At 43.8% G+C, this 50,625-nt stretch overlaps 1 protein-coding gene across 1 annotated transcript; it reads left to right on the top strand.

Moving 5' to 3' along the window:
- The first annotated feature begins 16,009 nt into the window (after positions 1–16,009).
- On the top strand, positions 16,010–44,309 carry LOC112256597 (anoctamin-9). Its single transcript, XM_042322072.1, has 24 exons — positions 16,010–16,258; positions 18,404–18,496; positions 20,511–20,633; positions 24,817–24,953; positions 25,112–25,161; positions 25,694–25,752; positions 26,694–26,773; positions 28,281–28,415; positions 28,957–29,050; positions 31,250–31,310; positions 32,085–32,167; positions 32,371–32,475; positions 33,977–34,141; positions 34,309–34,345; positions 34,750–34,861; positions 36,779–36,836; positions 36,954–37,051; positions 37,897–38,093; positions 38,616–38,768; positions 39,913–40,060; positions 41,358–41,480; positions 41,789–41,882; positions 42,100–42,212; positions 42,644–44,309. Exons 1-24 carry the CDS (start codon positions 16,238–16,240, stop codon positions 42,657–42,659), a joined length of 2,355 nt encoding a protein of 784 aa, XP_042178006.1. The 5' UTR covers positions 16,010–16,237; the 3' UTR covers positions 42,660–44,309.
- Positions 44,310–50,625: the final 6,316 nt, after the last annotated feature.

Genomic DNA, 50,625 nt, shown 5'->3' with positions numbered 1-50,625 from the left:
TGTGGCATTGTGTTGTGTGACAAAACGGCACATTTTACAGTGGCCTTTTATTTACACAAGGTGGAACAGACAAATAAAATAATCTTCCTATGTACTCCACCCACAGTGTTTAAACTTCTCTCCTCAGGCAGACGCAACAGCTTCTCATTGTAAACTGAACAGTTTGCACTCCTTCATCCCGTTAGTGACACTAAAAAACAGCAGTACGTACAGGAGAACCCCATGTTCAATTTGATAAGGACAAGTGCAGTATATTTCTATATGTATTATATAAAATCATGATTTGGTGGGCTATATATGTTAAGGATATATCTGGGGCAAAGCGTCACTTCTCACAGTCTGATACAATTTTAAAAATAGATTGTCACTGCCAAATACCCGTAATATCACCTTTCCAGTCAAGCTGAACAAAGTTAAACAATCTTGAACCACAGATTTTCCATAGGGTATAAGTCATGATAGAGGGAGTCACAAATCACACATCAAGGTTTAGCTTGGTCATGTTCTTAATGGTTAGAGCTTTGGGCCAGTAATCAAAAGGTTGCTGGTTCAAATCCCTGTAGCTGACAACTGGGGGGAATTTTTGTTGTTGTCATTCTGCCCCTGAACAAGGCAGTTAACCCACTGTTCCGCAGTAGGCTGTCATTGGAAATAAGACTTTGTTCTGAACTGACTTGCCTATTTAAATAAAGGTAAATATTTTATATGGTGTACAGTATCAGTATAACCAGGAGTCTCGAAGCAGTCGAAAATAGTCAGGTTTTATTCTCTATACTTTACTATTCTAAACTTTGGTGAAGGGTGAACATCAATCAAAAATAAAAACACAATTTGCTTTTAGGTCAATCTGTGGCTAACACTTAGCTGCTAACGTTGCTAGCTAGCTTCTTTAACAGACGAACGTTAGGTTAGCTAGCTTGGTATACAGTTAACACATTGATGTCACACATCGTTAAAAACCTAGTAGCTAGCTACATCTATGAAGAACATAGATAATACTGGTAGCTAGCTAACGTTACACCAAATACAGAGCTCTTAACTGAGTAGCAAAAATGTTTACGTTAGCTGAAATATCTACCGACATCTCTACCGAACACGCACTGAACGTTTGAAACACACCGGTCAAAGCAGCCCCTCAAAACGGTCTTCTTCTTCTTCTTCTGCTTCTTCTTCTTCTTCTTCTTCTTCTTCTTCTTCTTCTTCTTCTTCTCCTTCTTCTTCTTCTTCTCCTTCTTCTTCTTCTTCTTCTTCTTCTTCTTCTTCTTCTTCTGCTTCTTCTTCTTCTGCTTCTTCTTCTTCTTCTTCTTCTTCTTCTTCTTCTTCTCCTTCTTCTTCTTCTTCTTCTTCTTCTTCTTCTTCTTCTTCTTCTTCTTCTTCTCCTTCTTCTTCTTCTCCTTCTTCTTCTCCTTCTTCTTCTTCTTCTTCTTCTTCTGCTTCTTCTTCTTCTTCTTCTTCTTCTTCTTCTTCTTCTTCTTCTTCTTCTCCTTCTTCTTCTTCTTCTTCTTCTTCTTCTTCTTCTTCTTCTTCTTCTCCTTCTTCTTCTCCTTCTTCTTCTTCTTCTTCTTCTTCTCCTTCTTCTTCTTCTTCTATGATTAGTTGCATTACCACCACCCAATAGACTGGAGTAAAACTCCCTTATACTTTTCTTGAAAAATGTACTGAATAAAATGCCCTACCATCTAAACACTACACTCACTAATTTCAAAATGATATAAAATTAAAAAAATATCACCACCCTACTCCACTAATTAAATGTATTTATTTCTACCTCATTCCATCATCCTGAAAGGATGGGACATCACCACTTAACACATCCTGTAATTATTCTGATGTCAAGTCTCACACACCCAAATAGCTCTCTGCAGCTGCCACCACAACCTCTATTTTCTGCGACTTCCATTCCACCCCTGCAGCACAATTGATAACCATTGCTATAAATGCTAAAAATCCAATCTTACTGAAACTTATATCACTTTTTTGGCCTATCCCTCTGTACTGGTATATCTCTACTACTCTCACCACTCCTCCTCCCCTTTAACCCACCTTCCTCTACTTTCTTCACTGCCTCAGCATATGACAACTTCTGCTCTACTCTAACCCTGGAAACCTCAACCTGCCTCTCTCATGTCTGATCTCCAGCTCCATGGGCACCTCTACAATTAACACATTCCACCACTTTCCCCCAATACTACACATTCCTTTGTCTCTTCTGCACACTTCTGCACACCTTGGACCCTCCCTCCTACACACTGCTGCCACATGTACACTCATACAGGATAACTTATATATCCTAACATCACTTTGACAGGCAAAGACTCAACTTCAAGACTCAAAAGAACAGACAATGACTTTTCTGTTTCCCCACTCTCGTCACCCTGTCTGCGTCGTATCAAACGACGAGCATCACATACACCGGGAATCTTTCCCCTAAGTTGGTCAACTTTTATATGTACTGCTACCCCAGTTATCACTCCTTTCATTGGCACCCTGGGAGTGAAACAATTCACTTTTCTTGCCCCCGTTTGTTTTACTCCGAGTGCCTTCTCCCTCTGACCAACAGAGACACATACAATTATCACTAGACCACTTCTGGTTACCCCCAACGATTCCACATGACTCAACTCTGTTTGTCACCCATGGTGAAACCACAAATGGATCAGCCAAAGGCAAGAGTCCACTTTTTCCATAAACTTCACTGCTACTGTCAAAGACTCATCTTCATCCTGAACCTCGATCCCCGATAACTTCCTCACACCTGCCACCTCCGATACTTCACCCTCATTCACTTCCATTTCTCCTCCTGCCTTCAGCTCCCTCTGCTTACACTTTCTACCAGTCTTCTTTAAAAAACTATCTCCTTTTTTCCCAACCATTTTTATCCAACTCAAGCTCACCCTCTTCTTCACTCTCTCTCTTAGACTTCCTCCCCCTCTCTTTTCCCCTCAATTCTTCCTCCCCAAAACGGTCTTGAGTGACAACAAATCAGCCCAATTGGCACTGCTCTCCTACTTTTCTCGACACGCCCATAATACGAGTCACTCCAGGGATGTAGCTACCTACGACTACCCCCTTCTCTAAAAGCCAACTCATGCTTTAACCCGAATTTGTGGTCGGAGGCGCCGTATGGATAGTGTGACGCAATTGCATAGCCTCCGGAACAACGCAGAGGCCAAATTGAGCTCTGTACCACATCGCCGTGCGCCTCTCAAATAATTTTGTAACAATGCGGAGGGCTCGGTATACCGCCGCATTGACATGATTGGTTGACAGTAGTTGAGGGCAGGAAGTCCCGTATGAACACAAACTCACTTCCTTGACAACTTCCTTTATGACAGCTCTAAGCTGCTCTGACCTCTTACTTCTGCAGAGGCCGTATCACCGTATCACCTTATCACCGTAAATGCAGACATCAGATTGACCATGCAGTGCCTTTTACAGAACCTAAATCAGACTATGTTATCCTTGGGACGTACCAATTATGCACCTGTGACGTCAATCCCATTTAAGATAAAAATGTTAAGCTGCAAAATTAAAAATATTTGGGGGGAGGGCAACCCTTAACCAAATTCACATTGAAATACGAGTTTGCTTTATAATTGAAAATATACAATTATATGTGTAAAACGAACAGTGAAACATGACTCATACCCACCCTCTGGGTTAAAAACAGAGCCGTGACTCCCTTTAGCAGAAACGATAGACTACGACTGATTAGCACCTAGGTTACAAGTGTATTTTCTCTTTGGAAACTGTTGTTGATGTTGACACACGCTAAAACATAAACGGACCATGGATTATCTATGCACAGGACTTGTTTTAGCCTAAATACCGATGTAACACAGTATCAAGAACACAGACAGACTACAGCTGTAAGCAGCAATGCCGGGGTTCAGTAATGAGGCCCATTGTGCCACTATCAGAACCAATTGGACACATTGCCTTGGGATGAGTTACTGTGCTACTGTTTCCTATGCATGCCATATATCAGAACACAAAATCAAACTGATCATGCAATATATTATGCTTTTGATGTATTTTGGACCATTTTCAATGACGTTAACTACTTTCAAACATATTTTTCTGCTGAACCGCTGGACCCGATCGGCACCAAATTTGGTACATTACATCTACAGATACACATCTTTTATTTTCCAAGACTTTTGCTCAAACAATATGGATGAGATGAGCCAATGAGCTTGCATGAATGTTGTTTTTTCCCCCCCATCCAACAGCTCCACCATGTGGCCAAACTGAAGAGTGCTTTACAGCTTTGCTAAGACTCATATCCCTGAGCATGTGTGTCAAATTCCATCATTCTGAGTCAAACCGATCAAGAGATATGAACACGTGCCTGTTATAGCGCCACCGTGTGGTCGATCTGAATTGTTCTCGCATATGTTGAGTCTTGACAGTATTTTGAACATGTGTTAAGCAGTTTCGTTACAATACGAATATCTGATATATATGAATGACACACACACACACACACACACACACACACACACACACACACACACACACACACACACACACACACACACACACACACACACACACACACACACACACACACACACACACACACACACACACTCATGAATAAGTTTCCCTTGCACTCCTACAAAGGAGAATGAACATTGAAAGAAAAACTGATATTATATATTATATAATAAGAAAAAATTATTAGAATTTATTTAAAAAATAATTAAATGTTGAATGTTAAATATGTTTAATGTTCAAGGTTGGAAACATTGGGGACTGTTAAAGGGTGACATGAGTAATATAGTAAAACGGTGAGGGAGAAGTGAGAGAGGGAGGAGAGGGAGAAGTGAGAGAGGGAGGAGAAGTGAGAGAGGGGGGAGAGGGAGAAGTGAGAGGGGAGAGCGAGAAGTGAGAGAGGGAGGAGAGGGAGAAGTGAGAGGGGAGAGGGAGAAGTGAGAGAGGGAGGAGAGGGAGAGGTGAGAGAGGGAGGAGAGGGAGAAGTGAGAGAGGGAGGAGAGGGAGAAGTGAGAGAGGGAGGAGAGGGAGAAGTGAGAGAGGGAGGAGAGGGAGAAGTGAGAGGGGAGAGCGAGAAGTGAGAGAGGGAGGAGAGGGAGAAGTGAGAGGGGAGAGGGAGAAGTGAGTGAGAGAGGGAGGAGAGGGAGAGGTGAGAGAGGGAGGAGAGGGAGAAGTGAGAGAGGGAGGAGAGGGAGAAGTGAGAGAGGGAGGAGAGGGAGAAGTGAGAGAGGGAGGAGAGGGAGAAGTGAGAGAGGGAGGAGAGGGAGAAGTGAGAGAGGGAGGAGAGGGAGAAGTGAGAGAGGGAGGAGAGGGAGAAGTGAGAGAGGGAGGAGAGGGAGAAGTGAGAGAGGGAGGAGAGGGAGAAGTGAGAGGGGGAGAGGGAGAAGTGAGAGAGGGGGAGGGGAGAAGTGAGAGGGGAGAGGGAGAAGTGAGAGAGGGAGGAGAGGGAGAGGTGAGAGAGGGAGGAGAGGGAGAAGTGAGAGAGGGAGGAGAGGGAGAAGTGAGAGAGGGAGGAGAGGGAGAAGTGAGAGAGGGAGGAGAGGGAGAAGTGAGAGAGGGAGGAGAGGGAGAAGTGAGAGGGGGAGAGGGAGAAGTGAGAGAGGGGGAGGGGGAGAAGTGAGAGGGGAGAGGGAGAAGTGAGAGAGGGAGGAGAGGGAGAGGTGAGAGAGGGAGGAGAGGGAGACGTGAGAGAGGGGGAGAGGGAGAAGTGAGAGAGGGGGAGAGGGAGAAGTGAGAGAGGGAGGAGAGGGAGAAGTGAGAGAGGGGAGAGGGAGAAGTGAGAGAGGGAGGAGAGGGAGAAGTGAGAGAGGGAGGAGAGGGTAGGGAGAAGTGAGAGGGAGGAGAGGGAGAAGTGAGAGAGGGTAGGGAGAAGTGAGAGGGAGGAGAGGGAGAAGTGAGAGAGGGAGGAGAGGGAGAAGTGAGAGAGGGAGGAGAGGGAGAAGTGAGAGGGGGAGGGAGAAGTGAGAGAGGGAGGAGAGGGAGAAGTGAGAGAGGGAGGAGAGGGTAGGGAGAAGTGAGAGGGAGGAGAGGGAGAAGTGAGAGAGGGTAGGGAGAAGTGAGAGGGAGGAGAGGGAGAAGTGAGAGGGAGGAGAGGGAGAAGTGAGAGGGGGTAGGGAGAAGTGAGAGGCTGAAGGTGTTTGTTTCAAGGTACAGTACATTTGGACGATGTCTATCAGGCGTGGAGGATACTGCTTTAGGGCCTGTAGGAGGTTGACAGTGAAATTTTACAATGTTGAAATAATACGATGATGATGGGATGTTGAAGATTAACTGTTGATGATTTTAACTGTTGAAGGTGTAACTGTTGAAATTGTAACTGTTGAAGTTTTAACTGTTGAAGATTTAACTGTTGAAGTTTTAACTGTTGAAGGTGTAACTGTTGAAGATTTAACTGTTGAAGTTTTAACTGTTGAAGGTGTAACTGTTGAAGATTTAACTGTTGAAGGTGTTACTATTGAAGATTTAACTGTTGAAGATTTAACTGTTGAAGGTGTAACTGTTGAAGTTGTAACTGTTGAAGATTTAACTGTTCAAATTGTAACTTCCCATAGGGTGGCACACAATTGGCCCAGTGTCGTCCGGGTTTGGCCAGGGGGTAGGCCGTCATTGTAAATAAGAATTTGTTCTTAACTGACTTGCCCAGTTAAATACAGGTTAAATAAATCAACATTAAAAAAACTAGTAGTGATGATGATGTTTAGCTGGATATATTAAGGATGTTAGTTTGACCTAGGTAGGTGGTAGGTGAGGAGTCATGACCACAGGGACAGTGCTGGTAGGTGAGGAGTCATGACCACAGGGACAGTGCTGGTAGGTGAGGAGTCATGACCACAGGGACAGTGCTGGTAGGTGAGGAGTCATGACCACAGGGACAGTGCTGGTAGGTGAGGAGTAATGACCACAGGGGCAGTGCTGGGACCACAGACAGGTCATTTGGGCAGCAGGTGTTATTAGGACAAGGATTAGGCTATAAAAGAGACAGGATTTTGTTCGTGAAGAAAAGTGTCTTTGGACTTGTAGAAGAGCCTGTTGTCTGTTGAAGACTGTAGCTTTTTAGCTCATATACTGTATATATATATATATATATATATATATACAGTATATGAGCTAAAAAGCTCATATATGATTTGGATTATACTTGGTTGTGTTCTTAAAATGTTAAAGTAAAGTTCTAGAAGGAATCCTTAAGGTTACCTTATTGATATACATTTTAAGTAGCTGTTTGTTTTTAAACACCAACTGAGGGACTGATCATCCTGAGGGGGGCGACAAAACACTGTTTATAGTTGTAGAAGGTAAGAGACCGTCTGTCTCGTTTTTAACTGCTGTGCTTATCATAGAATTGTAATAGGTAAAACAAATATTGCATTGGTAGCCTAATAGGGGTTTTAGATAAGGGTGCTGAAGGTATCTAATCCATGGATAATTGCTTGTGTGATTATTGATTTGTGTGATTGATTGATTGATTGATTTATTTATTGAGCTGGGACATTTTATGCCTGTTTCTGGAATTTTGAATAAACGTATTTTATTGTTCTGAAACCCCGTGTCATAAAAGAGTCATGCAAGAGCATGTCGTTTTTCTCTAGGTTTCTGAAAGAGATTGATTGATTGACTTATTGATCTAGGTTTCTGAAATAGATTGATTGATTGACTTATTGATCTAGGTTTCTGAAATAGATTGATTGAGGTTGATTGATTTTTTTAGCATCTGGTTAATTAGTGTATTGGAAACCTGAGTTGCTGGTATAAAATAGCCTGAGACTGAACTATAGGGACTGAGTGCATTGGTCTGAGTCGTAAGAAGGGTGATTCAGAGCTAAGCCAACCCAGGAAATAGGGGCCCTTCATAGCGGGGCTATCGTGGAAGCTCTGGCCTGGATGATCCTGAGAAGACACCAGGTGGAACGAGAGTAAGACAGTATAGACACTAGGCTTTGAGGATAGCCCACGTTACTGTAAAGGCCCTTTACTGTCATGTTTGAGGAACAGTTCCTAGCTGTAAACTAGCTCAGTGGTAAGGCAAGGCGGCATCGATCAGATCTGCCGGATTAATGACAAGGAATAACTGATTGCTATTGGGTAGGCAGGTTTGAGTTGAGTTGTTAATCTTGCAGAGGAGGTATTGTTACTTTGACAATACCGAACGAAAATATAAAACGCAACATGTAGAGTGTTGGTCCCATTTTTCATGAGCTGAAATAAAAGATCCCAGAAATGTTCCATACGCACAAAAAGCTTATTTCTGAGGAAAAAAAATGACATCTCTGTTAGTGAGCGTTTCTCCTTTGTCAAGATAATTCATCCACCTGACAGGTGTGGCATATCAAGAAGCTGATAAAATAGCATGATCATTACACAGGTGCACCTTGTGCTGGGGACAATAAAAGGCCTGCTCCCGCACGCCTGACCAGCATCACCACCCTGGATGGTTCTGACCTTGAATATGTGGACATCTATAAGTACCTAGGTGTCTGGCTAGACTGTAAACTCTCCTTCCAGACTCATATCAAACATCTCCAATCGAAAATCAAATCAAGAATCGGCTTTCTATTCCGCAACAAAGCCTCCTTCACTCACGCCGCCAAACTTACCCTAGTAAAACTGACTATCCTACCGATCCTCGACTTCGGCGATGTCATCTACAAAATTGCTTCCAACACTCTACTCAGCAAACTGGATGCAGTTTATCACAGTGCCATCCGTTTTGTCACTAAAGCACCTTATACCACCCACCACTGCGACTTGTATGCTCTAGTCGGCTGGCCCTCGCTACATATTCGTCGCCAGACCCACTGGCTCCAGGTCATCTACAAGTCCATGCTAGGTAAAGCTCCGCTTTATCTCAGTTCACTGGTCACGATGGCAACACCCATCCGTAGCACGCGCTCCAGCAGGTGTATCTCACTGATCATCCCTAAAGCCAACACCTCATTTGGCCGCCTTTCCTTCCAGTTCTCTGCTGCCTGTGACTGGAACGAATTGCAAAAATCGCTGAAGTTGGAGACTTTTATCTCCCTCACCAACTTCAAACATCTGCTATCTGAGCAGTTAACCGATCGCTGCAGCTGTACATAGTCTATCGGTAAATAGCCCACCCATTTTTACCTACCTCATCCCCATACTGTTTTTATTTATTTCCTTTTCTGCTCTTTTGCACACCAATATCTCTACCTGTACATGACCTTCTGATCATTTATCACTCCAGTGTTATTAATCTGCAAAATTGTAATTATTCGCCTACCTCCTCATGCCTTTTGCACACAATGTATATAGACTCCCCCTTTTTTTCTACTGTGTTATTGACTTGTTAATTGTTTACTCCATGTGTAACTCTGTGTTGTCTGTTCACACTGCTATGCTTTATCTTGGCCAGGTCGCAGTTGCAAATGAGAACTTGTTCTCAACTAGCCTACATGGTTAAATAAAGGTGAAATACAATTTTTTTTAAATAAAAAATGTGCAGATTTGTCACACAACACAATGCCACAGATGTCTCAAGTTTTGAGGGAGTGTGGAATTGGCATCTAGACTGCAGGAAAGTCCACCAGAGCTGTTGCCAGAAAATGTAATATTAATTTTTCTACCGTAAGCCACCTCCAACGTCATTTCTGAGAATTTAGCAGTACGTCCAACCGCAGACAACATGTAACCATGCCAGCCCAGGACCTCCACATCTGGACTCTTTACCTACAGGATCATCTGAGACCAGCCACCCAGACAGATGATGAAACTGAGGAGTATTTATGTCTGTAATAAAGCACTTTTGTGTGGAAAAAGTCAGTGTAATTGGCTGGGCCTGGCTCCCCTGGCTCCTGCCCAGTCATGTGAAATCCAATAGATTAGGGCCTAACGAACTTATTAACAATTCACTGACTTCCTTATATATATATTTTTACCTTTATTTAACTACGCAAGTTAGTTAAGAACAAATTCTTATTTTCAATGACAGCCTAGGAACAGTGGGTTAACCTTCCGATAAGTAGTCCAACACTCTAACCACTAGGCTACCCTGCCGCCCCTACACTCTAACCACTAGGCTACCCTGCCGCCCCTACACTCTAACCACTAGGCTACCTGCCACCTCTACACTCTAACCACTAGGCTACCCTGCCGCCTCTACACTCTAACCACTAGGCTACCCTGCCACCGCTACACTCTAACCACTAGTCTACCCTGCCGCCCCTACACTCTAACCACTAGGCTACCCTGCCGCCCCTACACTCTAACCACTAGGCTACCTGCCACCTCTACACTCTAACCACTAGGCTACCCTGCCGCCCCTACACTCTAACCACTAGACTACCTGCCACCTCTACACTCTAACCACTAGGCTACCCTGCCGCCCCTACACTCTAACCACTAGGCTACCTGCCACCTCTACACTCTAACCACTAGGCTACCCTGCCACCGCTACACTCTAACCACTAGGCTACCCTGCCGCCCCTACACTCTAACCACCAGGCTACCCTGCCGCCCCTCCACTCTAACCACTAGGCTACCCTGCCGCCCCTCCACTCTAACCACTAGGCTACCCTGCCGCCCCTCCACTCTAACCACTAGGCTACCCTGCCGCCCCTACACTCTAACCACTAGGCTACCCTGCCGCCCCTACACTCTAACCACCAGGCTACCCTGCCGCCCCTCCACTCTAACCACTAGGCTACCCTGCCGCCCCTCCACTCTAACCACTAGGCTACCCTGCCGCCCCTCCACTCTAACCACTAGGCTACCCTGCCGCCCCTACACTCTAACCACTAGGCTACCCTGCCGCCCCTACACTCTAACCACTAGGCTACCCTGCCGCCCCTACACTCTAACCACCAGGCTACCCTGCCGCCCCTCCACTCTAACCACTAGGCTACCCTGCCGCCCCTCCACTCTAACCACTAGGCTACCCTGCCGCCCCTCCACTCTAACCACTAGGCTACCCTGCCGCCCCTCCACTCTAACCACTAGGCTACCCTGCCGCCCCTCCACTCTAACCACTAGGCTACCCTGCCGCCCCTCCACTCTAACCACTAGGCTACCCTGCCGCCCCTACACTCTAACCACTAGGCTACCCTGCCGCCCCTACACTCTAACCACTAGGCTACCCTGCCGCCCTACACTCTAACCACCAGGCTACCCTGCCGCCCCTCCACTCTAACCACTAGGCTACCCTGCCGCCCCTCCACTCTAACCACTAGGCTACCCTGCCGCCCCTCCACTCTAACCACTAGGCTACCCTGCCGCCCCTCCACTCTAACCACTAGGCTACCCTGCCGCCCCTCCACTCTAACCACTAGGCTACCCTGCCGCCCCTACACTCTAACCACTAGGCTACCCTGCCGCCCCTACACTCTAACCACTAGGCTACCCTGCCGCCCCTACACTCTAACCACCAGGCTACCCTGCCGCCCCTCCACTCTAACCACTAGGCTACCCTGCCGCCCCTCCACTCTAACCACTAGGCTACCCTGCCGCCCCTCCACTCTAACCACTAGGCTACCCTGCCGCCCCTCCACTCTAACCACTAGGCTACCCTGCCGCCCCTACACTCTAACCACTAGGCTACCCTGCCGCCCCTACACTCTAACCACCAGGCTACCCTGCCACCGCTACACTCTAACCACTAGGCTACCCTGCCGCCCCTACACTCTAACCACCAGGCTACCCTGCCGCCCCTACACTCTAACCACTAGGCTACCCTGCCGCCCCTACACTCTAACCACCAGGCTACCCTGCCACCGCTACACTCTAACCACTAGGCTACCCTGCCGCCCCTACACTCTAACCACTAGGCTACCCTGCCACCTCTACACTCTAACCACTAGGCTACCCTGCCGCCCCTACACTCTAACCACTAGGCTACCCTGCCACCTCTACACTCTAACCACTAGGCTACCCTGCCACCTCTACACTCTAACCACTAGGCTACCCTGCCACCTCTACACTCTAACCACTAGGCTACCCTGCCACCTCTACACTAACCACTAGGCTACCCTGCCACCTCTACACTCTAACCACTAGGCTACCCTGCCGCCCCTACACTCTAACCACCAGGCTACCCTGCCGCCCCACATATAACTGTAACTCAGTAAAGTCATAGAAATTGTTGTACGTTGCGTTTATTGTTTTGTTCAGTATATTTTCAGAGATCTTGGTTGATAGATGCCATATATCACGTTTTCGTGCAGATCGGACAAAAATTCAAAATGGTGGAAAATCCATCATGACGGACCTTCTGGTTCCCTGAGGGAAATGTCTTCTTCGTGACCTACAGTATGTACTGAACACACAATATGTACTGAACCTGCAGTATGTACTGAACCTACAGTATGTACTGAACACACAATATGTACTGAACCTACAGTATGTACTGAACCTACAGTATGTACTGAACCTACAGTATGTACTGAACACACAATATGTACTGAACCTGCAGTATGTACTGAACCTACAGTATGTACTGAACACACAATATGTACTGAACCTACAGTATGTACTGAACACACAATATGTACTGAACCTACAGTATGTACTGAACACACAATATGTACTGAACCTACAGTATGTACTGAACACACAATATGTACTGAACCTACAGTATGTACTGAACACACAATATGTACTGAACCTACAGTATGTACTGAACACACAATATGTACTGAACCTACAGTATGTACTCAACCTACAGTATGTACTGAACCTACAGTATGTACTGAATTTCATGGCTATAGGTCACCTGGGGGGTGAGGGGTGTGACCTTTTAAAGTTAGCATTTTCAATCGCCACCATGTGGGCATTTGGCATGGCATGAGAGGGTGTGACATGGCATGAGAGGGTGTGGCATGGCATGAGAGGGTGTGGCATGGCATGAGAGGGTGTGGTATGGCATGAGAGGGTGTGGCATGGCATGAGAGGGTGTGGCATGGCATGGCATGAGAGGGTGTGACATGGTATGAGAGGGTGTGGCATGGCATGGCATGAGAGGGTGTGGTATGGCATGAGAGGGTGTGGCATGGCATGAGAGGGTGTGGTATGGCATGAGAGGGTGTGGCATGGCATGAGAGGGTGTGGCATGGCATGGCATGAGAGGGTGTGGCATGGCATGGCATGAGAGGGTGTGGCATGGCATGGTATGAGAGGGTGTGGCATGGCATGGCATGAGAGGGTGTGGCATGGCATGGCATGAGAGGGTGTGGCATGGCATGGCATGCATGAGAGGGTGTGGCATGGCATGGTATGGTATGGCATGAGAGGGTGTGGCATGGCATGGTATGGTATGGCATGAGAGGGTGTGGCATGGTATGAGGGGGTGTGGCATGGCATGAGAGGGTGTGGCATGGCATGAGAGGGTGTGGCATGGCATGGTATGGCATGAGAGGGTGTGGCATGGCATGGCATGGTATGGCATGAGAGGGTGTGGCATGGCATGAGGGGGTGTGGCATGGCATGAGAGGGTGTGGCATGGCATGAGAGGGTGTGGCGTGGCATGTGGGGGTGTGGCATGGCATGACCCTTAACTATCATTTACTTTACATCCTCCTAAACCTTATTATTTATTTATTATTATTATTTTGTATGAATTTGTATTCCCCCCCCCTCTCAAATTCACAGAACTGGTAGAGTAATAATAATGACTGAGAAGAAATACAATTTCCCCCCCAAACGCCATAATGAACGGCAGCAAATACACTAATCACTAGCTCCGCTGTTGAACACCGTAATGAAAAAGAAACAGACGGGTTTAAATTGAAAGCAGGGATGTTTTGGTCCCGTAAAGGGTTGGAATAAATGGAGGACAATGATCCCATTTGGAAGCTAGATGTGTAGTCCTTGGCAACAGGGAGAGGGCCTAGGCTATGCACTTATTGTATGGTACTATGTTGCTTAGCAACATGAAAGTTAGGACAAATTATACAGGTCATCTCAACAAGCCTAATATAGCCTGCAGTTGTTTGCATATGAAGTTAACAGCAGTGGCTATACTTGATTGCTATCAGGATACAGAATGTCATTATGGCTCAGGACAACTACAACAATTCTTATTGCATCTCCTCTCTCTATCCTCTCTGTCTTATAGCCTCTCCTCTCCCTATCCTCTCTGTCATACAGCCTCTTCTCTCCCTATCCTCTCTGTCTTACAGCCTCTCCTCTCCCTATCCTCTCTGTCATACAGCCTCTCCTCTCCCTATCCTCTCTGTCGTACAGCCTCTCCTCTCCCTATCCTCTCTGTCATACAGCCTCTCCTCTCCCTATCTCTGTCATACAGCCTCTCCTCTCCCTATCCTCTCTGTCGTACAGCCTCTCCTCTCCCTATCCTCTCTCTTACAGCCTCTCCTCTCCCTATCCTCTCTGTCATACAGCCTCTCCTCTCCCTATCCTCTCTGTCGTACAGCCTCTCCTCTCCCTATCCTCTCTGTCTTACAGCCTATCCTCTCCCTATCCTCTCTGTCATACAGCCTCTCCTCTCCCTATCCTCTCTGTCATACAGCCTCTCCTCTCCCTATCCTCTCTGTCGTACAGCCTCTCCTCTCCCTATCTCTGTCATACAGCCTCTCCTCTCCCTATCCTCTCTCTTACAGCCTCTCCTCTCCCTATCCTCTCTGTCGTACAGCCTCTCCTCTCCCTATCTCTGTCATATAGCCTCTCCTCTCCCTATCCTCTCTCTTACAGCCTCTCCTCTCCCTACCCTCTCTGTCTTACAGCCTCTCCTCTCCCTATCCTCTCTGTCTTACAGCCTCTCCTCTCCCTATCCATCTTGTCATGTGGAGGTTGTGTGTGTTTGTGTGTGTGTGTGTGTGTGTGTGTGTGTGTGCGGACATATGTGTGTGTGTGTGTGTGTGATTTGTGTGTGTGTGTGTGTGTGTGACTGTGTGTGTGTGACTGTGTGTGTGTGCCTGTGCGTGTGTGTGTGTGGACATGGGTGTGTGTGACTGTGTGTGTGTGTGTGTGTGGGGGAGAGGTCATGGTTTGGCTGTGTATTGCTGTAACCACTACTTCTGCAGATACTTGATTTGGGAGGGCTTGGGAAGTCCAAATGAATGGTGAGGACTGTAGACAGGCGTCTTGTCCTCTGTAATAACAGGACATTGGTTGGTTCCACTCAGACCCCGTTTGGGATTGAAGAGGGTCAAAGTGTAGAGGAGATACCACTTCATAGTGTATATATATATATACATGTAATGCCTTCTGATTAGGTGGACGTCTAGGTTCATAGACAATCAAATTGGGTCAATGTCTGACTTGTAACATACAGTGTATGTAGAAATGTAAACAGCTCCTCTATTTTGGCAAGAGATTCAGATCTCTTAATTTCACAGTATTGGTGCCGACAGTCACAGGGACCCTGGTTTGAGTCGTGGTAGTAGGGGCCTTTTTTCTAATACTCCACATCGGTGTCAGGGCCAATGAAAGCGCCCCTAATTCGCCATGAGAAATTCATCTTAGATTGTTTTTTTTTTTTGTTGTTTTTTTTTGGGGGGGGTAAATGTTTAAAGCAGTTGCTATTATTGAATGAAATAATTGACCCAGATCATTGCTACAAAGTGCTGTGATTTTTTTTTATACTGAATAAATGCTCACTAACAGAGATGTGAATACATTGGAGCACAACAATTAAGAGAATAGCTTTTTTTATTCAGATCATGAAACATGAGACCAACATTTTATATTGTCGCGTTTATATTTTAGTTCAGTGTATTTCAGCGTCTTCAAACCTGACAACTGCGCTGCCTATTTGCGGTCCTTTAAAATGTGTACTCTGCCGCCCCCTGTCGGTTGTCAGCAGGTACTGTACACAATCATTCTGAGATTTGCAACTTCTTGATGCCCAGATTGAATAACTATCAAACGAATTATTTACACATAATAACGCATAATAACTCCGTTTAACCAACCAAGTAGTATGCTAGCATATATTTCTGCTGTTATTTCAAACCACAACACATCCCGATTCCAAAGGTTGTCAGCAGACCAAGAGAGTAGTAAAACCACCTAGTGACATCACTGTGCAACAGGTAAAGTCGCTTTTACATTCCTGAGCCTGAGAAACGAACACGGTGTTTGAGTTTCTTGGGAAAGTACGGAAGAAGTGGTTTGACAGGTGCACCGAATGCTATTTTTGTTACATGCAAATGTTGAATAAAAAAAATAAAAAATAAGAATCGTCCTTTGAGCGCGCGGTGTGGCTTGGTCGTCGGTCGCCTAAAGAGGAGAGCTCTCTCTGTTTGTGTTGAACACCTATTCAGCTGTCATGTCGCGGCACAGGAGACAGGTAGATACAACTATTTTTATTATAAAAGACGGCTGATTAAATGGGGATCCACATGCATGTCAACAAGATGTTTGAGTATCCGTTTAGCCTACATACTGTAACTAACTAACTATACATGAACAAATAATCGACATAAGCCTACGTTTGTATTGATTACTGTTGAGTATATATTTGTGGTGGTCTTTCACATAGTGGGTAAATTGATTCATTTCACGGCTAGGAAGAAATAGATGAATGGGCAGTGGAATATGATCCTGTGATTGACCTTGATTGCATAGGCTACATGATCAAATATTGCATAATTCCACTTTGTTTTATTTGCGTAGAATAGCTAGGTTTAGGCTACACATTGACATAAGTGGGCCCATGCGCTTTCTCTCAACATGCGCTACGATACACCGGTCATATACCTTATTCTATGATAATATATGGCCTGATGAGCTGCTCTCTGCGGACTGTAGTCTATTATAATTCTGTTCTATTGTAATGACAGATACGTATCTGTTATCCCCTGAAACGTGAAGGCTGACCGGCACATAGTGAATCATCGCTTTTAAAAAATTAGGTCACAAAAAAGGAGTGACTGGAATTTGTTTTTTTTTCAACATACAATTCACATCTTCTGGCGTCTTTAGGGGCTCAAGAGAAGTGTGTTGTTTGTGTGTCTCGGGGTTTATGTCACTTGTAATATCTTTAATTAGATATAACTATTAACAACAGTACCAGTCAAAAGTTTGGAAACACCAACTCATTCAATTGTTTTTCTTTATTTTTACTATTTTCTACATTGTAGAATAATAATAATAAACACCAAAAACTATGAAGACATCAAAAACTAGAGGATAAGTTCATTAGAGTTAACTACACCTCAGATTGCAGCCCAAATAACTGCTTCACAGAGTTCAAGTTACAGACACATCTCAACATCAACTGTTCAGAAGAGACTGTATGAATCAGGCCTTCATGGTCAAATTGCTGCAAAGAAACCACTACTAAAGGACATCAATAAGAAGAAGATACTTGCTTGGGCCAAGACACACGATGCAATGGACATTAGACTGGTGGAAATGTGTCCTTTGCTTTGCTGGTGACACTGTCTGTGATTTATTTAGAATTCAAGGCAAACATAACCAGCATGGCTACCACAGCATTCTGTGCTCACAAGTGCTCAGCATATGTGGGAACTCCTTCAAGACTGTTGGAAAAGCATTCCAGGTGATGCTGGTTGAGAGAATGCCAAGAGTGTGCAAAGCTGTCATTAAAGGCAAAGGAAGGCAACTTTGAAGAATCTCAAATATTAAATATATTTAGATTTTGTTTAACACTTTTTTGGTTACTACATGATTCCATATGTGTTATTTCATAGTGTTGATGTCTTCACTATTATTCTACAATGTAGAAAAATAGTAAAAATAAAGAAAAAACCTTTAATGAGTTGGTGTGTCCAAACTTTTGACTGGTACTGTATATATATTTTTCTACAAACACATGAGAAATAAAACACTGCGTTTAGGTTACTAGGTTACTAGGTTACTATGTTACTCTCAGCATGAACGAAGAACTAGGAAGACTGACTGGATCGTATTGTTGCACCTCTGTTGCCGTAGAAACACTCTTCACCCCAGACATGTATAGCAAACAGAAGTCAATGCATGGGGCATCGCGGCCCTCACAGCTAACGTCCATTTGGAAAGCATAAGCTGGAGGAGTTTTTGAGTCGGGGCAGTAAATTCTTAATTTAATAACAGTGTTATCTGACAAAGGTATTGATGTGTGTTTCTGTGCCTCTGCATCCCCACACATTGTTTTCAGCACGTCAATTGCTGCTGGTAATATTAAAGTCTCTGCAATAGTGTTGTGGTTTCATAGCGTAGCGGGCCTAGCCGTTCACACTGGGAATGACTCAAGTGCAACAATCAAACTCCTACTCACCTTGCTGTGTGGTCCTGTGTTCTCATCATGTTTTAGGCCAGCATCAAACTCCTACTCACCTTGCTGTGTGGTCCTGTGTTCTCATCATGTTTTAGGCCAGCATCAAACTCCTACTCACCTTGCTGTGTGGTCCTGTGTTCTCATCATGTTTTAGGCCAGCATCAAACTCCTACTCACCTTGATGTGTGGTCCTGTGTTCTCATCATGTTTTAGGCCAGCATCGAACTCCTGGAGCTGATGGGAGTGGTGAAGGAAAACGGGAACCATTTTGATAGTCCTGAGACATCACCACTACTTCCCTCAGTGGTAAGAGATGACTGATGAAACACTGGCCTAGTTCACTGTATTACTGTATGTAAAACCAGATTTACAGTGCATTGCTGGTTGTTTTATGTAAGTCTATGGACAGTCATACAGTGCATTCGTAAAGTATTCCGACCACCTAACTTTTTTCACATTTTGTTACGTTACTGACAATCTAAAATGGAATTTAAAAAAAAGATTCCTCATCAATCTATACACAATACCCCATAATTACATCACAATACACCATAATGACATCACAATACCCCATAATGACATCACAATACCCCATAATGACATCACAATACCCCATAATAACATCACAATACCCCATAAAGACAAAGCAAAAACAAGTTTTCTATACATTTTAGCAAATTTATTAAGAACAAAAAAAATTGAAATATTACATTTACATAAGTATTCAGACCCTTTACTCAGTACTTTGTTGAAGCACCTTTGGCAGCGATTACAGCCTCGAGACTTCTTGGGTATGATGCTACAAGCTTGGCGCTCCTGTGTTTGGTGAGTTACTCCCAGTCTTCTCTGCAGATCCTCTCAAGCTCTGTCAGGTTGGATGGAGAGCGTCACTACACAGCTAATTTCAGGTCTCTCCAGAGATGTTAAATCGGGTTCAAGTCAAGGCTCTGGCTGGGCCACTAAAGGACATTCAGAGACTTGTCCCGAAGCAATCCCTACATTGTCTTGGCTGTGTGCTTAGGGTCATTGTCCTGTTGGAAGGTGAACTGTCGCCCAAGTCTGAGGTCCTGAGCACTCTGGAGCAGGTTTTTTATCAAGGATCTCTTTGTACTTTGCTCCGTTCATCTTTCCCTCGATCCTGATTGGTCTCCCAGTCCCTGCTGCTGAAAAACATCCCCACAGAATGATGCTGCTACCGCCATGGTTCACCGTAGGGATGGTGCCAGGTTTCCTTCAGATGTGACGCTTGGCATTCATGCCAAAGAGTTCAGTCTTGGTTTCATCAGACCAGAGGATCTTGTTTCTCATGGTTTGAGAGTCCTTTAGGTGCCTTTTGGCAAACTCCATGCAAGCTGTCATGCCTTTTACTGAGGAGTGGCTTCCGTCTTTCCGCTCTATCATAAAGGCCTGATTGGTGGAGTGCTGCAGAGATGGTTGTCCTTCTGGAAGGTTCTCCCATCTCCATAGAATAACTCTGGAGCTCTGTCAGAGTGACCATCTGGTTCTTGGTCACCTCCCTGACCAAGGCCCTTCTCCCCTGATTGCTCAGTTTGGCCGGGCAGCCAGCTTTAGGAAGAGTCTTGGTGGTTCCAAACTTCTTCCATTTAAGAATGATGGAGGCCACTGTGTTCTTGGGGACCTTCAATACTGCAGAAATGTTTTGGTACCCTTCCTCAGATCTGTGCCTCGACACAATCCTGTCTCGGAGCTCTAAGGACAATTCCTCCAACCTCATGGCTTGGTTTTTGCTCTGACCTGCACTGTCAACTGTGGGACCTTATATAGACAGGTGTGTTTCCAAATCATGTCCAATCAATTGAATTTACCACAGGTGGACTCCCATCAAGTTGTAGAAACATCTCAAGGATGATCAATGGAAACAGGAGGCATCTGAACTCAATTTCTAGTCTCATAGCAAAGGGTCTTAATTCTTACATAATTAAGGGATTTCTGTTTTATTTATTTTTAATAGATTTGCTGAAAAAACAGTTTTTGCTTTGTCATCATTGGATATTGCGTGTAGTTTGATGAGGATTATTATTATTTTTTTAAATCAATTTTTGAACAAGGCTGTAATGTAATAAAATGTGGGGAAAGGGGTCTGAATACTTTCCGAATGCTCTGGGATACATCAGTTACTGTATGTAACCATCATGTCATAGATTTATTTTCGTCTTTGTGTTCAGTATTGGATCCATCAAATCACTCAAGTCTACACTATCTTGTTCTTCTTTCCTCCTCAGCATACTCAACTAGCATGCGAATATGTTTCTCTCTCTCTCTCTGTGTTTTGTGTGTGTGGTTCTTCTTTCCTCCTCAGCATACTCCACTGTCATACGACTATGTCCTGGTCGCTAAGACAGTGGATGATCCGGAGAAAGATACCTTCAAGATGCAAGAGGCCTTTATCGAGAAACTAAAGATGAAGAACTTGAAGATAACAGTGAGTTATATTACCAGTTTAACAAGCTGTAGAGTTAGGTTGTTCTTAAGCCGAGGCTAGTTTATCGTCATTTTTGTTGTTCTTGTAAAATACTTATTATCTTTATAAGAGTTTTTAAAACCAAATTGAAGTATAATCATGTCTGTGTGGGCTTAAACTAAAATGAGTTTACCTGCTCATTATTTCCTAGTCGATTATCTTAGCTTTGTTATAAGACATTATAAAGGCTCAAGCCTCTATTTTAACAAACTTAACGCAATGATAATCTAAGGCTCAGGCCTCTATTTTAACAAACCTAACGCAATGATAATATAAGGCTCAGGCCTCTATTTTAACAAACCTAAGGCAATGATAATCTAAGGCTCAGGCCTCTATTTTAACAAACCTAACACAATGATAATCTAAGCACAGGCGGTAGCGCTATAGGTTCAGGGGTGTGTCGGAAATATTTTTGCTATTTTTTACTATCACAATTATCGAAGCACTTGCCTTGCGTTGGCGCGAAAGGGATGTGTTTTGATGAGGGGGGGGGGGGATTTGTGGGTGTGTCGAGGATTTGCCTCACACTGGCCAATCAGAACGTGCTCCATGGGGAAATATGTGGTTGCTTCAAGTTGTGTATTTAATGTCTTTTATGTTTGGCCTTGGAATCATCTCCAATTCCAACGTTTGTCCATTATAGTTTGTTAAATGGCTTTACAGAAACAAAATAACTAAATGTAGACCTATCTTTGCTAAATACGTTAACTTGAATTCATTTTGCAATAGTAATTGTAATTGCATGGCCCCAATAACATTCACACTGATAAAAGGGGCTAGGCCTACGGCAAATTGCGTTATGGTTGAGCATGGACTAGCCAAACATTGTCAATAAGCAAGATTAAATTAATTTTTGATAAGGTCTAAATATATATATTTTTTAATTCTAAACAAAACGAAAACAAAAACTTGTTTTAAATAAGCTATGTCACACTTACAGGCACCACGATTTCTTTCCGTGGACACATAACATTTAAACTATGGAGGGTTTTTACACACATCCAGAGATCCAATATAAAGTGAAAGGGAGAATGTCCACTCACCGTTCTACAGGTTTATGAACATAATAGGGACCATTTTACAGATCAGAAAAAGTTCCATTGCAATGCAGCCCAAAGACGTAACCATAAAACCCAGAAGGTGAATCATTCTACTAAGATTGCTTTGTATTTTCCTTTAGTTTTATTACAACCAATCAATTCAACAAGAATAAAATACCATGTCAAAAGTAATTATCTCATAAAATCGGCAGAATACATTTTTAAAAAGACCCACATTGCTGTTGAACCAGCCTTCGTTATAGTAGGCCCAAGGAAGGGTTTTGAACATATGAAACGGAAAACAAGCCGTTGTTACATGTTACAGATAACTTCTGAATACGAGGTTCACCGGTATTCACCGAGGTATTCACCGATATTCACAGAGGTATTCACCGATATTCACCGAGGTATTCACCGAGGTATTCACCGGTATTCACTGAGGTATTCACCGATATTCACTGAGGTATTCACCGAGGTATTCACCGGTATTCACTGAGGTATTCACCGGTATTCACTGAGGAATTCACTGAGGTATTCACCGATATTCACCGAGGTATTCACCGATATTCACCGAGGTTTTCACTGAGGTATTCACTGAGGTATTCACTGAGGTATTCACCGGTATTCACTGAGGTATTCACCGGTATTCACTGAGGTATTCACCGAGGTATTCACTGAGGTATTCACCGGTATTCACCAAGGTTTTCACCGGTATTCACCGGTATTCACCGGTATTCACTGAGGTATTCACCGAGGTATTCACTGAGGTATTCACCAAGGTTTTCACCGGTATTCACCGAGGTATTCACCGGTATTCACTGAGGTATTCACCGAGGTTTTCACCGGTATTCATCAAGGTTTTCACCGGTATTCACCGAGGTATTGACCGAGGTATTCACCGGTATTCACTGAGGTATTCACCGAGGTTTTCACCGGTATTCACTCAGGTTTTCACCGGTTTTCACCGAGGTTTTCACCGGTATTCACCGAGGTATTGACCGAGGTATTCACCGGTATTCACTGAGGTATTCACCGAGGTTTTCACCGGTATTCACTCAGGTTTTCACCGGTTTTCACCGAGGTTTTCACCGGTATTCACTGAGGTATTCACCGAGGTTTTCACCGGTATTCACCGAGGTATTCACCGAGGTTCTCACCGGTATTCACCAAGGTATTGTGGATGTGTGTTCTCACCGGTATTCACCAAGGTATTCACCGAGGTATTCACCGGTATTCACCGAGGTTCCCATCTCTCGTTTCATGGGGCATGGAAATAGCCTACATCATCAAGGGGGTTTTACGCACATCCAAAATGGAACATGCATGGCTAAAATAATGTGGGCCTGCCTACAATGCATAGATACAAAGGGAATGTTAGCTGACTGTTGTTTTAGTGCTCTCAGATGTTATATTTTAACAACGCCTTGGTGGTAAAGATTGATTTCCAAGCGGTCTCAGGAGCCAAACCTTTTATTGACACTCTTGACTACTTCGTGATTGCATTGGGCAGGACAACAACAAAAAAGCCTTAATTGAGAGGAGAGGAGGGCGTGCTTGGTTTTTAACCAAATAAAATGAAATGAGAAAACAACATGAATCTTTTATGTTTCTAAATACGAAGTTTACAGGCACCGAAAGCACATTAGGCTACTCTTGTGCCGTATGCATATGGGCAGTGTGCCGTCGGGGCTGGATAGGCTGCGTTTCAGCTGTCAACATTCATGCTGTAACCAACTACGTTACCACTAAAACCAAATAACCCCTCTCCGTTTTTCTTTATTTTTTTATTCTTTTCTACATTGTATAATAATAGTGAAGACATCAAAACTATTAAATAACACATATGGAATCATGTAGTAACCAAAAAAGTGTTAAAACAAATTGTATATTTGAGATTCTTCATAGTAGCTAATCTTTGCCTTAATGACAGCTTTGCACACTCTTGGCATTCTCTCAACCAGCTTCACCTGGATTGCTTTTCCAACAGTCTTGAAGGAGTTCCCACATATGCTGAGCACCTGTTTTGCTGCTTTTCCTTCACTTTGCGGTCCAACTCATCCCAAACCATCTCAATTGGGTTGAGGTTGGGTGATTGTGGAGGCCAGGTCATCTGATGCAGCACTCCATCACTCTCCTTCTTGGTCAAATAGCCCTTACACAGCCTGGATGTGTGTTTTGGGTCTTTGTCCTGTTGAAAAACAAATGATTGTCCCACTTAGCGCAAACCAGAATGTTATGGTAGCCATGCTGGTTAAGTGTGCCTTGATTCTAAATAAATCACAGACAGTGTCACCAGCAAAGCACCCCCACACTGTCACACCATCTCCTCCGTGCTTCACGATGGGAACCACACATGCGGAGATTTGTCCGTTCACCTACTCTGCGTCTCACAAAGACATGACGGTTGGAACCAAAAATCTCAAATTTGTACTCTGACCAAAGGTCAGATTTCCACCAGTCTAATTTCCATTGTTCGTGTTTCTTAGCCCAAGCAAGTCTCTTATTCTTATTGGTGTCCTTTAGTAGTGGTTTCTTTGCAGCAATTTGACCATGAAGGCCTGATTCACGCAGTCTCCTCTGGACAGTTGATGTTGAGATGTCTCTGCAACTTGAACTCTGTGAAGCATTTATTTGGGCTGCCATCTGAGGTGCAGTTACTTGCCGATTTCTGAGGCTGGTAACTCTACTGAACTTATCTGCAGCAGAGGTAACTCTGGGTCTTCTGTATACCAACCCTACCTTGTCACAACACAGCTGATTGGCCAAACGCATTAAAGAAGGAAATATATTCCACAAATTAACTTTTAACAAGGCACACCTGTTAATGTAAATGCATTCCAGGTGACTACCTCATGAAGCTAGTTGAGAGAATGCCAAGAGTGTGCAAAGCTGTCATCAAGGCAAAGGGTGGCTACTTTGAAGAATCTCAAATATACATTTTGTTTAACACTTTTTTGGTTACTACATGATTCCATATGTGTTATTTCATAGTTTGATGTCTTCGCTATTATTCTACAATGTAGAAAAATAGTCAAAATAAAGAAAAACCCTTGAATGAGTAGGTGTGTCCAAATCTTTTGACTGGTACTGTATTTCTGTGTTAGAAAATTATAGACGACACTGTTGTCTTCTACGGTATCCAAGCTCCAAATGAAGTGTTTGAGAAGTACAGGTATCTACTGAAGGTGTCTGATGCCTGCAACTGGAGTGAACAGCAGGGAAGTGTCCCTCTTTCCACCAGGTAAGTTATGCACACACACGCATGCAGAGAGACACACACACGCTCGCACGATCTGATGACTCAACGTATTAGCATGACAAACATGTTAACTTCTTAAAAGGAATCATAAACAGATACTTAGTCTTGTCAGCCATGTTAAAATGTCGTCTTTATTTCAGGATCCGCATTGTTCACTTTATCCTGAGTCATGTCTTCCTGAATACAGGAGGTGAGTAAGTGCTCTGCCCTCACCCACACCAGTCCTCCCTCTCTCTGCCCTCACCCACGCCAGTCCTCCCTCTCTCTGCCCTCACCCACGCCAGTCCTCCCTCTCTCTGCCCTCACCCACGCCAGTCCTCCCTCTCTCTGCCCTCATCCCCACGCCAGTCCTCCTTCTCTCTGCCCTCACCCACGCCAGTCCTCCCTCTCTCTGCCCTCACCCACGCCAGTCCTCCCTCTCTCTGCCCTCACCCCCACGCCAGTCCTCCCTCTCTCTGCCCTCACACCCACGCCAGTCCTCCCTCTTTCTGCCCTCACCCACGCCAGTCCTCCCTCTCTCTGCCCTCACCCACGCCAGTCCTCCCTCTCTCTGCCCTCACCCACGCCAATCCTCCCTCTCTCTGCCCTCACCCCCACGCCAGTCCTCCCTCTCTCTGCCCTCACCCCCACGCCAGTCCTCCCTCCCTCTTTCTCACACACACACACACACACACACACTGGACCTCTTCTAATGTTCTCTCCTCATCTGTCCAATCTTACAGAGAACCTGTTTGAACTCTTGAAGAAGAAAGTGTTTGAAGCAAAGTTCTGCCTGCATGAGGTAAAGACAGTAGTCTGCTGCTCTGGTCAAAAGTAGTGCACTATGTAGGGAATATGGTGTAATTTGGGACAAATCCCTATGTCTCAGTGGTGTGTGTGGATCTCTTCCTGATTTTTGACTTATCTTCTCTGCTGAACAGCATGGTTTAGGTAGGCAGTAGATACCCCCATGAGGAAGTGGAGTCATGTAGTGGCCCATAGATAGAAAAGTAGCTGGCTTTCTGCAAAGATGTTGTACCCTACATCCTATACCGTGTACCCTACACCCTATATAGTGGATCTCGTCAAAAGTAGTGGACTGTTTAAGGAATAGACACTACCCACAACACACTACCCACAGCACACTATCCACAACACACTACCCACTAGACACTACCCACTAGACACTACCCACTATACACTACCCGCTATACATTGCCCACTACACACTACCCACTAGACACTACCCACTAGACACTGCCCACTATACACTGCCCACTATACACTGCCCACTACACACAACCCACTACACACTAGACACTACCCACTGCCCACTACACACTACTACTGATGGAAAATACGTTTCTGTGTCAAAGGTATGTGAGTGAATGGCTGCCATAAAGACTCTAAAGGTCGAAGCGATATCATTGTTTTCCTCTGTTTCTCTGCGTACTGAGAGACTACTGAGACACCCTCCGAGTTAAAACATAATATTTATTCACTGTCTGAGGAGGACACCTCTGTTCTTGTTAACTGACATTTACACACACACACACACACACACACACACACACACACACACACACACACACACTGAGTATCTGTTTGTCCATGTGAGGTTTCATTTTTGAAAATGTTAAAACATTTGTCAAGCTAATACATTGAGTCGTGTGTGTGCGTGTGTGTGGTGTGTGTGTGTGTGTTTGAATGCTCCTGTCCCTGACTTTGTGCTCGTGCTTTCAGAGAAAAACTCAGAAGGAACTGAGGAAAAGTTGGGCCAGATGGACTGCCTGTTTCCGGGGACAACCAATCAATGATGTCAGGTTAGTTAGGTCTGTCTCCAGGGCCAACCCATCAGTGATGATAGATTAGTTAGGTCTGTCTCCAGGGCCAACCCATCAGTGATGATAGATTAGTTAGGTCTGTCTCCAGGGCCAACCCATCAGTGATGATAGATTAGTTAGGTCTGTCTCCAGGGCCAACCCATCAGTGTTGATAGATTAGTTAGGTCTGTCTCCAGGGCCAACCCATCAGTGATGATAGATTAGTTAGGTCTGTCTCCAGGGCCAACCCATCAGTGATGATAGATTAGTTAGGTCTGTCTCCAGGGCCAACCCATCAGTGATGATAGATTAGTTAGGTCTGTCTCCAGGGCCAACCCATCAGGGATGATAGATTAGTTAGGTCGGTCTCCAGGGCCAACCCATCAGTGTTGATAGATTAGTTAGGTCTGTCTCTAGGGCCAACCCATCAGTGTTGATAGATTAGTTAGGTCTGTCTCCAGGGCCAACCCATCAGTGATGATAGATTAGTTAGGTCTGTCTCCAAGGCCAACCCATCAGTGATGATAGATTAGTTAGGTCTGTCTCCAGGGCCAACCCATCAGTGATGATAGATTAGTTAGGTCTGTCTCCAGGGCCAACCCATCAGTGATGATAGATTAGTTAGGTCTGTCTCCAGGGCCAACCCATCAGTGATGATAGATTAGTTAGGTCTGTCTCCAGGGCCAACCCATCAGTGATGTTATACTTTCCGAATGCACTGTATGCCCCTTTACCTGGACCTGTGTTTTTAGAAAAACAATGTTCTATTCAAGGCTTTATGACTTCAATCGTGTTGCATGTGTCACTCAGGAACAACACCTGTCTGTCTTTATCTTGTCACCTGTCTGTCTTTATCTTGACACCTGTCTGTCTTTATCTTGACACCTGTCTGTCTTTATCTTGTCACCTGTCTGTCTTTATCTTGACACCTGTCTGTCTTTATCTTGACATCTGTCTGTCTATATCTTGTCACCTGTCTGTCTTTATCTTGACACCTGTCTGTCTTTATCTTGACACCTGTCTGTCTTTATCTTGACACCTGTCTGTCTTTATCTTGACACCTGTCTGTTTTTACCTGGACACCTGTCTGTCTTTATCTTGACACCTGTCTGTCTTTATCTTGACACCTGTCTGTCTTTATCTTGTCACCTGTCTGTCTTTATCTTGACACCTGTCTGTCTTTATCTTGACACCTGTCTGTCTTTATCTTGACACCTGTCTGTCTTTATCTTGTCACCTGTCTGTCTTTACCTGGACACCTGTCTGTCTTTACCTTGACACCTGTCTGTCTTTATCTTGTCACCTGTCTGTCTTTACCTGGACACCTGTCTGTCTATATCTTGTCACCTGTCTGTCTTTATCTTGACACCTGTCTGTCTTTATCTTGACACCTGTCTGTCTATATCTTGACACCTGTCTGTCTTTACATTGTCACCTGTCTGTCTATATCTTGACACCTGTCTGTCTATATCTTGACATCTGTCTGTCTTTATCTTGTCCCTGTCAGGAACTACTTTGGAGAGAAGGTGGCTCTGTATTACCTCTGGCTGGGCTGGTACACCCTTCTGTTGCTCCCTGCAGCTCTGTTAGGGGTCATTGTCTTCCTCTACGCGCTGGCTTTCTACAAGACCTCGCCACTTATGTGAGTGTGTGTGTGGACTGTGTGTGTGTGTGTGTATGTGAGTGTGAGTGTGTGTGTGTGTGTGTGTGGACTGTGTGTGTGGACTGTGTGTGTGTGTGTGTGTGTGTTTGTGGACTGTGTGTGTGTGTGGACTGTGTGTGTGTGTGTGTGTGTGTGTGTGGACTGTGTGTGTGTGTGTGTGTGTGTGTGTGTGTGTATGTGTGTGGGCTGTGTGTGTGTGTGTGTGTGGACTGTGTGTGTGTGTGTGTGTGTGTGTGTGTGTGTGTGTGTGTGTGTGTGTGTGTGTGTGTGTGTGGACTGTGTGTGTGTGTGTGTGTGTGGACTGTGTGTGTGTGTGTGTGTGTGTGTGGACTGTGTTGTGTGTGTGTGTGGACTGTGTGTGTGTGTGTGTGTGTGTGTGTGTGTGTGTGTGTGTGTGTGTGTGTGTGTGTGTGTGTGTGTGTGTGTGTGTGCGTGTGTGTGCGTGTGTGTGTGTGTGTGGACTGTGTGTGTAATATTACTATGTAATAACCATCCACCTGGTTAATGTTTTTTCTTGTAGAAAGGAGGTGTGTGAGTCGAACACGATCATGTGTCCTCTGTGTGACAAGAGATGCAAAGTGTGGCTACTCAGCGATACCTGCCTTTACGCCAAGGTAGGCACTCACTCACTCACTCACTCACTCACTCACTCACTCACTCACTCACTCACCACTCACTCACTCACTCACCACCACCACTCACTCACCACCACCTACTCACTCACTCACCACTCACTCATGCACTCACTCACTCACTCACTCACTCACTCACTCACTCACTCACTCACTCACTCACTCACTCACTCATGCGCTCACTCACGCGGTCACTCACTCACGCGCTCACCCACTCACTCGCTCACTCACGTGCTCACTCACTCACTCACTCACTCACTCACTCACTCACTCACACACTCACACGCTCACTCACATGCTCACTCACTCGCTCACTCACTCACTCATGCACGCGCTCACTCACTCATGCACTCACGTGCTCACTCACTCATTAGTGAAAAATATATATTTTCTTTGAAAAACAATGCAACTCGACAAGTATCAATACAAATCATTTGCCTCCAGAACAGCCGGAATTGTTCAGTGCATGGATTATACATTTTTTTGAGGGGTGGGGGTGCAATTGTTTCCTGAATTTAGTGACTGACAACAGACGCAGCTTGCAGGCGCCCAGCCCGCCACTAGGAGTCGCTAGATCCAAGGAAAGCCCCCCGGCCAAACCCTCCCCGAACCCAGACGACGCTGGGCCAATTGTGCCTTGCCCCTGGGGCTCCCGGTCACATCCGTCTGTGACACCGCCTGGAATCGAACCCCAGGCTGTAGTGGTGCCTCAGCACTGTAATGCAGTGGCTTAGACTGCTGACCCACTCGGGAGCCTTCACAGCATGGATTCTACACGGCGTCAGAAACGTTCCGCAGGGATGTTGGTTCGTGCTGACGTGATGGCATCACACATTTGCTGCAGATTGGACCGTGGTACAGTCACGTTGCCAACAGCCCGTTCCATCTCATCACAATGATTCTCTATTGGGTTTGGTCAGCAACAATGTTTTGGAGACGAGATTGGAGACGTGACGACCCTCCCACTCTGTCTGCCGTATTTTTTTTATGAGATTGGAGACGTGACGACCCTCCCACTCTGTCTGACGTATTTTTTAATGAGATTGGAGACGTGACGACCCTCCCACTCTGTCTGACGTATTTTTTAATGAGATTGGAGACGTGACGACCCTCCCACTCTGTCTGACGTATTTTTAATGAGATTGGAGACGTGACGGCCCTCCCACTCTGTCTGACGTATTTTTAATGAGATTGGAGACGTGACGACCCTCCCACTCTGTCTGACGTATTTTTTAATGAGATTGGAGACGTGACGACCCTCCCACTCTGTCTGACGTATTTTAATGAGATTGGAGGCGTGACGACCCTCCCACTCTGTCTGACGTATTTTAATGAGATTGGAGACGTGACGACCCTCCCACTCTGTCTGACGTATTTTAATGAGATTGGAGACGTGACGACCCTCCCACTCTGTCTGACGTATTTTAATGAGATTGGAGACGTGACGACCCTCCCACTCTGTCTGCCCTATTTTTTTCTTTCACATTGTTCGAGAGATCTTAGACATAATCTTTCCAGAGGCTGGATTCCCTTCGGTTTGTGCTTATGGACTGACTGCCTTTTTCAATTCAAACCCCCATGTTTTCAATGGGCTTCAAGTCTGAAGACTGAGATGGCCATTGCAAAATGTTCTTTATAGATTTTGATTTAGATTTTGTCTTTGCTGGAAGATCCACTTGCGGCCGAAGGTTTCAGCCTCCTGGAAGAGGCACGCAGGGATTTTTGGGCTAAAATGTCCTTGGTGCTTGATAGAGTTCATGATGATGTTGACCAGTGGAAGCAACAACAACAACAACAAAAAGACCCATTAAATCAAACATCCACCACCATATTTTGACAGTAGGTATGAGGTTATTTTTCTGTCTATGCATCCGCATGGGGCGGCAGGGTAGCCTAGTGGTGGACTAGTAACCGGAAGGTTGCAAGTTCAAACCCCCGAGCTGACAAGGTACAAATCTGTCGTTCTGCCCCTGAACAGGCAGTTAACCTACTGTTCCGAGGTCGTCATTGAAAATAAGAATTTGTTCTTAACTGACTTGCCTAGTTAAATAAAGGTAAAATTAAAAATTAAAAAATAATCCTTCTTTCGACACCAAACCCACAAGTGGTGTGCGTGTATACACTACAAGAAATATGTGTTGTGGAGCTGGTTTCTAACAAGTGTGGTCTCTTTCTCTACAGGTCAGCATCCTATTTGACAACGAGGGGACGGTTATGTTTGCTATGTTCATGGCAGTATGGAGTGAGTTTATACCTATGGTATTACCTTAAATATATGTCTACTATGTTCATGACAGTATGGAGTGAGTTTATACCTATGGTATTACCTTAAATATATGTCTACTATGTTCATGACAGTATGGAGTGAGTTTATACCTATGGTATTACCTTAAATATATGTCTACTATGTTCATGACAGTATGGGGTGAGTCCTATATACTCCAGTAGTTCCCAAAATACATGTTATATTTTCAGTGCTGAGAAAACCCCAGATGTAGGATCTCAATTTGACCTGTATTGTTGCAACTAAATAATCTTGCAGCAAAAAAGGATTTTAAACGTTAAGTCGATAATGTTGCTTGATCTGTGGTTCGGGTCAAAATGAAGTTACATGAAAAGTGGAATACTGTTAATATAACCATGTGTTAGTGTGGGTTTTCATTGAATTTATGTAAATTACGAAGCTCATCTGCATTTCTCATCTGAAAATTCCCAGCAACAAATTAAGATCCTACACCTGTACTAATAGGAATCATTGGTTACCAGGTTGTTTCTGCTCTCTTGCTAAACTCTTGGAATTGTCTTGATGTTCGGTGTGACAATGAGTGACAAGGTGTTGGCCAGATAGCAGACACAGATCTGGGACCAGGCTAGGATCATTCTATCAATGTCTTTAAAATATCTCCCATGTTGTTGTTTTTATGCTATAATGGGGTAGTCTTGCATACGGTAGTACCTTACAGATATGTTGTGGTTTTAGCGCTGAGATACACTACTGCTGTCGTTGTTTCTCCAGCCACCTTGTTCCTGGAGTTCTGGAAACGACACAGAGCCTCCTATACATGTGAATGGAAGGTGTTCGACTGGTGTGAGGAGGAGGTAGGGTCCCACTAAACACATTCTCTTTTTGGTCAACTTTTGTTTTCTGATCTAAAAAAAAAAAAAAAGATCAGATAAAATACAATAAAAATAAATAAAAATAGGTATAGCTATCTGTATATGTCCTGACCGAACCCCTTGGAATAGGGCCCTGTGAAACTGGTGGTGGGTGTTATAATAACCCTATGTTCCCATATCTGTAGGAGGAGCTGATCCTGGACATAGTGAACAATGCAGAATGTGCGCCTAAGGAACACAAGCACTCCTACCTACGCAGCACCCTGGTCCTCATCCTGGTCACTCTTATAGTGAGTGCATATTTTTTTTTTTTTTACAAACGGCTGGTTTGAAACCAGTTTGAAAGGCACATCTGGCCCATCTGGCACATCTGGCTTCATCTCAAGACAGCTCCTTATAGGGACAGTTCTGAACAGTATCAACACAGCTCCTTATAGGGACAGTTCTAAGCAGTATCAAGACAGCTCCTTATAGGGACAGTTCTGAGCAGTATCAAGACAGCTCCTTATAGGGACAGTTCTGAGCAGTATCAAGACAGCTCCGTATAGGGACATTTCTGAGCAGTATCAAGACAGCTCCTTATAGGGACAGTTCTGAGCAGTATCAAGACAGCTCCGTACAGGGACATTTCTGAGCAGTATCAAGACAGCTCCTTATAGGGACAGTTCTGAGCAGTATAGGGACAGTTCTGAGCAGTATTGGGACAGTTCTGAGCAGTATCAAGACAGCTCCGTACAGGGACAGTTCTGAGCATTATCAAGACAGCTCTGTACAGGGACAATTCTGAGCAGTATCAAGACAGCTCCTTATAGGGACAGTTCTGAGCAGTATCAAGACAGCTCCGTACAGGGACAGTTCTGAGCAGTATCAAGACAGCTCCGTACAGGGACAGTTCTGAGCAGTATAGGGACAGTTCTGAGCAGTATTGGGACAGTTCCGAAAGGATATCAAGACAGCTCCTTATAGGGACAGTTCTGAGCAGTATCAAGACAGCTCCTTATAGGGACAGTTCTGAGCAGTATTGGGACAGTTCTGAGCAGTATAGGGACAGTTCTGAGCAGTATTGGGACAGTTCTGAGCAGTATAGGGACAGTTCTGAGCAGTATTGGGACAGTTCTGAGCAGTATCAAGACAGCTCCTTATAGGGACAGTTCTGAGCAGTATCAAGACAGCTCCTTATAGGGACAGTTCTGAGCAGTATCAAGACAGCTCCTTATAGGGACAGTTCTGAGCAGTATAGGGACAGATCTGAGCAGTATCAAGACAGCTCCGTACAGGGACAATTCTGAGCATTATCAAGACAGCTCTGTACAGGGACAATTCTGAGCAGTATCAAGACAGCTCCTTATAGGGACAGTTCTGAGCAGTATCAAGACAGCTCCGTACAGGGACAGTTCTGAGCAGTATAGGGACAGTTCTGAGCAGTATCAAGACAGCTCCGTACAGGGACAGTTCTGAGCAGTATCAAGACACCTCCTTGTAGGGACAGTTCTGAGCAGTATCAAGACAGCTCCTTGTAGGGACAGTTCTGAGCAGTATTGGGACAGTTCTGAACAGTATCAAGACAGCTCCTTATAGGGACAGTTCTGAGCAGTATAGGGGCAGTTCTGAGCAGTATCAAGACAGCTCCGTACAGGGACAGTTCTGAGCAGTATCAAGACAGCTCCTTATAGGGACAGTTCTGAGCAGTATCAAGACAGCTCCTTATAGGGACAGTTCTGAGCAGTATCAAGACAGCTCCGTACAGGGAACAGTTCTGAGCAGTATTTCCTAAAGATAATGTCTTCATAGCTGCTGCTGATCATCGGCCTGGCCCATGCCCTGGTGGTGTTCCGGGTGGTTGCCACGGTGATGTTGGCTGAAGGATCATGGGAGTTCCTGAGTGACCACTCCAACACGGCCGCTGTGATACTAGGAGCAGTGCTACACTACTTCACCATCACCATCATGACACGGGTACACACTGTGTGTGTGAGTGTGTGTGTGTGTGACTGTGTGTGTGTGTGTACAGATTGATCAGTTGAGTGTGGCCCCATGGCTATTTCCCTGTCTGTAATCCTGCTAGTAATTTTACCCTTTTAAACGTGACCCTTTATCCGACTGTATTCTTCTTCTTCCTGTAGTTCAACAGGATTGTGTCGCTGAAACTCTGCGCCATAGGTTGGTGACATTTTACATGATTCAAAGTACTTTTCAGTTCGCGGGGAGTTTTTGTGATTATTTGCGTGCAAAAAAAAAGGCTTGATTTGCTGCGGAATTCAGATATTTTAAATGGCAATATAAAAGGATTTTGTCCAATTTGTTTTCGAAAATGCGCTGACGGAGGGAAAAGGTTTGTTGACGTGTGGCTTGATTAAATCATATTATGCGGAAATAGTTCCGTGATTTGTCAAATTTGCAAACCTCGCATAATATGCGGGGAATTGTTGGTTTTGCAAAACATTTTGCGATCACAGGATCGCAAGAATCCTGGAGGGGGACTGCCTTTCGATAGGTACTTTGTAGACTGTCATCTTGTGGTGTAGTTGAGATTTATAAGTGTTCATATTTGGTTTGTTTTTCAGAGGAGAATCAGTCGTTTGCTGCCTCTGAGAGAAGCTTCACCGTCAAGATGTTCACCTTCCAGTTCTTCACCCTCTTCTCCTCTCTCTTCTACGTTGCCTTCTTCCTGGGCAGGTGAGATCTCCACAGTCTAATCATCTGGTATGATGAAGAGTGTTTGATGAACGTAGAGAAGAGACAGAAACAGCCTGAGAGGTTTGAGTTCCAATACATTGTTTGTGGAGCATCCTAAAGATCAACGGTGTGCTGGAGTTTCTTCCTTTTTGTTGATCAGATTTCACTCCCCGAGCAGCTGAATAAAACATAGGTGTGCATATAACACTTTGTCAATAGAGTTAAGAGTAGAGACATGTTGGATGAAGTTAAGAGTAGTGACATGTTGGACGATGTTAAGAGTAGAGACATGTTGGATGAAGTTAAGAGTAGTGACATGTTGGATGAAGTTAAGAGTAGAGACATGTTGGACGATGTTAAGAGTAGAGACATGTTGGACGATGTTAAGAGTAGAGACATGTTGGTTGAAGTTAAGAGTAGAGACATGTTGGTTGAAGTTAAGAGTAGTGACATGTTGGATGAAGTTAAGAGTACATGTTGGACGAAGTTAAGAGTAGAGACATGTTGGATGAAGTTAAGAGTAGAGACATGTTGGTTGAAGTTAAGAGTAGTGACATGTTGGATGAAGTTAAGAGTAGTGACATGTTGGATGAAGTTAAGAGTAGAGACATGTTGGTTGAAGTTAAGAGTAGTGACATGTTGGATGAAGTTAAGAGTAGAGACATGTTGGTTGAAGTTAAGAGTAGTGACATGTTGGATGAAGTTAAGAGTAGTGACATGTTGGATGAAGTTAAGAGTAGTGACATGTTGGATGAAGTTAAGAGTACATGTTGGACGATGTTAAGAGTAGAGACATGTTGGATGAAGTTAAGAGTAGAGACATGTTGGTTGAAGTTAAGAGTAGTGACATGTTGGATGAAGTTAAGAGTACATGTTGGACGATGTTAAGAGTAGAGACATGTTGGATGAAGTTAAGAGTAGTGACATGTTGGATGAAGTTAAGAGTAGTGACATGTTGGATGAAGTTAAGAGTAGTGACATGTTGGATGAAGTTAAGAGTAGTGACATGTTGGATGAAGTTAAGAGTAGTGACATGTTGGATGAAGTTAAGAGTAGTGACATGTTGGATGAAGTTAAGAGTAGTGACATGTTGGTTGAAGTTAAGAGTAGTGACATGTTGGATGAAGTTAAGAGTAGTGACATGTTGGATGAAGTTAAGAGTAGTGACATGTTGGATGAAGTTAAGAGTAGTGACATGTTGGACGATGTTAAGAGTAGTGACATGTTGGATGAAGTTAAGAGTAGTGACATGTTGGACGATGTTAAGAGTAGTGACATGTTGGATGAAGTTAAGAGTAGTGACATGTTGGACGATGTTAAGAGTAGTGACATGTTGGATGAAGTTAAGAGTAGTGACATGTTGGACGATGTTAAGAGTAGTGACATGTTGGATGAAGTTAAGAGTAGTGACATGTTGGACGATGTTAAGAGTAGTGACATGTTGGATGAAGTTAAGAGTAGTGACATGTTGGACGATGTTAAGAGTAGTGACATGTTGGACGATGTTAAGAGTAGTGACATGTTGGATGAAGTTAAGAGTAGTGACATGTTGGATGAAGTTAAGAGTAGTGACATGTTGGACGATGTTAAGAGTAGTGACATGTTGGATGAAGTTAAGAGTAGTGACATGTTGGACGATGTTAAGAGTAGTGACATGTTGGATGAAGTTAAGAGTAGTGACATGTTGGACGATGTTAAGAGTAGTGACATGTTGGATGAAGTTAAGAGTAGTGACATGTTGGACGATGTTAAGAGTAGTGACATGTTGGATGAAGTTAAGAGTAGTGACATGTTGGACGATGTTAAGAGTAGTGACATGTTGGATGAAGTTAAGAGTAGAGACATGTTGGACGATGTTAAGAGTAGTGACATGTTGGACGATGTTAAGAGTAGTGACATGTTGGTTGCTCTTCTCAGGATAAATGGACACCCTGGTGGCTACGTGCGGATAGCAGGGAAGTGGAGGCTGGAGGAGGTGAGGGATCCTGAAACATTTCTAACAATTAGATTATCCTTCACAAATACGGTTGAAATGGGAGTAGAAATGTACCTGATGCTAGCTGTATGTTGTTCCTGTCTCGTCCCCATGCAGTGCCACCCCAGTGGCTGCCTCACAGACCTTTTCATCCAGATGGCCATCATTATGGTTCTGAAACAAACCATCAGCAACGTCTTTGAGTTCGGAGGCCCGTAAGTCTGCATCAACACAAGTACATCTCTTAGTTCTGAGGCCCGTAAGTCTGCATCAACACAAGTACATCTCTTAGTTCTGAGGCCCGTAAGTCTGCATCAACACAAGTACATCTCTTAGTTCTGAGGCCCGTAAGTCTGCATCAACACAAGTACATCACTTAGTTCTGAGGCCCGTAAGTCTGCATCAACACAAGTACATCTCTTAGTTCTGAGGCCCGTAAGTCTGCATCAACACAAGTACATCTCTTAGTTCTGAGGCCCGTAAGTCTGCATCAACACAAGTACATCTCTTAGTTCTGAGGCCCGTTATTCTACATCAACACAAGTACATCTCTTAGTTCTGAGGCCTGTAAGTCTGCATCAACACAAGTACATCTCTTAGTTCTGAGGCCTGTAAGTCTGCATCAAATCAACACAAGTACATCTCTTAGTTCTGAGGCCCGTAAGTCTGCATCAACACAAGTACATCTCTTAGTTCTGAGGCCTGTTATTCTACATCAACACAAGTACATCTCTTAGTTCTGAGGCCCGTAAGTCTGCATCAACACAAGTACATCTCTTAGTTCGGAGACCCGTAAGTCTGCATCAACACAAGTACATTGCTGCAGTGTATGTTGATGAGGGAAAGTTGATTTACATATCTTATTGTTATGAACAGATTTGGGTTAGACATGAATGAAACAGGACATACGTATAAAGTTAGTGCTAAGACCAAGGATCTGTGTGTGGTCAGGGGTTGGCATAGCTCCCACTAAACCAGACCAGGACCCTATACTGAATGGTCTGATCAATTGGAGTGCCCAGGTCCATCATTCAGAGCTGTTTCCTGTCTCTTTGTACAGCTGGTTCAACAGGTGGCTAAAGAGGCGGAGGACTAAGAAGCTACAGATGAAGTGTACCCACTGTTACAAGAAGGCAGACCAACAGACCAATCGGTGGGAAGAGCTGTGTGAGATCTGCAAGCTCAGTGATTGGCTAAGAAACTACCGTCTCAACGACGTGAACTCTTTCAGCCTCTTCAATGAGTTCCTGGAGATGGGTATGTCACAGATGACCAGGGCAAGGGGTCAGGGTTCAGCCTATTGAGAGGTTATGTTCTAATATCCACACTAGTATAACATATATAATGATATACCATTTAGCAGACTCTTTTATCAAAAGAGTCTTACAGTCTTACATTATTCATATGGGTGGTCCTGGGAATCGAACCCACCAACTTGGCGTTGCCATGCTCTCTACCAAATGACCTTAACAGGACCGCTCAGAATGCATGTGTCGGTGAGTGGAAGTTCCACCCATATCGTTCAACACAACACACTCAAGTAGCACCATCAATACCACTGACGCAGAAAAGCCAAGGTATTTCCCAGGAAACTGTGCTCCTCCTTGGTCTCAGGAAGTCAATAGTGATGCTTTCTGCTACACATGCCCAATACATTGCTTCATTGTAAGTGGTGTGTTAGTGTGAATATTGGACCAGAGGCCATATGCTTTGTGGGTACATGTCATTGAAGTCCTAGTTAGTTTGAGACTAAATGTTATTGTTTTGTTCCCTCCCCAGTCCTCCAGTTCAGTTTCACCACCATCTTTGTGGCTGCGTTCCCCTTGGCTCCCCTGCTGGCCTTAATCAACAACATCATAGAGATACGGCTCGACGCCATCAAGATGGTCAGTTTGGAGCGCAGGATGGTACCCAAGAAGACCAACGACATCGGTGAGAAACAGAACGCTTATGAACGAGGTCTTCGCAGTGTACATCACACAATCTGGTTAAATATAAACGAGGTCTTCGCAGTGTACATCAGACAATCTGGTTAAATATAAATGAGGTCTTCGCAGTGTACATCTGATAATCTGGTTAAATATAAACGAGGTCTTCACAGAGTACATCTGATAATCTGGTTAAATATAAACGAGGTCTTCACAGAGTACATCTGATAATCTGGTTAAATATAAACGAGGTCTTCACAGAGTACATCTGATAATCTGGTTAAATATAAACGAGGTCTTCACAGAGTACATCTGATAATCTGGTTAAATATAAACGAGGTCTTCACAGAGTACATCTGATAATCTGGTTAAATATAAACGAGGTCTTCACAGAGTACATCTGATAATCTGGTTAAATATAAAAGAGGTCTTCGCAGTGTACATCTGATAATCTGGTTAAATATAAACGAGGTCTTCGCAGTGTACATCTGATAATCTGGTTAAATATAAACGAGGTCTTCACAGAGTACATCTGATAATCTGATTAAATATAAATGAGGTCTTCACAGAGTACATCTGATAATCTGGTTAAATGTAAATGAGGTCTTCACAGTGTACATCTGATAATCTGATTAAATATAAATGAGGTCTTCACAGAGTACATCTGATAATTTGGTTAAATGTAAACGAGGTCTTCACAGAGTACATCTGATAATCTGGTTAAATGTAAACGAGGTCTTCACAGAGTACATCTGATAATCTGGTTAAATATAAACGAGGTCTTCACAGAGTACATCTGATAATCTGATTAAATATAAACGAGGTCTTCACAGAGTACATCTGATAATCTGGTTAAATGTAAACGAGGTCTTCACAGAGTACATCTGATAATCTGGTTAAATGTAAACGAGGTCTTCACAGAGTACATCTGATAATCTGGTTAAATGTAAACGAGGTCTTCACAGAGTACATCTGATAATCTGGTTTAAAAAACATGTTTTCATGAGCATTTGATCCATTTCCTTGTTAGCTTGGAAATTGCATATTTTTCTGTCATCTTGAACTATACGTTATAGCTATATAATACCATGACATGTATAGGTATACTATATAATTTCACTTTGCAATGTATCTGTTTCTTACCTCAGGCGTATGGACAGATGTGTTGGAGGCTATCGGGGTGTTGGCAGTCATCGCCAACGGCCTGGTTATTGGGATATCTTCAGATTTCATCCCCCGCCTTGTATACCGCTACAATTATGGACCGTGTGCCAATGGAACAGTCACGGATATAGAGTACGTCTGTCCATTCTGACTCGATAACTGCAGCGGCAGGGCTAGGGCTCAATTCCATTTCAATTCAGGAAGTCATCTGAAATTCCAATTTTCAATTTAAATGGAATTGATCCTAACCCTGGTGCGTAGATCATTTCCATTATTATTACCACATACATTGGTAATCATTCCTGAGTGGCGCAGCGGTCTAAGGCACTGCATCTCAGTGCTAGATGTGTCGCTACAGACACCCTGGTTCAAATCCAGGCTGAATCACAACCGGCCGCGATTGGGAGTCCCATAGGGCAGCGCGGCGCACGTTTGGCCCGGTATGGCCGTCATTGTAAATGAGAATTTGTTCTTAACTGACTTGCCTAGTTAAATTGTAAATAAATACATGAATGTATAACACTACAGGTTCTAATCTACTCAGCCATTGGTGGTTCCTGTTATGAATGGGGAGGGGTTTATGTGTCACTGGCTATGTACATCCCAATTGGCACCCTATTCTATATATGTAGTGCACTACTTTTGACCAGGGCCTGTAGGACCCCATTTTGGGACACAAGCATTCATTCAAACACTCACAATAGACAGTTTTATCTCAGTCTCTTCATTCAAACACTCAATCATGGACACTCTTACTGACAGTTGTTGCTGCTTAGCGTGATTTATTGTTGTCTCTACCTTCTTGCCCTTTGTGCTGTTGTCTTGTGCCCAATGATGTTTGTACCATGTTTTGCGCTGCTACCATGTTGTGTTGCTGCCATGTTGTGTTGCTACCATGTTGTTATCAGGTTGTGTTGCTACCATGCTGTGTTGTCATGTGTTGCTGCCTTGCTATGTTGTTGTCTTAGCTCTCTCTTTATGTAGTGTTGTGGTGTCTCTCTTTATGTAGTGTTGTGGTGTCTCTCTTTATGTAGTGTTGTGGTGTCTCTCTTTATGTGGTGTTGTGGTGTCTCTCTTTATGTAGTGTTGTGGTGTCTCTCTTTATGTAGTGTTGTGTTGTCTCTCTTTATGTAGTGTTGTGGTGTCTCTCTTTATGTAGTGTTGTGGTGTCTCTCTTGTGATGTGTGTTTTGTCCTATATATTTTATTTTATTTTAAATGTTTAATCCCAGGCCCTCGTCCCCGCAGGAGGCCTTTTGCCTTTTGGTAGGCCGTAATTTTAAATAAGAATTTGTTCTTAACTGACTTGCCTGGTTAAATGAAGGTGTAAAAAAAGATATGGTAAATGTTGCCCGTCGTGTGAGCCCTTCAGGCTACATGTTAGCTAACAGTGACAGTATTTCTTACTGTTTATTCTTTTTGTCCTATAGTTGCATGGCCGGCTACATCAACAACAGCCTGTCCACAGTGTACATGAACGACCAGAGAATCTATAAGGAGTTCTCACCGGACCAGATGGTGATGCCTAGCGGACAGAATGTCTCCTACTGCAGGTTCATACCCCTTTCCAGCCCTTAATCAGCCCGAAATGATGTCCATGTTGTCCATTTTTAAAACAGGGGTAGTCCGGAGGATTTATCAGTATTATTTCTAGAGTAGATTGAAACAAGGAAAGAAAATAAATATGCATAAGTTGTGCCTTTATACTAGGAAATTAATGATAATTTAAAAATTAAAAAAAATTTTTGCTTATATTTAGTACTTGTCCTTGGTTAATTCCATTGATCCCTCCAAGGATTCTTCGCTTAGTCATTGATTTGGTATTTGAATGTCTGCGTTTTCTCTCTCTCTCTGTCGCCAGTTATAAAGATTATAGAAGTAATGAAGACTACAGCTTGACTCCTCAGTTCTGGCTCATTTTAGCCGTGCGCTTTGCTTTTGTCATCCTCTTTGAGGTAAGATAGAAATATTTCACTCGTTTGTTGTTTTTTTTAAACCATTTCTTATCTCGACTCACAGTAAAAATTGAGCGAAGTAACTTTGCCATTTATTTCATAGTTGAAACGTAGACATTTGTAAAAAAAAATAATATATATATTATTTCCAATTGTGTATTATTAATTGAATATTCATGTTTTCTTCCATGCCTGACCTCGTAATCTCTGTTTACAGCACGTGGTGGTCATATGTAAATTCATCACAGCCTGGTTTGTTCCCAGCGTTCCCTTGGATGTCAAGAATCAAAGGCTCTTTGATAAACTCAACAGGTTGAAAGAAGAGCTCAGGTAAGGTTTCAAAAGAGAGGGGGAATATTACTGGAAACGTTCAAAGTTTACCAGTAAACTGCCAGAATTATGGTATCTTTCAAGGATTTTATGTGATCTATCACAAGACATTCTTTTGAGTACTTCACATTAACACAGGTGTCTGTAATAGTCTCTGGCCCCTCTGTGGGGCTCTATCACATGTAAAATATATAAAATAATTGGATAAGATGATTCTATCTGTGATATAATGATGATATATATATATCATTTTAATGCACAATGTATACCTTATGAGGCCTTATAAATGTGCTTATAATGCATTCTGAAGAGGATATAGAGGAAGTCTTACCCTATATAACCTTTTGTCAAATTCAGCATTTGTTATCGCTAAATGTCTATTTCCCTCCTATGTTGTTCAAAATGAATGAATGTGCTTGTGGTTGTTACAGCTCATCGAAGGTATGACAACATCGCCCCAGTGTTTGGAGAATTCTAATGTTGACATAGTGATGTCTGAATAAACACATTGGACACAGTATCCGCTCAGATGTGACTGATTATCGGCACTGTTGGAGGACATGTTCATGTGTGGAGAGAGAGAGAGGGAGAGGGAGCGCTTATCGCCTGGGTTTTATTGGTTTTCTATTTGTTTGTTTTTGTTGTTTTTTGTGTCAGATGACGTCAGGGTGCTGGCCATGTGACTTCTGACCCTAGATATAGTTATTGTTTCTTATAAGAGAGTAAAATATAAAATATTGTCTAAATGGTAACAGACAACACTTCTAGATGTTATATATATTTCTTTTATATTTCATGAAGTTGCACTATTTTTTTGTTTGCTGTTGTTAAATCATTGTGTTTACCGTTCAGTACAGGCAGTACAGGCAGTACAGGCAGTACAGGCAGTACAGGCAGTACAGGTAGTACAGGCAGTACAGGCATGCTGTGGCATGGTATGCAACGTAGTGGTATGTTATGTTATGTTATAGTGAGATACTTATGTTTATCAACTGTGGACTGGAAATGTAATATATTTTTTTAAGCACTGAGATGTGCTTCATGTTATGAGACATAACACATTCACTTTAACTTAACGAAAGAGACACCGTTGATATTAATATATGACCAAATGACCTACAGGGTAGCCTAGTGGTTAGAATGTTAGGCCACTAACTGAAAGGTTACTAGATCAAATCTCTGAGATGACAAGGTAAAAAAAAATCTGCAATTCTGCCCCTGAACAAGGCAGTTAACCCACTGTTTTCCGGTAGGTCGTCATTGTAAATATGAATTTGTTCTTAACTGACTTGCCTAGTTAAATAATGGATCAAATAAATATGTTAAATTAAACATTGCTTTGTACCTGGATGGATGGGGGGCCAAGTCATGTTCAGGACTGTATACTCAGTCACATTACTTATTTTTTTATACAGTATATTCATCACTTCTGGTCAATGTAACTTGACAATCGTTCTAATTTAAAAACGCTGTTCAGACTTGGCGTTCATTACCAGGACTGTTGTAAAAGGTAAGCAGATAGCCTACAGTACTTCTGAAAGTTTCCTCAAACAGGTGTCACGAATCTACTGTTGGCTATAGACCGAATCTACTGTTGGCTACAGGCCGAATCTACTGTTGGCTACAGGCCGAATCTACTGTTGGCTATAGGCCGAATCTACTGTTGGCTATAGGCCGAATCTACTGTTGGCTATAGGCCGAATCTACTGTTGGCTATAGGCCGACTCTACTGTTGGCTATAGGCCGAATCTACTGTTGGCTATAGGCCGAATCTACTGTTGGCTACAGGCCGAATCTACTGTTGGCTGTAGGCCGAATCTACTGTTGGCTACAGGCCGAATCTACTGTTGGCTATAGGCCGAATCTACTGTTGGCTACAGGCCGAATCTACTGTTGGCTATAGGCCGAATCTACTGTTGGCTACAGGCCGAATCTACTGTTGGCTATAGGCCGAATCTACTGTTGGCTATAGGCCGACTCTACTGTTGGCTATAGGCCGAATCTACTGTTGGCTATAGGCCGAATCTGCTGTTGGCTATAGGCCGAATCTACTGTTGGCTATAGGCCGAATCTACTGTTGGCTATAGGCCGAATCTACTGTTGGCTATAGGCCGATCCTAAAAAAATAATGAGAAAATGTTGTTGCTTTATGGTCTTAATTTAAGGTGAGGGTTAAATTTAGGGTTAAAGTTTGGTTTAAAATCAGATTTTATGACTTTGTGGCTGTGCCAACTAGTGACCACTCTGCAGAGCTGCCTCCAGAACAACATTCATGATGAAAAATGTCAATCTGCTAAAAGGTGAGAGGTCACGTGACAACACGTACAGGATCCACATGTAATTCTAGACGCTGGACCGAAAGTCAAACGTGGGAGTTATTTAATTATAATTTGATTATTAATCCCCTGGCGCCAAATGAAATATGATTTCATCCTAGCGCGCGTACCTTGTTATTGAAAACACGGAATGAGACGAAAAGAGAACGCTGACTAAGTCAACATTCTGGCACGTACCCAGACAGTACCCAGACAGTACCCAGACAGTACCCAGACAGTATCCAGACAGTACCCAGACAGTACCCAGACAGCACACATACAGTATCCAGACAGCACACATACAGTACCCAGACAGTATCCAGACAGCACACATACAGTATCCAGACAGCACACATACAGTACCCAGACAGTACCCAGACAGTATCCAGACAGCACACATACAGTACCCAGACAGTACCCAGACAGTATCCAGACAGTATACAGACAGCACACATACAGTACCCAGACAGCACACATACAGTATCCAGACAGCACACATACAGTACCCAGACAGCACACATACAGTATCCAGACAGCACACATACAGTATCCAGACAGTATCCAGACAGTACCCAGACAGTACCCAGACAGTATCCAGACAGTATCCAGACAGTACCCAGACAGTACCCAGACAGTATCCAGACAGTATCCAGACAGCACACATACAGTATCCAGACAGCACACATACAGTACCCAGACAGCACACATACAGTATCCAGACAGCACACATACAGTATCCAGACAGCACACATACAGTATCCAGACAGCACACATACAGTACCCAGACAGTATCCAGACAGCACACATACAGTACCCAGACAGTACTCAGACAGTACACATACAGTATCCAGACAGCACACATACAGTACCCAGACAGTACTCAGACTGTCTGTACTGAGGCTTTTTATTCTCTATTTTGGTTTGGCCAGGGTGTGATTAGGGTGGGCATTCTATGTTCTTTTTTCTATGTTTTTTGTATTTCTTTGTTTTTAGCTGGGTATGGTTCTCAGTCAGGGACAGCTGTCTGTCGTTGTCTCTGATTGAGAACCATAAGTAGCTGTTGCCCACATGGGTTTTGTGGGTAGTTATTTTCTGTTTAGTGTGTTTTGCACCTGACGGAGCTGTTTCGGTTGTTCTTTTGTTGTTTTGGTTATTCAGTGTTCAGTTAAATAAAATAAATGACGAACACGTACCAGCTGCACCTTGGTCTTCACCTTCTTCCACCAACGGCTGTTACAAATGTAAAATCTATTTGGATTTGTTTAACACTTTTTTGGTTACTACATGATTCCATATGTGCTATTTCATAGTTTTGATGTCTTCACTATTATTCTACAATGTAGGAAATAGTAAAATAAAGAAAAACCCTTTTGTAGGTGTGTTGATCAGGTGTGTTCAAACTTTTGACTCGTACTGTAATCTCACCGACGTCGACCCGATGTAGTATGGAGCGCGTGTGTACATTGGCAGTGGTGAAAAAAGGACCCACTTGTCATACTTTTTAAAGTATCAAAAGTACATGTAATTGCTTTAATATACTTTAGTATTAAAAGTAAAAGTACAAATCATTTCTAATTCCTTATATTAAGCTAATCAGATGGCACCATTTTTTTATTTTTAATTTCCGGCTAATCAGGGGCATGCTCCTACACTCAGACATCATTTACAAACGAAGCATGTGTGCTTAGTGAGTCCACCAGATCAGATGCAGTAGAGATGACCAGCGATGTTCTCTTGATAAGTGCGTGAATTGGACCATTTTCCTGTCCTGCTAAGAACTCAAAAAGGAACGAGTGCTTTTAGATGCCATGGAAAATGTACGGAGTTAAAAGTACATTATTTTCTTTAGAAAAAGTAAAAGTTGTCAAAAATATAAATAGTAAAGTACAGATACCCCCCCCAAACTACTTTAAAGTATTTTTTACTTAAGTACTTTACACCACCGCACCTTGGCAAGATGTCTCCTGACGTCGGCATTAGACCACATTTGCCCTTCAGCCGCTATTTGGACGAGGCATGTTAAAGCTGCTAAATTATTTAGCAGACACAATTTACAGTAGTGAGTGGGTACATTATATATATATATTTTTTTCATACCTGAGCCCCGTGTGAATTGACTTCGCAACCCATGCATTCTAAGCACTATGCTCTAGCAATTAAACTACATGGGACTATCCTAGACTACTAGTGCTTTTGTTTGTGGTTAAAATGAAGAGATAAAGATTCAAGTTAATGTCACGTTTATTAGGCTATTGCTATAACATCAAGTTGTTAAGAGATCTGCAGCACAGAGAGGAGAGAAACAAGGAACTGGGAAACAGAAACATCACATTTCACCAATATATAGCTGATGCAGAGGATGTGCAGTTAGTTCGATAAAGATGGATTTAAGGTTTTATTACAGGCTAAGAGCAGTGAATATATTTACCGAAATAATTAACATTTGATCCACGTGGTGAAAAGAATGCACGAGACAAGCACTGTAATCAGAAAAGGCGTTTTTATTAATTAATTTAAGCCTATAGGCTTTATACATATTTTGTGGATAAAAGTATTGCACAAACATGACCTGAAACTGTTTGACTGGCCATGGGTAGGCTATGAATAAAATATGTGAAACGTGCCTCCCACCGGTGAGAAATAGTTATGGATTGAGAGAAGACAGCAATTGTGACACTAGTCCCCAGTCGCCACGCTCACCTTTGGTCGACGTATCAAACTGCGTAGGGAACATGTCGTTTGGAGAGCGTTTGTACATCGGCAAGACGACACCGAGACATCAGAATAGATTGTTGATGCCTGGCCGACGTATAAACGACGTAGAACTGTATAATGCACTCTACATTCTTCTGCAAGACGTCTTGACAATGTGCTAAACGCTCTCCATACTACATCTTCCAGATGTATCATGCATACATCGTGTCTACGTTGGGCAGACGTATGTGTGCTTTCAATTTGGACGTCTACACAATCTACGGCCAACTCTGTGGTGCTGAGCGGCCATGACGGTGCAGGGTGCAGGGCGCATGCATTTCAACCTCCCACACTCACAGCCGCCCAACCGCCGCCCGTCTAAACCGAACACAATCTACTAACGATATACCGCTTTCATGTTGACGCCTGGGAGATGTAGGTGTGCTGTCTGGGACCTTTACGGAACAGGGTCCCCTTGTGTGCTGGAGGTAAGAATCCGTTCTATTGCCTTTCCAATCTGTTGATAACGTTGTGTAATATATCAAACTATGTCTTTTTTTCCAATCAGAAAATTAGATGTTTTTGGCACTTATAAAACCTTTCCAGCAAACAATTCTAGGGAGATTTTTGTAATGTTATTCATAATGTTTTTGCAAAAATCCGAGAACATATTTATGTTTTAGCGTTAGTTAGGAGAACATTCCCTTAATGTCAAACATAATTTACCCAGAAAGTGATTACAATGTTCTCAGAATAAACAGTAATCACTAACTCAGAGAGGACAACATCCCCCCAACCCACTGCCTGTTCACACCGCTATCACCCAAAAGGCGAGGTCAGTACAGGTGTTCACACCGCTATCATCCAAAAGGCGAGGTCAGTACAGGTGTTCACACCGCTATCATCCAAAAGGCGAGGTCAGTACAGGTGTTCACACCGCTATCATCCAAAAGGCGAGGTCAGTACAGGTGTTCACACCGCTATCACCCAAAAGGCGAGGTCAGTACAGGTGTTCACACCGCTATCATCCAAAAGGCGAGGTCAGTACAGGTGTTCACACCGCTATCACCCAAAAGGCGAGGTCAGTACAGGTGTTCACACCGCTATCACCCAAAAGGCGAGGTCAGTACAGGTGTTCACACCGCTATCATCCAAAAGGCGAGGTCAGTACAGGTGTTCACACCGCTATCACCCAAAAGGCGAGGTCAGTACAGGTGTTCACACCGCTATCATCCAAAAGGCGAGGTCAGTACAGGTGTTCACACCGCTATCATCCAAAAGCCGAGGTCAGTACAGGTGTTCACACCGCTATCATCCAAAAGGCGAGGTCAGTACAGGTGTTCACACCGCTATCATCCAAAAGGCGAGCTCAGTACAGGTGTTCACACCACTATCATCCAAAAGGCGAGGTCAGTACAGGTGTTCACACCGCTATCATCCAAAAGGCGAGCTCAGTACAGGTGTTCACACCGCTATCATCCAAAAGGCGAGGTCAGTACAGGTGTTCACACCGCTATTATCCAAAAGGCGAGGCCAGTACAGGTGTTCACACCGCTATTATCCAAAAGGCGAGCTCAGTACAGGTGTTCACACCGCTATCATCCAAAAGGCGAGCTCAGTACAGGTGTTCACACCGCTATCATCCAAAAGGCGAGGTCAGTACAGGTGTTCACACCGCTATTATCCAAAAGGCGAGGTCAGTACAGGTGTTCACACCGCTATCATCCAAAAGGCGAGGTCAGGTGCATCAAAGAGAAACAGCTTCTATCTAAACGTGTCAGGCTGATGGAGGTAAACACTGGACTGATAATCCCCATAGACCACACCAACCAGGGATTGTGTAATTGTGTCATGATAGAATGTGCAGACTGTGAAGGTGATCGTGATGCGTTTAGGACTGTTTGCACTTCTTCCAGGCTACAGGAGTGTTCCAGGGGAAGATGTGGCATTTGATAAACAGTGCCTTCGGGTAATGTTTTCCACATTTTGTTACATTACAGCCTTATTCTAAAATTGATTAAATTGTTTTGTCGCCTCATCAATCTACACACAATACCCCATAATGACAAAGCAAAAACTGTTTTTTTTTATACATTTTTGCACATTTATATATATATATATATATATATATATATATATATAAAAACGTAATCTCCACCAGGCACAGCCAGAAGAGGACTGGCCACCCCTCATAGCCTGGTTCCTCTCTCGGTTTCTTCCTAGGTTCCTGCCTTTCTAGGGAGTTTTTCCTAGCCACTGTGCTTCTACACCTGCATTGCTTGCTGTTTGGGGTTTTAGGCTGGGTTTCTGTACAGCACTTTGTGACATCAGCTGATGTAAGAAGAGCTTTATCAATACATTTGATTTGATTTGATATTTACATAAGTATTCAGACCCTTTACTCAGTACTTTGTTGAAGCACCTTTGCCAGTGACTACAGCCACAAGTCTTCTTGGGTATGACGCTACCAGCTTGGCACAACTGTATTTGGGGAGTTTCTCCCATTCTTCCCTGTAGATCCTCTTAAGGTCTGTCAGGTTGGATAGGGAGCTTTGCTGCACAGTTATTTTTGGTTTCTCCAGAGAGGTTTGATTGGGTTCAAGTCCAGGCTTGGCTGGGCCACTCAAGGACAAGGACTGTCTTGGCTGTGTGCTTAGGGTCGTTGTCCCGAAGCCACTCCTGTGCTGTCTTGGCTGTGTGCTTAGGGTCGTTGTCCCGAAGCCACTCCTGTGCTGTCTTGGCTGTGTGCTTAGGGTCGTTGTCCCGAAGCCACTCCTGTGCTGTCTTGGCTGTGTGCTTAGGGTCGTTGTCCCGAAGCCACTCCTGTGCTGTCTTGGCTGTGTGCTTGGGGTCGTTGTCCTGTTGAAAGGTGAACATTCAGCCCAGTCTGAGGTCCTGAGTGCTCTGGAGCAATTTTTCATCAAGGATCTCTCTCTACTTTGCTCCGTTCATCTTTGCCTTGATCCTGACTAGTCTCCTAGTCCCTGCCACTGAAAAACATCCCCACAACATGATGCTGCCACCACCACACTTCACCGTAGGGATAGTGCCAGGTTTCCTCCAGATGTGACGCTTGGTATTCAGCCGAAAGAGTTCAATATTGGTTTCATCAGACCAGAGAATCTTGTTTCTCATGGTCACTGAGTCCTTTAGGTGCCTTTTGGCAAACCCCAAGCGGGCGGTCATGGACCTTTTACTGAGGAGTGGCTTCCGTCTGGCCACTCTACCATAAAGGCCTGATTGGTGGAGTGCTGCAGAGATGGTTGTCCTTCTGGAAGGTTCGCTCATCTCCACAGAGATACTCTGGAGCGCTGTCAGAGTGACAAATGGGTTCTTGGTCACCTCCCTGACCAATGCCCCTTTCCCTCGATTGCTAAGTTTGGCCGGACGGCTTCTTCCATTTA

Source organism: Oncorhynchus tshawytscha, linkage group LG01 (genome assembly GCF_018296145.1).
Source record: "Oncorhynchus tshawytscha isolate Ot180627B linkage group LG01, Otsh_v2.0, whole genome shotgun sequence".
Classification (NCBI taxonomy): domain Eukaryota; kingdom Metazoa; phylum Chordata; class Actinopteri; order Salmoniformes; family Salmonidae; genus Oncorhynchus; species Oncorhynchus tshawytscha.
The sequence above is the reverse complement of the archived record's forward strand: the minus strand, read 5'-3'. Positions and strand labels throughout refer to the sequence as shown.

What these genes read in the sequence shown, in the direction of transcription:
- LOC112256597 (XM_042322072.1), top strand. Translation starts at nt 16,238, where the DNA reads ATGTCGCGGCACAGGAGACAG. An exon ending in ATACCTGCCTTTACGCCAAG is followed by an intron (nt 29,051 to 31,249) that starts GTAGGCACTCAC and finishes CTTTCTCTACAG; the next exon opens with GTCAGCATCCTATTTGACAA. An exon ending in GTCTTTGAGTTCGGAGGCCC is followed by an intron (nt 37,052 to 37,896) that starts GTAAGTCTGCAT and finishes CTCTTTGTACAG; the next exon opens with CTGGTTCAACAGGTGGCTAA.